The sequence below is a fragment of the Lynx rufus genome, unplaced genomic scaffold (genome assembly GCF_022079265.1).
Source record: "Lynx rufus isolate CCGP_SWC_20201006 ecotype Redwood Valley unplaced genomic scaffold, mLynRuf1.p SCAF_15, whole genome shotgun sequence".
NCBI classification, from domain to species: Eukaryota; Metazoa; Chordata; class Mammalia; order Carnivora; family Felidae; genus Lynx; species Lynx rufus.
The window spans coordinates 21,961,807-22,015,892 of NW_025814829.1; the positions used below are offsets into that span (position 1 = coordinate 21,961,807).

Consider the following 54,086-nt stretch of genomic DNA (forward strand, 5'->3'; position numbering starts at 1 on the left):
TCTTCCCCAGGATTTGGACCAGGCAGTCTGGCTTTAGATCCTGTGCCCTTCGCCACATGTCTTTGCTGCCTGTCTGCGTCACCAGCATCGCGGGAGGCCCGCCGCAGCGCGGTGAGAGATATTTGTTCAAGCGTGTGAGGCTACGATATCTGCATAAGATCATCCACTTCGACTCTAAGCTTGAATCCCAATTCCTACATCCGCACTGACTTCGGGTTGAACGACGGTGGTGGCCTCTGTGTCGAGGCTGGTGTGGGGCAAACCTTCAGGTTGCAGGGTCTATACCACGGTACGAACTCCCCTTCCCCGCACCTGAGAAAACGAAGAAGGCAGTAAAACTCCCAGCCTTAGCAAAGTGAGATGGTTGAATACGATCTAGAACGTGGCAGGATTTTAACGAAATGCTCAAGAGCTGAATCACTACGCATTGAGCACTTTTCAAAAAACCCCCTGATTCTCGAGGTTTAGGGACTACTCATAAAAGTTGCTGAAATGCCCGACACAAACGAACAAACAAACAAAACCCCAAACCAAGCATCTGCTCTGCTTTCCCCGCAGGCCTGCTGTGAGCAGGGATTAAGGTGGTAGCATTGTGGGGATTTTGTAAACTGCACATGACTGGCCCGTGTGCTCCAGGCTGATGCATGCTTCCACGGCCCCCCCCCCCCCCCCCGGGGCTCCTAATCGCAGCAGGATGGAGACCCAGCCTGAGTGTGCTTTCTTAGAGGGTGTGTCTGAATCGGGGCTCCCCAGGAAGACCTGTTTGGGGACTGCCTGTCTCCCTCAGGGGTTTGTGTACAGAATGTGGGGTAGGGATCACCGTCGAGAGGGGGCCATCAGAGGACAAGAAAAGACCTTTTTCTTTTCGTGCTCAACCAAACTACCCACAGCCTCTTTCCTACCCAGCTACCCCAAATCTCCAGACTCCTCAGGGGCCCTCAGATCTTCCGGGAAGGAGCACTCTCCAGGCAAGAAGCACTCCGGGGAGTGTCGGGGAGCAGACCACTCTGCGTTGCCCAGCTCCCACACCCGGAGTGCCCAGAGTGGACCCTTGGAAAAGCTCTGTGCACTCAAGCTGGAAAGGGGGACCAGCGGGATTTGAGGGAGGACCCGGGAGGGCAGAGGCACGCGAGGACCTGTTTCCAGCGTCTGTGGGAAGCCTCCCGCCTCGGCCTCTTTGTGAAGTTGGTCTTTGCCGCCCCTGGGCTATAACAGCCATCCATTTATGAGGTCTCGTCATCCTACACCCTCGCTGCGCCATAGTTACATGAATGAGGCCCCTGAATTTGACACTTCTAAAATCCACATCACTATGATAACAAAACAGTTACCATTTACGGAGTCCCGCCTGCACGCCGGGCAAGGCGTCAGTCACCTAAGACAGCTCAAGTCTAATCCTCCACACAGCCTCAACTGAGTTGGGGCCCCAACTGAGAGGTCGGGAAGCCGGGTCCCACAAGGAGAAGTCACGTGGCCGAGGTCACGCCCAGTAGCATCATCCAAGTCCCAGCCTCGGAAGCCTGCGTTCTTGGGTAATGACCTCTCCAGGGAGGGCATATGATTGGCCCCTCCACCTCCTGTGTGTTTGCTGCTGTAAGCCAGGCCCCCCAGAACTTAACCGACCCTGGTGCCTGAAAAATCAAACGAAAACGAGTTCTAGGCCTGTCAAGCTAAGTCAGGCCCTGTTGTTCCCACCCAGGTTCTGCCTCGGGCGGTTGGGGCGGTGGCAGGGGCAGAAGCTATCGAAAGAACCAGTCAAGGCTTGGGACGTGCAGTCAGAGCTCCTTGCTGTGTGTCCTGAGGTAAGTTAGTTAACTTATCTGAGCTCCACTTTCCGATCTACCTCACAGAATAAAGGTAGGTGTGCCTGGTCGCCAGCGCCACCAGATGTGCCTGCCTGACCCACTGGTCCTAAGTCCCTCCAGGACAGGAATCGCAGTTGGGCCTCGTTCCTGTCACCGGCCTCGACAATTTCTCTGCTTCCTTCAGGTGTCCTTGTAGCTGGCCCTCCCTGGTACCTTTCCCATCAAGGGGCTTCCTCAGGGCCTGTCACTCTGTGGTGATTGTCCAGCGCCAGCCCTGTTCTGCAAGCTCTTTGTGTCCCCAACTTGGGAAGGATGGTCACACAGTGGCTTTTCAGGAAGTGTTTAAAAGGGGGCACTCTGAGGAGTCGGGAAAGCAAGAAGAGAGCCGGCCGCTGACTGGGCGGTGGAAAGGCCCTGAACACTTCGTCTACTTGGCAGGCCGAGTTCGCCTTCTCTGCCCCCGTGGGGCCTCAGGCCTTTCTCGAAACAGTCTGACTCGTCTTTGGTAGAATTGCATCCTGCAATTCTCTCCTACATTTCCTGTGGAGCGGACAGCATTTCCCCCTCAGGCCAGAGCCCCCTCAGGCCAGGCTCAGGGGCCCAGGCCATGCTTCTGAACCTGTCCCCGTCAGAGGGGCCCACACAGGCCGGGTCCATTCCCAGGGCTCACCGCTGACAGAGCCCAGGCTGGCTGATTTGACTTGAGCAATTTCTGGCCTCGGGGCAAGACCGTGATCTCGCTGAGCTTTTCGTTTTGTGTTTTGTATTGTTTTGTTTTGTTTTGTTTTGTTTTGCCTTCTTGTCCAAGAACCTGAGAGCCCTTTTGCAACCTTTAGTCCCCTTCCTCCGGCAAGAGAAGGAAGGGAGACTTCTTCCATCCTGGGCCCATTTACACTGACTGGGGAGCGGGAGCGAAGGGGTGTGTGTGTGTGCCACAGGGGTCACCCGTCGGGCTGCCTCCAGGGGCTTTCTCTACAGGACACCTGAGCGGGTCCTTCCCATCGTAGGACCTACAGAGTGACTCCTTTCTGGACTGAACACAGAGGCAAGGTGTTCCAGACCCTTGCCCAGCACCGGGGACCCCCTCTCCAAGCCCAGGAAACAGGCTGCCTGGCCACTGCTTGGAACCCGGGACATGGGCTGACGGGAGAAGCCCCTTCCCTCCACTCAGGACAAACCCAGGGCCACACGGAGCCACTGCCCCCGCATTCAGCTTGTCGCACGCTCTGTGCACTCAAGTACTTCCATCTACGCACACACCCAGGGGAGTCAGCCGGTGAGATATGGTGACTGGCTTTAAATAAACACCGTCAGCTATTTTAGGCCCCTGGGACCGGGTGCGTTTTCCTGGCCTGACACGCCTTCCAGGAGCAACACCTGCGGAGACGTGCCCAGCTCCCAGCCGGGCGGCGTAGACCAACACGGAGGCCCGGCTCCCCCTGCTGGTGAGTCTGCAGTGTCTTCTCGTCTCCATTGGCCAAAGCCTCCCCCTTGCCATGTTCTCCCTGACTGCTCAGTGGCCAACGCCACACCGCTGACACCATGGGGCTCCACGTGACCTGCCTGAACAGCAGCTCCTCGTACTCAGTGGTGTGAACACGCCTGAGGTGGCTGTGTGACACGGAAAGCTTCTTTGAAGGAGGCTGAGGAGCCATTTCTACATCCTAGGCCCACTCGTGAGCATCTAGGCCAAAGGAATTACTGCTGTTCAACAGGTACGTGGTCAGACAGGGGCAGTGGGACAAGGCGGGCACCCATCGCTGTGGAATAAGTGCCTAGAAGGTAGAGGGTCCTGTGGTAGGAACCAGGGGTCCAGGAGAAGGAGCCTGCCATGGCCGTCCTAAGGGGGGAGCTCTCAATCATGGGAAAAGCAGGCCAGATGGACCTACCAAGAGATTGCATCCTCAGGCAGGGAGCCACATTGAATTTACACGCGAAGGTGAAATGGCCCCAAAGGTGAAGGTTGGGGGACTCCTGAGGCTGAGGCCAGGATGGTGTCTCTGGTGGAGAGCCAGGCCTGGATCGTTCCCTCCATGTCAGGAGTCTCCTGTATCATCCTCTCCTCGACACCCAGCCTCTCCGGGATTACAAGGGGCACTTCCTAGTCCTTCTAGCGAGGGGCCCCTCTTCTGTCTTCTAGAGAACCTACAGGTTGAGACAGCGTCCATGTTCTTTCTGCTTTTCTTGGGCCGGGACCACCTTGGTGTCCCTTCTCCTGGACACCCCCGGATTTCAGGCTGAAATAAATTCCTCATGACTGACTGCAGCTCCCAAAGAAGCTTTTCCTTTTCAGAGTTTCTGCCTAGGGATCCAGGGCGCTCTCACTTCTCCCTGGTCCTGGCTCTCTGCCCTTGAGGCCAGGGTGATATGAAGAGTGTATGGGTGAGCCCCAAGCTGATCCCATGTTATTAGTCATAGCACCTCTCCAGCCTCCGGACTTCTTGCTTGGTTGATTTGGTGGTAACCACTGGGGTCGATGACCCCACAGTCCCCCAAGCTCAATCTCCTCACCTGCGCCCGAGAGGACTTCCTTCACGGCACACCCTACTTACCCATTCTGCTGTGTGGCCGAGATCCCTTAGCAACAAGTTCCAGTGTGGGCCGTGGGTTACCCCTGTTTACTGTAGCATGATAATTACAGGACCAAGATTTGGAACCAGGTAGACTGGGATCTGAATCCCAGTTCAACCTGTTACTCTCTGTGTTACCTTGGGCAATCTGCGTAACCTCTCAGAATCTCAGTTTCCAAATCTGGCAGCGAGGATAACACAGTTGACTGGACAGCATGGGGGGGACGATTAGGCGCCAACCCTCCACACAGTCAAAAATTCGAGGGTAACGTTTGACTCCCCAAAACTTAATTACTAAGAGCCTACTGTTGGCCAAAAGTCTTACCGAGAACATAAACACTCGACTAGCCATTATTCTGCATCCTATATGTGTTACATACCGGATTCTTACAAGAAAGCTAGGAAAAAGAAAATATTATTATGCAGGTCATAAGGAGGAGAAGCTACATTTACAGCTCTAGAGTGTATTTGTCAAAAGAAATCTGTATAGAGGCGGACCGGTGCAATGCAAAACCCATGTTGTTCAAAGACCGAGACGCCATGGTTGTATGGCATGAGGCTGTGCAGGAAGGGAAGGGGACAATGCAGCGACTCCCAGAAATATGTACACTGGGCCAAGACCAGATGAATCTGAAGGAAAAACATGGTATATCTTGCTGGAGAGTTAATTTAACCGGAAAAAATTTAGGGAAATATATTCTGAAGGAAACCAGCAAAATGTACGCCTCGAATGCATTTCAAAGAAGCAAGAGGAGGCTGGAAGAAATGCTTTTACTTATGGCCACTTGCTTTGGGTTACGCTCTAAACTTGGGGGTCAGGGGAGCATCTGGTTAAGGGTCACGCTCTCAGCCTTTGGGAGTCTTTTGATAGAAGAGTCTGATGCGTGTGAGGAGCGGGTCCCTGCTTGTGCACAGCGAGACCTCGTCAGGGGAGCTGCCCCAGACTTTGTACGGGCTTTTGCACCTCTGAGATCTTTCCTTGAATAATCCTGACTCTCCCGGGTTTCAGCCACCAGCACCAGGACACGAATCTGAGGCTCCAGTGAAGGAGCTGCGACCAGTGTTCTCTTGCGCAAAATCGCTGGCTGATTAAGAACGGTGGGTGGGGAGACTCTCTTTTCACAGATTCCAGGGGGGTAGGCGTGAGGATGAGGCAAGTCACTATTGGCTTATTCTAGTACTCTGAGGCCCAACCTCAGAAGCCCTGGGAAATTTTTGGGCTGACCCTGGGAGTCGGGTTGGGGATAACACTCAGAAACTGGCTACAGGAGCCCTGGCCACATTTGAGAGGAATTCCAGAAACCACACATTCCAGAACCCTGGAATCAGAGAGGAGAAAAAAGGGAGGTTGTGCGCAGCATCCTCCGGGCTCTGGGCTGGATGGTTTGCACGTGAGGTTTCAGTTACTAACAACAGCTTGTATGAGGTAAGGTAGCATTATCTCCGTGCCCAGAGAGGTCGTGAGACTTGTCCAAGGTCACACACCTTCCGTGGTAGAAGCTATCAGCAGTTCCCCAACAATTGTCTACTACTTGTCTAGGCAGTTAGAGCTGCCTAGAAAGGAGACTACATTTCCCAGCCTCCTGTGCGGTTAGGCGTGGTCATGTGACTGAGTTCTGACCAGTGAGAAGTAAAAGTCTTGCGGCAGTTTCTGGGAACCTTCCTTAAAGCACAGTTTGTTTTGTGCCCTCGGCCCCTTCCTCTTGGTTCCTACTTCTATTTTGCTGTTTGGCAGCTAGGTGCCACCTTGAACCGTGAGGACAAGGGCCACCCACTAAGAACAGCAGAACAGTGATCTGGAAGAAGACTACCTCTAGGCTTTTACGCGGGAGAAACATAAACCACCTTGTTAAGGCCACGTTGGTGCAGGTTTTCTGTTACTTTCATGTGTACCTCACCCTGACTGAGATACCTAGTAAGTGATGGAGTGGGAGTTTGGACCTGAGTCAATGAGATCTTAAACCCACATTCTTCTACCACAATATGATGTTTCTGGGGCCCCCATGTGTGTTCCAGCTGTACTGCTATAAGGTCTTGGGTGTGGAGCATTCCTTGGAACCATGATGGCACGGGAGGAGGTGGAGGGGGAAGCTTATCTAATGCAACTCTTCACGCTCATTTATTCGAGGCGGCCCAGGGGTCTTTGACAGATCCAGAGGCACCTTGAGGCCAAAGTCCACGCCCCTGAGAGGGTCATGGAGGCAATATTCCCCCTAAGATCCAGGAAACTCCATCTTTCTGCCATGGGACTTGCTACACGGCCAACCTCTTGGGGTAGGTGAAGGCTGCATTCAGGTAGCCCCCCAACCCCACCCCAGTCTCCTCTGACAGACTGTGGCCACTTGGGACGCCTCTTAGGAAACTTTGCTAAGGAAGCCTGCTAAAACAGGTGAGCAATGCTCTTTCCATTGAGTGTTGTAGGAGTTTTGTGAGCCCAGAACAATCTCACGTAGGCAAGGCATGGCCCCGTTTGGGGAAGGAAGTATGTTTTCTCTTACCCAGTCTCAGAAGGGGTGGTTGGCAGCTTCGTTAGAACTTAGTCTGAGTTAAAAGGGCTTTACGATCCTACTGTTAGACCACTAGAACCTTGACATCACCGAGGAGAATCTGAAGTAGGAGCCACAACGGCTGGCTCTATATCTGAGAAGATGCTATTCACAAACAGAGAAGACAGTTGTCTGGCTGGGTGATCTGGAGGAACTCTCCTACCTTGTCACTTCCCTGGTTCCTATAAGGGGCATTATAATCACTACCTCTCAAGGTTACTGCAACATTGAACGAGATGAAATTGAATTGGTGAAAACACGCTAAATTCTGCAAAGCACTTACCGATGTGAAAGATTACGATTCCACATTTGCATAGTAGAAATAAGAACACTGTTGCTGACGTTTTGTGCCCAGCCAGATCCTCTTTCCTGGGCTAGTTGACCCGCAGTTGTGTGAAGACTGGTGCTAACAGTTCACAGGTCTTCCTTTCCAGAGAGTTCCCTTGGCTGAATGGAAGCTGCCTTGCCTGGGGGCCTGCAGCCAGTGACTGGCTGACTCAGGGGCAGGAAAGGCCAGCCCCCTTGCCTTAAGATGGGATTATCTCTGGTCCAATCCCTGCTCTGGAGCCCCCCTGCAGGGTCAGGCTGATGCTGGTCTACAGCTGAGACCACAGCCTCACTTAGCTCCATCCCCTGCCCTATCCTGCTTCTTTTCCTTTCTCCTGAAAGTTCTTCTTCAGTAGACCACATGTGCTGAAATCTGCTTTTAGGGAACCTGACCCAAGTGTTTACCTCATGAAACTGCTCTGAAGATACAATGATGCAATATAAAGAAGTTAGTCCCATACCTGATGTACAGCAAGTGTTCAAAAGGATGTGAGACATTGTTACCCAGGAGACCAGAGCATCAGAAACCTCCGAGTGTCATGGTAAGGGATAGAAATCCGGTGGGTTGGTCAGTGGATTGAATGTCACCTGCTAAGGCAATGGGATGAGCGGAGAGGGGTGGCTGAATTTTTCTTGGCTATCACTGGTTCTCTCTGCTTTGGGCAGTCAACGAAGATCATCCAGCAGCTGATGAAAAAAATTTCAGTCATTATATACATTTACCAAAAGAGGGCGCCATTTCCACACAAGTAAGTGCATTTCCTGGGCTGATCTGAACTAGGTGTCAAGGCAGCTCAGGTTGGTAGGGATGACCAGTTACATGGCAAAGCAGATTTAGGACAATGTCTTTAAGACCAGCACAGATCATCGGAGAGGAAAGAACAGGGAGAAACAATGGGTGAAGCTGGTGGGGAAGCTTCCCAGGAGGTGAAGCTTAAGCTGGGCACTCAGGAACAAATGGGGTGATGGGACATCACATCCCCAGAGGAAGCCACCAGCCTAGGCTAGGTGATCAGGGCCTGGGCAGGGCAATGGCAGGGAGGATGGCTAAGGGCAGGTGTGAAGGACCTCAAAGAGGGAAACAGGACTATGATTCCAACCAACAGATTATAAGAGAACAATAGGATCAGTGACCCAGGAGCAGACGTCAGGAAGGACTGTTTTTATGGAACACTGACAGCACTTTCTCCAACTGGTTTGACTGCCTTGTTATGGTGTGTACAGTGACCTCACCCTACATAGCACCTCTCCAGCAAGCCAGAATTCTGCAGGATTCCTGCTCTGTGAAGATTCTAGAAACCAGTGCAACATTCAGAGATGTTAATAGCATTAGGATTCCATTGGTTCTTTCTATTCAGAGTAGAGAAGGCAAAAAATGACCCACAGTTTTCCCTAGCCTCTGCTCTAGGAGAAAGGAATCATACAGTAATTTGAACAGGGAAGGTTTGATAGAAGAAATATCAACTATTTTCAGGGAATTAACTACACAGTGGGAATAGAAGGGAAGATTAAAGAATCTCCCAGGACTGACGGAGAACACACAAAGAAGAAACACACTTGGAAGGGGAGGGAGCACCCAAGGCTGGGGTTCAGCTCTTGCTGGAGAAAGCATGGTTACAGCTCCCTGGGTGGCAGAGAAATTGTCTGGGTTGTTTCTGGACAAAGCTGGTCCATACTCAGAGAGCCAAGATTGATGAGCAGAGAATGGCAGGTTGGGGCTGTTGGCTGGAAGCCTTCTGTTGGGTGCCCAAGTAATTTCCCCAGGAAGTTGCTTTTGGGGGATGCTGATGAACTCATGGCAAAGCCACCTAGGGCTCACTCAGAAACCTTTGGGAAGCTGCTCCTGGGAGAGCACTGAGTGCTGCACTTTACCGGAAACTGGCCCAGTCACCTCTCCTTTGGGAATCACCCTTGTGAAGGTGCAGCAGAATCTTGGAAAACAGGTGGGGCACCCACAGAACTGGCCGCAAAGATGCCAGCAAGGAGTGATGCCGAAACTTGCTGGGTATGAACGCCCCCAGGGTTCCCCCCTGGGGTCCTGGAACCCTGAACAGAAATTTCCTCTCCCCACTACCTTGTTCCTCTAGTGCCCTCTACCGACAAAGTTTAACATGTACCAACTGGCAAGGGAGAACTGTTCCAGGCTTATATGAAGGGTGGATTTAGAGCTGAAAGGCAATAAATTGTTAATTGCTACAGATGTTAGTGGGTTCCTTTGGGGGCAAGGGCGTAGTGGGAGGGCTCTTCCATAAAACCTTTTTGAAAAATACTACATTAGGAAATATCCCTGCCAGCTAAGAAGTGAATCAAAATGAAGAACTCAAAAAATGAAGTTCTAAAACAAAAGGCAAAGAACAATTAAATCAGTAGAACCAAATAAAACTACACAAACTAAATAATTGTGATTCACATGATGCAAAAGTCCAGGAAAAAATGAGATAAAGATAATTCTTACAATTATATACTATATAATAAAGATTTCATCATTATGAACTGGGGTTTTAGATAACAATTCACTTTGACAAAAACTGGGAAGTAGCAAAGTTAAATTTTTCATCTAGCAAAGGAGACATCAATAGGTATGGGAGCATGTGAACTTGAAGACAGGTCAAAAGAAGTCACCCAGCAGAGAACAGAGTTCTGAAATAGACCCACACACATATGGTCAAGTGATGTCCTACACAGAATTAAAAAAAAAAAAGCTAACCATAAAAGAAATACTTCTTTTATGAAGTCTTAGAATATGATTCACTCAAAATTAAAGACCGCTGTTCATCAAAAGACTCAACTGAGAAAAGAAATAGACAAAACCAAAGATTGGTAGAAGACAGTCACAATACATGTATCTGAACATGCACTTCTGTCCAGAATATATTTAAAAAACTCGCATAACACAGTAACAAAACCAAACAACTCAAGAAAAATATGGATGACAGACTCAAACAGACACTTTACATAAGAAGACATACAAATGGACAGTAAACACAGGAAAGAGTGCTCAACATCATTAGTCAGCAGGAAAAAATAAAAACCACAGTGAGCTGTCACTACACGCCCACCAGAATATTTAAAATTTCTGAAACCGGCAACAGCACATGTTGGCAAGTATTTGGCATAACTGGAACTCTCACACATTGCTTTTGGATGTGTCAAATGGCACAACTACTTTGCAGAGCTGCTTGGAGGTTCTTATAAAGTTAAACACACATCTACTCAATGATCCTGTAATTCCACACCTATATATTTATCCAGATGTTACGGACTGAATGTGTGTGTCTTCTCTCCCCCAATTCATGAAAACCTCCTGTAATTCCACACCTATATATTTATCCAGATGTTACGGACTGAATGTGTGTGTCTTCTCCCCCCCAATTCATGAAAACCTCACCTCCAATATGATGGAGACTTTGGGGAGTAATTAATGAAGACTTTGGGAAGGAGAGTGGAGCCCTCATGAATAGGATTAGTATCTTTATAAAAGGAGACAAGAGAGACATCAGTCTCTCTGCCATGTTAGGGTACCATGAGAAGATGGTCAGATGTAAGCCAGGAAAAGTGCTGTCACCAAAAACCCAACCATGCTGGCATCCTGAGCTTGGACTTCCAGCGTCCAGAATTGTGAGAAGTAAATGCTAATTGTCTTAGCCAGCCAGTCTATGGTATTTTGTTACAGCAGCCCGAACTGATGAACGCACCAAAGAAAATAAAAACATATGTCCACAAAGAGACTTATACATGAATATTCATAGAAGATTTACATTCATAACAACCCCAAAATAGAAACAGCCCAAAGTCAATTAACAGGAGGAATGTATACACAAACTGTAGTATAATTATACAATGAAATCCTTCTCAGCAATTGAAGGAAACAAATATTGATAAACACAATACTATGGATGAGTCTCAAAACGTTATGCTGACTGAAATATGCCAGATGCTAAAGGGTATATACTTTGTGATTCTATTTATATGACATTCTTACACAGACAAAACTAAATCTATGACCATAGAATAAAATCAGTGGTTTTGGTGTGAGGGGTTACAGATTGACTGGGAAAGGCACAAGAGAACTTTCTGGAGTGATAAAGTTGTTCTCCACCATAATAGAAATATAGGTTATACAGGTGTGCACATTATAATAATTCATTTAACTGTACATGTAAGATGTATACATTGTAGTGTACATACGTTATACTTCAACACAAAGGAAAAGTAAAGAAGATAAATAGGTATAAAATTTAACTGGGCAAAGGAGAAGGCAAAGATACATGAATGAAAACCAGTAGAAACAACTAAGAAATAGACACAGACCCAAAAGGGATGTTGGAGTTATCGGACACATACTTTAAAATAACTGTGCTTACTATGTTCAAGGAGATAAAAAATAGATGAATATTTGCAGAGAACTGGAAACTAAATAATGTGACATAACCGACTTGAAAAAGATCCAAATATAAATTATAAAACTGAAAAAAAATTTCAAACTGAACATAAGAACTCAAAAAAGGAATTTCACAGCAGACTAGATGCAGTTAAAGAGAGAATTAGTAAACTGTATGATAGATCCAAAGGAAATATCCAGAACAAAGCATCACACAAATCTTGGTGTTGTATTTTCACTTTCATCTGGCTTGAAGTATTTTTTCATTTCTCTTGAGACTTTTTTGACCCGTGTATTACTTAGAAGTGTGTTGTTTAACCTTCAAATATCTTATGATTTTCCAGCCATCTTCCTGCTACTGATTTCTAGTTTAAGTCCATTGTGACCTAAGAGCATACTTTGCATGACTATTATTCTTTTAAATAGGTTAAGATATGTTTTATGGCCCAGAATGTGTTCCATCTTGGTGACTGTTCCATGTAAGCTTGTGGGGAATGTGGATTATGCTGTTGTTGGGTGAAGTGTTCTATAAATGTCAATTAGATCCAGCTGATTAATAGTGTTGCTCAGTTCAATTATATTCTAACTGATCTTATACCCACTGGATCTGTTAGTTCCTGGATGGGTGTTGAAGTCTCCAAATATAATAGTAGGTTTGTCTGTTTCTCTTTGAAGTTCTCAGCTTTTTCCTCAATATTTTGATGTCCTATTGTATACACACATTAAGAATTACCATGTATTCTTGGAGAATTAACACTTTTATGTTTATGTAATGTCCCTCTTTATCTCTGATCATTTTTCTTGTTCTTGTTTTCTTGTCCTGAAGTCTGCTTTGTCTGAAGTTAACATCTGCTTCAGATTCATTTTGATTAGTATCAGCATAGGATATCTTTCTCCATCCTTTTACTTTTTCTTTTTTAAAGTTTATGTATTTATTTTGAGAGAGAGAGAGACTCTTCCCCCCCCCCCCCACAGCCTTAATGGGTTTAATAAGTTTACCCCTTCAGGGCCTCCTGGGTGGCTAAGTCTGTTAAGTATCCAACTTCAGCTCAGGTCATGATCTCATGGTTCCTGGGTTCAAGCCCTGTGTTGGCCTCTGTGCTGACAGCTCAGAGCCTGGAGCTTGCTTCAGATTCTGTGGCTCCCTCTCTCTCTGACCCTCCCCTGCTCGCTCGCTCTCTCTCTTCTCTCTCTCTCTCTCTCTCTCTCAAATAAACATTAAAAAAATAAGTTTACCCCTTCAGGTCCTATTTGCAGCAACCAATATTTCTTTGAAATGCCAGACAGACCCAGCAGTAGCCAACAGTACACTTCAGATCTCCAGAGTTAAAAGTTCAGGTTCTCTGAGCATTTGGTGTTGCAGTGGCACTTGCCCAAAACTGGTACCTCCCTACAGCCGGATAACTTTAAATGTACCAGTGAAAAAAGGCTTTTTTCCCCATCAAGGGGAAGAAGGAAAATCACTCAAAACCTGCAGACCTGGCTGTGAGGTCTTTCCTCCTGTCCCATCTCTTCGAATTTGCGTTTTGCAGTGGAGCAAGAGAGACTAAAATCTAACCTGACTTACAAGAAACAAGACAGTGATGGCTATAAAGGGAGTGACCAGGAGCAAATGAGATATTCCTTCACCTCCCACATCCAATATATGTGCCTCGCAGAAAAACAACAAAAAATAACAGGTCCACAAAATACAACAGCTAAAATTACAAAATCCATTCATCCAAGGATGGTGGAAGGCAGGAAGGGGAGTTGCAAGGATAAATAGCACAGGGAGAAAAAAGAAAAAAGTATTCAAATCGCTCCAGGCACGGGGGCCGACAAGTGCTAGAAAAGAGCTGCAGAAAAACCTGTGGTCCATTCAGAATCACCGGTGTTAAAAATCCACATCCTGGCGTCGGGAAGATTCTGCCTTATGTGCACCAGTGACAAAGATCCCAATTCCTCAGAGAGAAGGGAATATGCAGCGGGCCCTTGGCAGAGTGGGTCCTGCCTTCCCAGGTGGAGGAAGGGACAAGGAAAAGAGATCCTACAGCCTCCTTCCGATCCCACCCATCCCCTTTGGATGGCAGGTGACTCAGTGGCCGGCAGCAGCCTTCAGTTTGGCAGGAGAGCGATGGCGGTGAAGGGAATTTCTCTGCAGAGATCGAGCTACTCAGGGCAGACTATAGGTAGACCGTCTTGTGGAAAAGTCTGTTGCTTAAGAAAACCACCAAGAAAAGGCGCAACTGGAAAAGGCATGCTGTGCCAGGGGTCTTTGCTTCATTGCTGCCCATAATGAACAGAGGAACAAGGATGGGGAAGAGGCATCCACTGAGAATATACCAGGACGGCGTTGCTGTGAGGAAAGCCAAGGGCAACCCAAATCCAAAGTGGTGAGGCCAGCTCCTTTCTATGCTTGACAACTGTTGGTGCCTTTCAATTCCTCTATTGAACCAATGATATTCAAAGCAGTACAGTGAGTAGAGGAGGGACATACGCAGAAGACTAACGAGCTGACCAGCAAGGTGGTTGAGAAGGAGACTCACAAACATCCCCCGGATGAGAAAAAGAGCCTGCCGCAAAAGGTTGAAGAGCATGTCAGTAATTATTTGGCTGAGACTAGGGAATGGGTGACGCTTCCTCCCTGATACCTCAGATGCTAGATCAGCTATGTCTTGAAAACAAGTGGCGTTGACAACTTTGCTAAGCACAGACAGAGGAAGCATGCAAAGAGCACTGAAAATGGACGGAAGGAAGAAACATCTCCACGTAGCGATGGATCGCCGACAATTTGGGCTGTTACGGAGTGGAGTACAGAAATGAACACCTGATAAAACAAGAGGAGACTCAACCAGAATGCTCCGCCACCCCAAGTGCAGCCCTGGAAAATTCCACTAAGGCTATGCGGCTCAGTCTCCTGCTTCCTTTCTGTACGTTGGGCTGTCCTCGGCGTCAGCACACCTGCTTGCCCTTCTTTGACGCTGCTCCTCTCTCTTTTGCTGAATCTGAGCATGTAGCTTTGAGATGGCACAAATTCCCTACAGGGAGTCTTTGATTTCCCTGGCAAAGTCCTAGAAAAAGGTTTGACACCTGTCAGCCATCTCTTCACCACCCAAAACTTACCAACTACGCAGAGGAGACAGAAGCATCTCAAAATCTCTCATCATGAAGGACCTTCTCTTCAAGAAAGAGGATACTCCGAGTGGAAACTAACAAGATCAGAGAAAGGAACGAAGCATTCAGAATGGAAGCCTGAGAGAAAAACAATCTTAAGCAGTCTCCATGCTCGGTGTGGAGTTAACATGGGGCTCGATCACATGATCCTGGGATCATGGCCTGAGCCGAAATCAAGAGTTGGATGCTCAAACAACTGAGCCACCCGGGTGCCCCTCCGTCCTTTTACTTTTAATCTGTCTGTGTCTTTATATTTATTATTTTTTTTAAGTTTATTTATTTATTTTGAGAGAAAGAGAACGGGGGGAGGGCAGAGACAGAGGGAGAGAGAGAATCCCAGGCAGGACCTGCACTGTCAACGGGGCTCAAACTCACAAACCATGAGATCATGACCTGAGCCAAAGTCAGACGTTTAAAAAAAATTTTTTTAACGTTTATTTATTTTTGAGACAGGGAGAGACAGAGCATGAACTGGGGAGGCTCAGAGAGAGGGAGACACAGAATCTGAAACAGGCTCCAGGCTCTGAGCTGTCAGCACAGAGCCCGACGCGGGGCTCGAACTCACGGACCGCGAGATCGTGACCTGAGCTGAAGTCGGACGCTCAACCAACTGAGCCACCCAGGCGCCCCCGAAGTCAGACGTTTAATTGACTGAGCCACCCAGAGCCCAGAGCACCCCTGTGTCTTTATAGTTAAAGTCGACTTACTATAAACAACATAATTGGGCCTTGTTCTTTAATCCATTCTGATAGTCTATATCTTTTGATTTGTGTTAATTAGTCCATTCACATTTAAAAGCGATTATTGATATAATTGGATTACTATCTACCATGTTGGTAACTGTTTTCTATTAGTCATTCTTGTTTTTTGTTTTAATCTTCCCCCCTTTTTCCTCCTTCTCTAGTTTTATTTTATTTTATTTTTAAGGTTTACCTATTGTAGAGAGAGAGAGTGTGTGAGCAGGGAAGGGACAGCGAGGGGGACAAAGTATCCAAAGCAGGCTCTGTGCTGAGAGCAGCCTCAAACTCATAAACCCTGAGGTCATGACCTGAGTGGAACTCAGGCGCTCAACCTCCTGAGCCACTCAGGTGCTCCTGCCTTCTCTAGTTTTAATTCAACATTTCACAAGATTGCACTTTCTCTTTTCTTTCAGCATATCGGCATACCGTGTACTTCTTTTAAACCGTTCTTAGTGGTTGTCCTAGTATTTGCAATATACATTTACAACTAACATTACTCCAACTTCTATACCATTTCACGAGTGTGCAGCTACCTTACAACAGAATATTCCCGATTCCTCCCTCTGTCCCTCATAACATTGCTGTCGTTCATTTCACTTATCCATATGCTATAATCCCCTAACACGGTTGTTGCTGTTATTACTTTGAAGACTTATCTATCAGATCCATTAAGAATAAGAAACATGAAAGATTTTATTGTATCTTTATTTATTCCTTCTCTGGTGCTCTTTGTTATACAGATCTGAGTTTGTGACCTGTGTCATGTTCCTTCTCTCTGAAGAATTTCTTTAACACTTTTTTAAAGTTTATTTACTTATTTTGAGAGAGAGAGAGAGAGAGAGAGAGAGAGAGAGCACAGAAGCAGGGAGAGGGGCAGGGAGGGAGGGAGAGAGGGAGTCCCGAACAGGCTCCCCACTGTCGGTGCAGAGCCCGGTGCAGGGCTTGATCTCACAAACCGCGAGGTCATGCAAGTGGGGGTGGGGTGGAGAGAGAGGAAGAGAGAGAGAGAGAGAGAAAATCCCAAACTCGACTTGGGGGTCGATCCCACGAGCTGTGAGATCATGACCCGAGCCGAAGTCAAGACTCGGACACTATGGGGCGCCTGGGTGGCGCAGTCGGTTAAGCGTCCGACTTCAGCCAGGTCACGATCTCGCGGTCCGTGAGTTCGAGCCCCGCGTCAGGCTCTGGGCTGATGGCTCAGAGCCTGGAGCCTGTTTCCAATTCTGTGTCTCCCTCTCTCTCTGCCCCACCCCCGTTCATGCTCTGTCTCTCTCTGTCCCAAAAATAAATAAACGTTGAAAAAAAAAAAAAAGACTCGGACACTTAACCGACTGAACCACCCAGGCGCCCCTGAAGAGATCTTTCTCTAAACTGTAATGTGAGGAGGAAGTGGGGCTTCTGGAGGGAAGATCTGTAAAGCCTGACACCACTCCTCAGACTGGACCCCCAGCGGCTAATTCTCAAGCTAGCCCGCCCTCAGCCTCCAGACATTCATCACAATCACTATTTAAGGGTTCCTCCCAGCTTATTAAACTTGTAGAATCAATGAGTAAACATATGAGAGTGTTTTCCTTCAAAAGATGAGTGAAATACACAAAGCTTGGGCACGCTAGTTTTTTTTTAAAAAAAGGAAAAACTCAAAGGCCCAGAATTGAGAGTGAGAATCATAAACGAGTGTACGAGGGCACGATGTATGACGCGTCCCGCCGGGCCCTGCCCGGGCCCAGCCCAGGGCATGTGACAAAGCACCCCATGATGGCCTTGGGGGGCCCACAGGAGAGGAAGCACGTCCTCGGAGTCACTCAGCAGGCGGGGAGTGTGGATGGAAGTGCCTGAAATAGAAGCCTGTGCACAACCTCTGAGTGGGAGCTGAGGGAACCCTTCTAGGGCTGAGATGTTCCCACAAGGAGCGGGGTTTTGTGTGTGTGTGTGTGTGTGTGTGTGTGTGTGTGTGTGTGTGTGTTTTGGCCGATCCTGTCTGCCTGGCTCCCCAGAGGCTGAGTGCAACCCATCTCAGGGGGAGTCCCGGTCCAAGGTCCCGAGCTAAAGGCCACCACCGCTGCACGCGTTTAAAACCTTGAATGATAAGGAGTCTCAGCTTCAAGTTTGGGGGAAGATAAGAAAAGCTTCAAAGCCTGTGGTTGGGACCAAAAGTGCTCCCTCCAAGGGGCCGAAGCGTGAGTTACTCAGAAGGCTGCGCCTCCCCGAGGGATTTGCGTTGAGTAATGACCTCAGCCCAGAGCAGTGCTAACCCTGCAGGCTATTAGCTCCACAGAGACAGCGGCTGTGAGTGGATCTCGGGGTGCCCAACGCCTGGCACAGTAGTTGCGAGCTAGAAGATATACAGCCAACAGGCACATCAGCCATTTTTTTGTGTGTAAATAATGAAAGCGATGTTTGCTCATTGTGAATAGTCAGAACGTAATTGCCCGAGGTTGAAAATCCGAAGCCCTGCCTGACACCTGCTCTGGTTTCTTGAAGTTCCTTTTTTTTTCTGTTTGTTTTGGTCCATCCTTCACGTGGGCACTCTTTCATCAAGCGTCTGGTGATCCTGGCTTTTCTTCCGCATGCAATCGTGAATCATCACCATCGGAAGCTCTGGGGCTTGGGCGGTTTCTCATCTGAGGCCCCATCTTGGGGTGATGGGACCAGGACACGGGTATTCCTCTGGGGGCCCCCACACGGCATTTGAGTGTTGGTGGTCAGAGCTTCAGTCACTTTCCCTTGGCAGTTTTCCCTGAGAATAACTTTTCAATGCCTGGTTTGGGGCTCTAGTGGAGCGAAGGGCTGGGGTCTGAACACCCCACATGCAGACTGTCACGTAATTCTCCGGTCATCCGTCTCTGTCTTCAGTCTGGCGTCCACACCCCCCATCCTCACTCCCCTCTGTGCTGAGCGAGGTGCTCCCAAGTCTACAGTCGCTCTGGTCCTTCCCTGCATTTTCTGGCTGGCTCCCGAGACGCTGGGCAGAACCCATTTGGACAGGCAAGGCCACTGGAAAAAGTGCATCTGGGGGTGTAACAGTTCACCCAGACCTATAATTGTCAGCCTCGCCCCACTTCATGACATTCTGCCAACTCCTGCGGCTTTCCAGGGTACCTTGGCATGAGTCCCCTGCTTCCTGTGGGCTCGTCACCTGCCGTCTGAGGTCTCGGCTTCTCCAGGTCTGCTGAGTTAGGTCCACTTGTTCATTCTGTGTTCATCATCAAAGGTGAATGTTTGAACACATGGTCGAACATTTGTTGACCTCGCTCATCTATTTTCGTCCCCTCTCCCATTTGCTTCGTCTTATGTCATTTTATTCCTTTAACTGCTATTTTGAGGGAGCTTCAGAAGACTGGAGATAAATACCTTAGTTCAATCTGTGAGGTGCTATGGGTACACCTTGCTTTCCCCCTTTAACAATGTATTAAGGAAGGTCTTTCTTTCTTTCTTTCTTTCTTTCTTTCTTTCTTTCTTTTTTAAAGTTTATTTATTTTGAGAGAGATGGAGAACAGGGGAGGGGCAGAGAGAGGGTGAGAGAGAGAGGATCTCAAGCGGGCTCTGCAATGTCAGCCTGAAGTCTGATTCAGGGCTCAAATTCACGAACATGAGATCATGACCTGAGCCAAAATCAACAGTCAAATGCTTAACTGACTGAGCCACCCAGGCGACCCCCCCCCCCGCCCTTTATTTCTTTTGTGGAAGATTTTATTTTTAAGTAATCTCTACACCCAACATAGGGCTCAAGAGTCAAGAGTCACATATACCACCAACTGAGCAAGACAACCATTCCCTGTATTCTTTTTTTTTTTAATGTTTATTTATTTATTTTGAGAGAGAGAGAGAGGGCAAGAGAGCTCTGCACCATCAGCACAGAGCCCAACGTGGGGCCTGAACTCACAAACTGTGAGATCATGACCTGAACTGAAATCAGGAGTTGGATGCCCAACCGACTGAGCCACCCAGGATCCCCCCCCCCACTTTATTCCTTTTTAATGGGATATAGAATTCCAGGCTCAAGAGGGAACACCTAAGCCTGTTTTAGGTTTATGTTACATTCTTGAATGTTGCAAGGAGCGTAATGGACATTGTTGTACATCAATAATTATGTGTAGAAATATATAAGGGAGGGAAGGAGAGAGGGAGAGAGAGAAAGAAAGAGAAAAGGAAAGAGGAGGAAAGGAGTCTGTGTGGAATGTCAGGCTTCTGAACCAGACAGGTGGGGGGAGAGCCTCGGGGGGTGAGTACGCTGTGTTTCCCATCCTGACCCACTCTGCCCGGACCGCATCCTTCCCTCTCAGTTCTGGTACCCATGGCCTGCCCACCGCCTCAGGCTCAAACCTGTTACTGGTAAGAGAAGCAACTTCCCCTTGGGTTATGGTCCACCAGGATCTGGAAACAAGCTGACGCTTGGACAGGCAAGGCCACAATCTTCATGGCCAGAGTGGACTCTGTGTGCCCTTTGTCCCCAAAGGATGCCCTGGCTCCCAGACCTGAGTTTCAGCATGACTGAAGGAACATCAGCCAGCCATCATGAGCTCTACCCTCGCCTGAGACTCAGGCTCATCCGAAGGTGCCTGGATAGGAAAGGGAAGAGCCCAGGAGTCTCCAACTCGGCTCTGGCTCCTCTCGTATCCGGCTTTGGTCAAGTTTGCAAATTCTCTGGCTTCTCCTTCCCCACCTACTCTTGGGGGAGAATGGCTTCTGCTAATATATTAAGGAGATTTGACTTGTATATTTAGATCATACAAGTATGTTTGTATATTTAGGGGAGGTTTTCATGTCTCACATCAAGCAGCTACTTCCTGAGCACTTGACATTGATTGAGTATTGAAGGATACTGAGGAATAACGTCCAACAATCAGCTCACTCAACACATATTAACTGAGGCCTCCTGTTGTATGTACCAGCCCCTGGGGCTGTCGGTGCATAGTGGCAGGCAAACAGACACGGTCCCTTCTCTTATTCTGAGTTCAGAGGGGTCTTAGCAGGAGGATCTGATCTAAGTTTCTCAAAGATCGGCCGGGCTGCTGTGGGGAGAATGACGAGCAGGGGGCAAGAGAAGGATGAAGGAAGGACAGTTATGAGGCTCCCTCAGTGGATGGGGCGAGAGCTAATGGTGGTTGCTGGTGGCGGAGGAGGTGGAAGAGGAGGGAGGACTTCTTGTAGCATCTGGGCACGTGAGGGTGGGGGAAAGCGTCATGTGACTGCAGGAACAGGGTGGATGGTGATGCCTTTTACCGTGATGGGGAAGAACTGGCTGGAATGTGGGAAGGAGCAGTTAACGGACGCATCTGAAGGCTCGGCACAGGCTCAGCACTGGGAGGCGTGGAGAGGCGTGTGGGGAGAGACCCAGGCAGCTCCAGGGATGTGGTGCCTGTGTGCAGCAAGGGAAGAGGAGCGTCACGCCAGCCACTGTGATCGTGGTCTCCTCATAAGACCTGGTTGGTGCTCTGTCACTTTTAAGCCCTTTCACACACTATCTACTCGATCCACGTCGCAAGTAAGATAGGTAGTGTTATCTCCATTCTGCAGATGAGGAAACTGAGACTTGGAGAGGTTGTCACTAACCCCAGCTCGGACAACCGGGATGGATGTGACCCGGAGGAGGCTCTAAAACGTCTGTATAGGAGTCTGCTCTGGGGTGGGCTGGGCTGGGGCTTTATCTTGAAGTTTCATTGTATATCAGTCGCACCAGTCTTACTTGAATTTGTGTTTTTGGGTGGGGGGCACTGGGAGAGGGTGGGAGAAACCAGTGGGCATGGAACGAAGGGTATAAAGCCCCTCAGGTCATTGGTTGGGAGATCCACTGAGGCACACCCAGCTCTGTCTTGAGCACACCCAAGCAGGGAGTGCTTTCCTGTTCTGGATGGAAGGAATTGTTCCCAGATCACAGGAGATGGTGTGGACCAGCATGGCTGGGGAGGAGGCAAAGCCTGACTCAGATGGATCCCTGTAAGATTTGAGGGGCCGGGAAGGCTGCCCCAGGAGGGAGGGGGTCAAGGAGCAAAGGGCTGGTGTGCTATCAATTAGAAGATACCAGGACCTTTCAGCTCTAGACATGGGCCACCTGCACTGGGGGGCTGAGACTTTCGTACTTGAGTTAGAAATTGGGGCGCGGGTGTTCTGGGTCGGTGCCCGCGAAAGGTTCAACCCTAGCTTCACAGGACATGGGCCTGCCTTCTCCTCCTCAGGCCCCCACCTCCAGGCAGCAGCTTTGTATTCCTTGATATTTTGCAGTTTTGATCTGCCTATCAGGTCAGCCTCGAATGCGCCCTACCTGGCCTGAGACATAATTGTAGAAGTCCAAGTTGGTAAAGCAACGCACCCCTCTCCTCTCCTGCCGGCATGTCCAGTGCCCTCCCACCCAGACCCCCTTAGCAGACATCACCCCACCCTGCTGTCCTCAATCAGTGGTTCTCAACCGATGGGATGCATGCAGGGTTTTTAACCATCTCGCTGTCCCTGCAGTCTGATGGGAGGTTTTGTCTGAGACGATCCGTGAGTGAATATCTGGCCAGAACCATCCTGCCGTTCTCCCTCTGTCTCCTCAAGCACCACCTCCCCCATCTTCTCCCCCACTCGGGCTGGGTTCTGGCCACCCCCCCCCTTTACTCCCAGGGCACCCCTTCATCCTGCCCCTTGTCTTTGCTACTATATACGGTGCAAATGGTACAACCTTGATTTTTTTCCCATTTCGGTAGACAATTAAGTCATTGACATTGATGAAACATCCTTTTCCTACTCAGTTGAAACATTGCTTTTGTTGAACATGTTTTCCACATATGCTCAAATCTACCTCTGTCTGTCTGTCCTGGTGCCTGCTCGATGCTTTGATCTCAACGAGTTTATAGTAAGTTTTGAATAGTATGCCCGTGATCATTGCTATCTTTTTGTTTCAACTCGAGGAGAACTGACATGTTTTATGATATTGCTTCCGTATGCAGGAACATGTTCGGATCTTGTTTATGTCCTGCACTAGGTTTTGTAGATTTTACTATCTAATTTATTGTGATTAAATTTAGTCCTAAGTATTTTATAGCTTTTGACACTCCTGTGGATTCATTTGCCCCTGTTTCTATTTCTAATTAGTTTCTGCTAACGTAGAGAAAAGCTATTAATTTTTGTATATTCACCTTAAATCCAGAAAATTCTATTTTTTTCCTGGTCTATTTTTTTTTAGAGTCTAGAAAACTGAAGGCTTTTGTAGATATCCAAACATATCTACAACTATTGGCAGTTATATCATAATCATATATATATATATACACACACACACACACACACACACACACATATGTATTTTTCCCCTTTTCTTAGTATAATAGCCAAAATTTTTAAGACAATGCCGAGCAACATGGTGGTACCCTTCATGCTTTTTTTTTATTACTTATTTTAATGGCAACACCTTTAGCATTTCAAAGTTTATGGTGTTTATGGTTGGTTTTTAGGAAATAGGGCATATATGTGTGTTTGCCAGGGTACCCGGCTGAAATCTCTCCCCCACAGGGGTGCCCATGGGAGCTGATGTTGACGAGGTGTTGATTTTAGCATCGAAAGGACAAGTCAGAGCTCCTGACCATCACAAGATTTTTTAGCAGAGCAACTTAGAGGATCTTATTTCATATGTTAGGTTTCTACTTATTTTCCTTTGGAGAAATGGTCTGGGACAAAAATTAAAAGAAAACAATATAATAATAATCAAAAGGAGAAGGAGGAGAAGAAAAGAAAAAGAAAGAGAAGGAGGAGGAGGAGGGGGAGGAGGAGGAGGAAGGGGAGGGGGAAGGAGAGGAGAATCAGCTGCATTAATCAAGGTAGTGATGTTAATGTTGGGCTATTGGGTGCCCTAGAGATCCCAGATGAGTTGGGACAGGTCAGTATTTGGAGCAACTCAGAACCCTGGGCCCCTGCAGTGCAGGGTCCTCTTGGGGACAGGAAGCTGAGTCAGAAAAGCCCAAAGCTGACAAGTATACGTGTATGGGGGTGGCAGGCAAGTGAAGGAGGCAACCAGCCTCTCTGGTGAAGCAATCTTTACTCCCACATTCCCCCTCCCCTTCTCGTTCACATCCCCGGAGCTGAGGCACCTCTGTAGATCTCAGGTGACCCTGAGCAGACTCCTTTGCAGGACCCCCATATGAAGGGAACAGAAATGACCAAAACAAGGGGCCGGGGCTGCCACAGAGAAAGCAAGGACACAGGGCCCGGGGGCAATGGGCATGGGGGTCCCACCCTCAGATCTCTGACACACACAGAGACTGGGCAGAACCAGGAATAATAACTACCAACATGTAGCGCCTTTACAACAATTCTCTGGGCATTTCATTTTACAGATGAAGAAACTGGAACTCAGAGAAGTTAAGGAACTTGCTCGACGTTGCACAGATAGTAAATGGCAGAGCTGGGATTCAAATCCAGGCAAACTGACCCCAGAGCCTGTTGCCCCAGAATGTTCGCACTCAGCCATCCAGGCCACTCGTGCTAAGGTCAAGGACCAAAGATCAGATCATCTAAAAGCTGCCAAGTTTTGCCTGGGACCCTGGAGTTCTTGCACACACCGGACTTTGTCTGCAGACAGAATAAGTAACGTGAACATGGTTAGGTCCCAGAGTGGGTTGTATGGTACTCCTCCCCACCCTGCTCCCCAAAGATATCTCCACCAGAATCTCAGAATGTGACCTTATTTGGCATAAGGGTCTTTGCAGATGTAACTGAGGTAAGAATCTCAAGATGAGATCATCCTGGATTAAGGTGGGCCCTAAATCCAGTAACAAGTGTCTTACTAAGAGGCAACAGAAAACACACTGAGACACAGGGGAAAGACCATGAGACAGAGATTGACTTAATGTCACCACGAGCCAAAGAATACCAGGAGCCTTCAGAGGCTGGAAGGCACAAGGAAAGTTTCTTCCTTAGAAACTTCAGAGGACAGATGGCCTTGCCAACACCTTGATTTCAGACTTCTGGCCTCCAGAACTGAGAGAGAAGGAATTTCTGTCATTTTAAGCCCCCCAGTTTGTGGGAACATGTTGCAGCAGCCGTAGGAAACTAACACAGGTCCCTATGACTTGTAAGAAACAGGGCATTTAAGGGGCACCCGTCTGACTCAGTTGGTGGAGCATATGACTCTTGATCTCCAGGTCATGTGTTCAAGCCCCAGGTTGGGCGTGGAACTTAGTTAAAAAAAAAAAAAAAAAAAAAGCAAAAAACCAAAGGCATTTAAAACTACTACTAAGCTCATCCTTGCGATTTGCCATTATGTACTTTTCTCAATCAATGGATATAAAATACGTCCATTGTGTCCATATGCGTCATGTGGATAGTGATGAAATTTGACTTTTATGAAATATATATTACATTTGCAACCCCATCGTCTTACAGAGAGGGCACGTGGATTCCAGAGGGGGCGGTGAGGAAACAAGCGAGCAGGCTGGTCTGGAGCCCAGCTCCCCTGACTTGTGAGTCATCCCTCTTCCTCCAGAGCCCAGTAAGTTATAGATCACTCATAGGTCTTCACCAACTGACTCCAAGGAAATCAGAACCCTCCTTGTCCAGCAGGAGGCTTAGAAACACTTCCTGCTTCCCTCTCTTTGCCTCCCGGTTTGGTCATGTTAAGGGCCCGGTTTACCCACCGCGATTGTTCCAGAAAACCAAGAATTGCTAAAGGCCATTGTGTCAGGTTTGCCCAACCCACGCTGTGTGACCTAGCCCTGCCCGCCCCGCCTCAACCCCTCTCGCCCGCCTCTGCCACCCCCTGATTTCACCACTCCGGGCTAGGATGGAACGGGGCAGCCTGATAAAAGGAGGGCAGGGTCTAGAGAGTCGGTTGCACAGGCTGGAGTCTGGTGCCGAGCCAGCGCCATGGCATGGTCCGTGGCCCAGGCAGGTGAGTAGGCCGTCAGGGACAGCGGGCGGGGCCCTGGGGGCTGTAAGGCAGGGAGGTGGCTTCTGCCTCGTGGTGCTGTTTGTGAGGGTACCGAAGCATTCAGGAGAGCCTCAGAGAGCCATCCTGTTCCTTCCTCTGCCTCTATTCCTGTGGGCCCCCTTTGGCTCTTTCAATTCAAGAGCCTTTGTGTTGCAAGGAAAGGCTTTTCTCAACAGGCTGAAATGGACTTTTCCTGTGCCCCCTCGCCCCCTCCGGGTCCTGGAAGCCCAGAGTCGGTGAACACCACTGCGGTGGGTGGTTTTGTCTTTCCCACGTTCTTAGGCTTCTGCTTTTGGTCCTTATGCAAGAGATGCCCCCTGCCAGCAGCTTCCCCAGCCCCGTGCTGGTTGTCTTGCAAGAAAGCGGGCAGCCTGGGGGCCACGACCTTGGGTGCCCTTGCAAGTTCTCTTGCCCTCGCAAGCCCTTGCAAGGCTTTATTAGGTGAATGGGAAAATTCAAGGTCATCAGAAAGGTGAAATAAATCTTTTTAAAGGAGTCCTGCCGAGCCTAGGTCTCCAAGCATGTTGGGAACTCAGCTAACCTCCTGCGAGGCGTGGCGGGAAAGCCACAGAATGTGGTAAATACTGGCTGTGAGCAGAGGCACAGAGGCCTCCCTGAGAGATGGGATCTCTGGCCTAACCCTTCCAAATTGGCTCTTTCCAGCCCTAGGACAGCCCCAGGTTTCCTGCCTGTTCGAAAAGGGAAACTTTCTCTCTGAAAACCTCACAAGTTAGTGGTTTTCCTAGATCTTTCTCAATACACACCGTCCTCCACTGGCGCTCTAGGGAGGGACAACCTCAACTCACGGAAACTTCCATCAGCTCTAGGACTAGTCTAGGCCAGGGAGGGGCCCCTGCCTTCTGGCCTGGGGGAGAAGGGATGGACACAGTGCCCTCCTGGGTCCCTTGTGGACAGAGGAAGGTTGATTTGCGGGAAGCCATCCTGGGTCTACCCCCCTCTGACCACCTCTACCCACTGTGTTTCAATAGGCATACAGGGCCCGGAAAAATGCAAATAAGCTCGTAACCTCTGCCTTCTCTCCTGTGCTGTTACAGGTTTGATAGTTCTACTGATGATCCAATGGGGTAAGTGGTGCCTTTCCTTTGTCGTTTAAATGTTGATTTTATTTTTGAAAGAGAGAGAGAGAAAAGCAGAGAGAGAGGAAGATGGAGAATCCCACGCGGGCTCCTTGCTGTCGGCGCAGAGCCTGACGCAGGACTCGAACCCACGAACCGTGAGATCGTGACCGGAGCCGAAATCAAAAGCTGGACTCCTAACCGACTAAGCCACCCAGGCGCCCCCATAAGGGGTGCCTTTCTTGAGGCTAGCCGTGGGTTCCCTCAGCCCCTTCCCTGGGCTCTGCCACCCTCCCCACCCACTCCCCCAGCCCCACCCCCAACCCCATGCCAAGAGTTCTTGCCATGTTTCCGGTGAGGCCTCTCCTCCAAAGCTCAGCCCCCTGCAAGTGTCCTCATGCCCCACACCTTCTTCCAGGAAGGTTCTTGCCTCCTCATCCACTAGCTGGACCACATGTCCACGGGGCCAGCTTCAATGTCAGCCTCCCTCAGGTCTTTCCTGAGGTCACTCGCTCCAACCTCTGTGCTCTCATATCTCTGAACACATTTTCCAGTATGTATGTCAGTGCTGCTAATTATTGGCATAGATGTCTCCCCGACCAGGCTGTGAGCTGATGGAGGTGAGGAACCTAGGTCTTACCCAGCTCCGTGTCCCAGCCCCGTAACTCATACTCCCGTTTCTGTTGAACTGATGGCATGTAGGGCCTGGAGGAGCCAAGAGAGCTCTTCCTGTATCAGACGGGAGAGAGATCTCTGGGGGACGTTCAGCAACTTGGACGCTGGAGTTCCCTTCCCACCCCACCCCGCTCCCTGTGTGTCAGTGGCCCCAAGAATGTTGGCTCCTCGGACCCTCACCCTGAGGCTGGGCTGTGACATTAGACAACTATTTCCCCTCCTGACCTCACAGGAGGCAACAGCCAGAGGCCACAGAAATAACAAACATGGGGAAGAAAGGTGGAAGGTTCCCAAAAAGTTTAAGTCCAAGCTGCTTCTGGGCATATGGTGTGGTATGATATATATATTAACGGAGTTTCATGTGAATGAAGGGTTAATATATGCAAAGCGCTTAGAATAGAGTTTACTATCTGTTAGCACTGTTCAGAGTATTTAACATACTAATTCGCTGTCCATACAACAGTCCTTTGAGGTAGGAACGATGGTCATTGTCATGGTATGGAGGAGGAAGCTGAATTGCCTGGCTAGAGAGCGGCAGAGTTGGGATTTCAAGCCAGGCATGAAAATTCCAGAGATCCTGTTCTTAACCACCGTACTTCATTGCCCCTATAGTACAAAAATCCATGCATAACGTTTTTTAACGTTTTATTTTTTTAATTTATTTGAGAGAGAGAGCGCGCGCACAAGCAGGGGAGGGGCAGAGAAAGAGGGAGAGAGAGAATCCCAAGTTGGCTCTCTGTTGTCAGCACAGAGCCAAACGTGAGGTTCGACCTCACGAACCATGAGATCCTGACCTGAGCCAAAATCAAGTCAGTGGCTCAATCGAATGAGGCACCCGGGCACCGCAGGATATTTGATATGATACGACAGGATATGATGTAAGAAGAGACTCCGGGCTTCTTTCTAGATGGTCCTATGATGTGTTCCCTGGGTTAACCCTTTGCTTTGGGGAGTTCACCAACCCTCCTTCTGTATCACTACAGGCTGTACTCTCAGCCCCCACTGGCAAGTTCTGGCAAGTTCTACTCCTAAGTGGCCTCTGGCTAGAGCCAGTGATGACCCAAGAACTCCACCTTCCCCTTCGGGAGCCACCGATCTGCCCAGGGGGGGTCCCAGATAGTCCTTCATGTGCTGGGTTTCCACACAGCCTCCTGTAGCCATTTTGCACCTTCTTCCCCCTCCCCTGATCTCTCAGTGGCCAAATGGAGGCTGGAGGGGACTGTGGAGAGACCCTGTTGGGACAAAAAGAAGTCCTAGAGTCTAGACACTGGCCATAGATGTGCTCCAGTACAAACTCCCCATTCTGCCAAGTCCTTGGCATAAAATGTTGGCTTGTGCAAACCATACCCTCACAGACGACAAGTTCTAGAAGAGCCCTCAGAGACCACACAATCATTTTCAGATGGGGACCCTGGGCCAGGGCTGAAGGGGCAATTGGCCCAAAGTACATTTCTGGCAGATACAGGAGTAAAAACCAACATTCTTGCTTTCTGGTTATCTGGTCAACCTAACATAGCACCGACCTCGGCGGGGGCCCTTGCCGCTAGATCAACCCCCTGGGAACAGACCCCCCACCCACCCACCCACCCAACGAAAGTCCCCAAACGTTCTGAGGACTCCAGAAACAAGCTGCCTTTGAGTCGGACAAGTCAGACGCTTAACTGACTGAGCCAGCCAGGTTCCCCTGTATTTGCATTTTAATGAACATTCTGAAGTGTTCCAAGCAACATGTTGAAAGTCCTGCCTCTCCGCTGTCAGCCAATCAGGTGTCATGTTTAACACCCTCTGGCATTAGGTAGAGGGGGTCAGTCCTCAGCAGACCCTTCTGACCACCATTTCTTTTCTTGGCCCCAAATGACCAGGCTCTGCTGCAAAGCTGGTCTGCTACTTCACCAACTGGGCCCAGTACAGACAGGGAGCTGCTCGCTTCTTGCCCAAGGATGTGAACCCCAATCTGTGCACCCACCTCATCTATGCCTTTGCGGGCATGACCAATCACCAGCTCAGCTCCATAGAGTGGGATGATGAGGTTTTCTACCAGGAGTTCAACGGCCTGAAGAAGATGTGAGTTGCACTGGACGGGGATGGGGGTTGGTGGAGGCAGGAACCTCTTTCCAGAGCCAAAAACCTTCCCCAGCACTGCAATCCTGCTACAGACCTGCTGTGTGGCTTTGGGCAAGTCACATCACCTCTCTGGGCTTTCCTGTGCTTATACGGGAGGAGTAGGGGTAGATAGGGACTCCTGAAGGGCCCTTCCATTTAGGTCTAGGTGGGATCTGGCTTGGGAAACTGTTTTCTCTGCTGGGAATGTGTGCCCTTCTTCCTCCTACAATCTATGCGTTTTTTCAGCTCCCGTGTTATCACCCTCTTGACAAAGCTGCTCTGCGGATACGCCCTGATCTCTCTTCCTGAGTTCTTCATGTGTATGTCTCCCCAGCCAGATAGGAGGCCCTTGAAGACAAGAGCATGCTGTTTCTTTCCCAGTCTAGAGCTCCCCTCACCCAGGATCTATGCATAGGGACTTACACCTTCCCCGCCCCGCACCCCATCAGTGCCCATCAGGGCACCCACAACCCCTTGCTTTCCCAGTCAGTGAGGTGAGCCTGGGGAACTGGCTGGGCATTAAAACCTGCAAATTCTGGCATTTGTCTTATGTTTCCCAGGAATCCCAAGCTGAAGACACTGCTTTCCATCGGGGGCTGGAACTTTGGCACTCAGAAGTGAGTTGACCACGGCACCTGTATGGCAGAGCCACTGGGTGGTGACCTGACTCACTGGCAAGAGAGAACCCGGCCAGTGGGTTCTGGGAATCAGGCCAGGTGGAATATAGTCAGGGTGGGGGATCAGGAGGGCGGCCTGGACTCTGGGGGCTGACCTTCCTCCTGGGCTCGTGGTGCCTCATCGGGAGGGCTGTGGAGGGGGCTGAGCTCTGACTGTTACACATCCGGTCTTGCCGGGAGCACAGGAGACATCCTGGCCTCTTTCCAGGCCTCAGTGTCTTCCTCCATGAAATGGGTACAGGGAGAGTCCCAACTAACCTCAGACAACATACAGTGACGATATTTCCTGAGCTCTGAGACAGGATATCTTGTTTGAGAATTTTTGTTCCACTTCTGGGTGTCAAAGGCAGTCTGTGAGAATGAGCTCGGATGCCAAACTGTGGGCATTTTTGAGGAATAGGACGTTTTTGAGGAATTCTGGAGATGATGGAATGGGACATATGAAACTAGACTTTTCCTAGAAAGTCCACAATATATGGTTCCCAAAGTTCTAAACTACTCTTTCTAAAACTTTTTGGATCATGAGCCCTTTTGAAAACCTGATACAGGGGCGCCTGGGTGGTTAAGCGTCCGACTTCAGCCAGGTCACGATCTCGCGGTCCGTGAGTTCGAGCCCCGCATCAGGCTCTGGGCTGATGGCTCAGAGCCTGGAGCCTGTTTCCGATTCTGTGTCTCCCTCTCTCTCTGCCCCTCCCCCGTTCATGCTCTGTCTCTCTCTGTCCCAAAAATAAATAAACGTTGAAAAAAAAAAAAAAGAAAACCTGATACAACTTATGACCCACCTTCCCCAATCTTTTATTGGAATGAGGGGATTCTTAGCCTAGGGTTCCCAGGCACATGGACCCCACTTAAGTGCTGCTATTAATTAAATCAGTAAATGAATAGAAAACCAATTAAAGTAGGATCCGTCTATAAATACCTCGAGACACTTATAGGGATCTTGGGAATCAGGAGGATGTGGGGAGGGGGTTCCTGGGGCAGCTTCGGATTTTAAGGGGCTCCAGACAAGTCACAGTAATGGCACAAAGCATTTTACAAGTGTGAGTTTGAAGAAAATGACCACATTGACCCACCAGAGAACAAAAGCAGCAGGTTTCCAGGTTACTCAGCTCTTTCTACTTCCCTTTGTGCTCGTATTAGAAACTGTTCCCTCTTTTCTAAACGTCTACCCTGGGGTGACAGCCGGCTCTGATTCAGGGGACCACAATTCCCTGAGCAGGGACAAGGCAGTAGGCGTGTGGAGGGAGTTTGGGAAGGCAGAGCTCCTGGCAAGTCACTGTGCCCTGGGGGCCGGACACCCTTCTAGACGGTCCCTTTCCTTAGGCCTGGCTGGTAAGTCAACAGCAAATATCCCAGCAGCATCTGAAGCAGCCCTCCCAGCATCCTCCTGGCCTGAACAGCCAGCCACAAATATCCTGCGTAGTTTCTCGTCTGCCTGTGAGGGAGAGAGTGGCCTCCTGTCAGCAAGACAGGCCCATACTGCCCTTCATCACCTCGCAGATTCACAGATATGGTGGCTACGGCCAACAACCGTCAGACCTTCGTCAACTCAGCCGTTAAGTTTCTGCGCAAATATGATTTTGATGGCCTTGACCTTGACTGGGAGTACCCAGGGAGCCGGGGGAGCCCTCCTTCGGACAAGCAGCGCTTCACAGCCCTGGTGCAGGTATGGTTGGGGGTCACCCAGTTGGCCTGGGGCGGGGGGACCCAGATTGGTGGCCTCGCCGGAGAGGCCGGTGCTGTTCTGTCCCCAAGGTCTGTTGCTTCGGGTATGTGCAGAGCCCAGACAAGCCCTGCGGTCAGTTTTCAGACTCCTGAGGGTGAACATCTGCCTGGGGCCCACAGGGGCCAGCCTGGCCCCTGCCTTTGTATTCACTGTGAGCCACCTCTGCAGGACCTGGCCGCTGCCTTCCAGTGGGAAGCCCAGACGTCAGGGAAGGAACGCCTCCTTCTGAGCGCAGCCGTCCCGGCCGGGAGAAAGAACATAGAGGCTGGATACGAGGTGGACAAAATTGCTCGGTGAGTCTCAGGCCGATGGCGTGGAGCGTGTGTTCTCTGAGGTGGGAGAGACCGAGGTCGGGCTGAGTTGCCTCAGGAGCAGAGCAGATGGTCACCTGCAAGGTACCGTCTGGGGAAAGCCCTACCCCTCCACCAGCAGAGCCAGGAAGGATTTGCTCACGCTGTCTGCTTACTCCAGTGTCCTGGAGTCTCTCTTTTGGAATCCTTGCCCTTTTCCTTGGGAACTCGGTCTTAACATCAAGCACCCTGGGAGCGCAAGAGTGAAACCGAGAGGACAAGTCGTCTGGCTCTCTACACCCCAAGGTGTTGAGCTAAGTTAGAAATGCGGAATCTCCGGCCCTACCCCAGGCCTCCTAAAATTAGAGCCCGCGCTTTAATGGCGTTCCCGGGTGATTCACGTGCACACGAAAGTTTTAACAACACTGAGCTAGATTTCCCTCCCAAAAGGTAGGAGTACGAGGCGTCCTGAGGGTGCTGTGGGGAGGATGCCAAAGACAGGAGCTGCCAACCCCCCAGTCTGAATGACGATGACTTCAATCATGGCGGGTTGGGGGGAACTAGGGAGTGCCGTCTAATCCCCTCTCCCGGGACCAGGCGGGAGCGCTGCCTCTTACCGCGAGGGCCCTTCCTGGGCCACACACTGAGGGCAGGCGCGAGCAGGGAGGGACTGCTCACTAGCCCGTCACCCCTCTCTCCATGCCTCCTGCAGGAGCCTGGATTTCATCAGCCTTATGGCCTACGACTTCCATGGCTCTTATGAGAAGACCACAGGACATAACAGCCCCCTCTACAAGAGGCAGGGAGAGAACGGGGCAGCGGCCGAACTCAACGTGGTGAGTGGCTGCAGAGGTGAGGCGGATCCCCCCATCCGCAGGCCCTGTCAGGTGGCCTCTTTTGAGCCTCGAGGCCCTAGTGGAAAAGAAAGGCAGGATAACCAAGCAGGGCACAGAGGAGCCCGGACTTTTCCTTTCTTTGCTTGTTTATTTCCTGTCCTGTGCCAGTGCTGAGGGGAAGCCTTACTTCTCTGTAGCCTCCTGGCTGATGTCGGGACTGCCTCCGGCCAGAGGGGGACTTTTCTGAACTTACACAAGGTGCCATAGAGCGGAGCAGGGGGCCTTGACCTCTGCCTTTGAATAAGCTCCCATCTGATCAGAGATAAATCACGTAGACCAGCAAAAAGAAATAAATACGAATACACGTAGTGAAAAATGTTCCTGACTTAAGTGCCAAGAGGGTGCAGAGTAACAGGAGGACTTGTACTTGAAGAGAGGGGCTTCCTGGGGGAAGTGAGCCTGTAATCCTGGCTTAAGGGAAGAATCTTCATTATTCATTTATTTCACATACGTATGTTGGGTACCTCCCCATGTCACAGGCTGGGGGTGTTATGTGAAGTAATACACGATGGGGTCCGTCCCGTTCAGAGGCAAATGAGGCAGCCGTGTACTCATTTGTTCTTTCTATTTGAGCATGTAAGTGTCAGGCATTGTTCGAGGCACGAGGGATACAGAGATAAATAAAACGGACCCCATTCCCTGCTCTTGTACTCTGGGTGAGACCTAGAACAACAATAATGCGTATGATGAGCATGATCGCAGCTTTCCTTCATGCTGGGCCTTCCACGTGCATTACATCTTTTCGTTCTTGCCATTTCTATCGCTTCCATTTTACACACAGGAAGCCCTAGGCTCAGCAAGGTTAAGTTGTTGAGTGAGGAAGGGATCTCGGCCGCTTTGCTCACTGAGGTATCCCAAGCATAGAGCCTGGCCACAATGGGCCATCAATAAATATTTGCCCCGTGAATGGTTGTCTGACTCCAATGGTTGTCTGGGGTCGAGGGTCTAAGACAAGACCTAAAGAAGACAGGACGGTGTTGGAACACTAAAGCCCATCGGAAGCCCGCAGCCTTAGATGACCAGAACCAGGCCGAAGGCAAAGTAAATTAACCCTGCCCCTCCTTCTCCATCACCAGGACTTTGCCGTGCAGCTCTGGGTGCAGAAGGGGACCCCTGCCAACAAACTGATCCTTGGCATGCCTGCCTATGGCCGATCCTTCACCCTGGCCTCCCCATCAAACACTGGAGTGGGGGCCCCAGCCACGGGGCCTGGAACCCCTGGCCCCTTCACCAAAGAGGGAGGGCTGCTGGCTTACTATGAGGTGGGAAAACCCCACGGGGCCCCGAGTATGGGCTGGGGTGGGGGGTGTTCCTACTCCCATAGTTTCTGAGTGAGGATGCCAAGAGCAGCAAATTCTGGCCAAGGGAAGCCCAACCCCTTTATGCCATCTTGGATTATCCTTAAACCCCAGTGCCTCATTGAATCCAGGGTTCTAGGTCACTCAATCTAGAACCTCCTACGTTCTCCAGACTTCCTCAGATAGGAATTTTCCAATCTCTAGTCTCCTCTGGGCAAAGAGGCACAGATGTCTGTGGTGCCCCCTGCCTCTGCCCCAGCTCTGCCCTCTGCTCCTAACAGGTCTGCTCCTGGAAGGGGGCCACTAAGCCCAGAATCATGGACCAGAAGGTGCCCTATGCCTTCAAGGGCAACCAGTGGGTGGGTTTTGATGATGTGGAGAGCTTCAAAACCAAGGTGAGGCCCAGCCCTGCTGGGAGGGGGGTGGTCCTGGATGGGTCCAGGTCAATAACATTGAATGATGGCATCCAGAACCTCTCCAAAGAGGAATCTCCTCTGAAACATTTCACAAGTCTTCGTGTGATAGCATTTTGTATTTTTACCAACTATTGATTAAGAAAAGGCACGATCACAAAAAATTGCCCTACGGTAAGTACCACTCTTGAAAGAATTTGTATTTTATTACATATATGTTTGCATTTAATAAAATACAAATTCTACAGACATAGGAAGAGGAGAAATACATACAGTGAGATATATCATTTTATTCAGCTCAATGACAACATTTGTGCATGCTCAGATTACAGACCTTTTGATTTACTTATATGACTCCCCACTCCTGCCAAGTATCAGCGGCTCAAAACAAGTGTATTTGTGTGTTTCCATGCCTCTCTCCCCCGTGAGATCACGAACTCCTGCAGAGGCACCTGCTCTGGTTTGTCTATCCGGACATCTCACGTCAGCTGTGACGCAGGGCAGACAGTGGCCGGTCCCTCTAGAGGTGTAGACAAAGCGCTCTGGGAGAATTGCGAAGGGAGTGTGATCCTGGCGGCGGGGAGATGGGAGAAGGGATCACGGTGGAAGGGTCTTCGAGAAGGTCTGAAAACAGAAGGGCGAGGAAACTGAGAAGCAAAGATATGTGGGGAGGAGAGGCCAGGCTGGACTCTGAAAACAAGCTGTCGGTCCTCACCGCTGGAGGGAAAGTAGCCAGAATGGGAGATGGGGCCAGCAAGGGCTCCAGACCAGCCCTACTCTCCAACTCCCCGCATGGCGTGTTAGGCTTAGGGGACGGGGAAACCCACTTGCGGGAACACACAGCCATTCACTGGGGAAACCTCAGGGATCTGGTGGAGGAAAGAAGGCCCTCAGGGAGGACAAAGACTTAAAGACAGGAAATCGTTCAGATCTCTGGGGAAGCTTTGTCATCCCTATGGGAACTGGACTCGTCACAACCCGCAGGCCGTGCCCCCAAACACAGCGGCTCAGCACAGAAAAGACGGAGTTGTCAAAGCTTGCAACCTAGGGAAGTTCACACGCGCATCCACTCCTCAAACCCCCACCCTCACCCTCACCCAGGCCGTGCTCCTGTTGAGAGGGGAGGATTCCAGAGGGATCAGGACTCGGTCGCCTAGGCTTCCCGCCCAGGGCTGTGTCCAGAAGCCTTGACCACTCATGACCTGGGGGTGCTGGAAAAAGAGCCCTATCCAGATGAGGAAGCGGGTTCTGGGCCGGGCCGGGCCGGGTTCCCCCGGGTTCCTCCACCTGCGCCTTGCTCCTTGTGCATAGGCCAGCTACCTGAAGCAGAAGGGACTGGGTGGCGCCATGGTGTGGGCGCTGGACACGGACGACTTCGCTGGCTTCTTCTGTAACCAGGGCCCATATCCCCTCATCAAGACACTGCAGCTGGAGCTGAGTGAGTGAGGGGCCAGGGACCAGAGGCGGAATTCGCGGGTAGAGTAGGAACACCCCCTCCCTGAACTACAGGTCCTGGCTCCTTCTGGGGAAATACGCTTATTCCAATCCTGTGATTTCCCAAATTTCATGCACCCCCAGGGGCCAAGGAAACTTTGGAAGCCATTCTCTTTTCAGGCTCTTCTTCCCCTTTCTGACGGCAGCAACGCCTGTCCAGGGCTTGCCTCTGGGGGCCCTCAGCCAGGGAGCTGCAGCTTTGCTCCTCTCTTTTCAAAGAGAAAGCCTGCGCTCACCTGGAGCGCAAGACCCCCGGAGGCCCTCGCCAGCGTGTGGCTGGTCTTTGCAGATGATAGATGGCCACTGGCACCCCCGTGCTTTCTGTTGAGCTGCGCTGCAGCTCTAAGTGGGGCTGTGGGGCACCTGGCTGTGCTCTGCCTTTGGGTGGGGGGAGTGGTGAGGTATTGAGCCACGGCCTGCCTGTGGTGGTTGCCCGTGTGCTTGGCCTGTGGGTTTGGGATCTCTTGGGGGAGGCTTGGCTGAATGTTCGCTGTCTCCCCAGGTCTTCCTTTAGGCCCGCCAGGACCTGAAGTCCCCGCACCAGACCAGCCTTCTGAACCTGAGCGTGGCCCCAGCCTCGAACAAGACACCTTCTGCCGGGACAAAGCTGACGGGCTCTACCCCAACCCTGGGGACCAGTCCAGCTACTATAGCTGTGCAGGGGGGCGGCTATTCCAGCAAAGCTGCCCAGTGAGCTTGGTGTTCAGCTCCTCCTGCAAATGCTGCACTTGGAGTTGAGTGCCCAGGGCCCCTGCAGCCCCAGCCACCGGGCCAGGCGCTAGGGTCACTCCACAGTCTGCCTCTGCAGCTCTCCCTGGGGGCTACAATCCTAGAGACCTCCCTGTGGCTTTTCTGTATCCAAGATTTCTGCTCTCAGCCTTGAGTTCCTTTTCCTATGGTCCTTCTGGACCTGTTACTTGCAAAATAAATCTATGGTTTGCTCCCCACGGTCCCCGGGTGTGGTGACTTATAGAACCTCTCTAAGCACACTGTCAGTTCAAAACTGGGAAGGTGGGGAAGCCAAGAGGCAAGGGTGGCCTAAGGCATGCATAGGTCTTAGCCAGGCGGGAAGGCAGGCCCTTCGGGGTGCCCACATTCCAGTGGGCAGCTCTCAAGGCACTGGTGACCTCACTGGAGACCTTTTCCTGCTGGCCTCCACTCGGGTGTTATTCCCAAGATTCACACTAGATGGCAGCAGAAAAGAGCTTTTCCTTGCCTTAGGGCTCTGCAATGGCCACCCAGCATTAAAATAAGAATCCAAACCCCAGGTAGGTATTCAGGGCTCGCTTTGAGATAAATCCTGTTTTAGGCCTTCTATCACCTACTGCTCCTATATGCCAGACAAAGGAGGGACAATTATTATCCTCATCTTACAGGTATTTAAACAGAAGGCTAACTAACCCAGAACTGAGTCCTAAATGGGCCACGTTGCACACACAGTATCCCGGATAACCGACCAATGCAAATGGTCCCTGCAGCTTTGGGTTGAAGCCTGGTCGTTCCATTGGAAGAAAATCTGCACGTAACCTAATGGTCCATCTTGCCATGCACTCACCCAAGCTGGGTTTTGGGGTGGGACTCAGGCAGGCAGCAGGAGATGGGGACACGTAGGAGAGAGGAGGTGACCTGGCCCTTCACCCTAGTACAGCCAGTACCAGATCCCCATAAAAATGACCTCCCCGCTTCTACGCCCCGCCTGTCCTTGGGCCTTTACAAATCTGTTCTTCTTCGACCCTGAGCACAGGTCTGCTCACCACACATGCCCTTCCTTTGAGGTCTCAACTCGAAGGGGACGCGCCACATCCAGGCCTGACAAGAGCCTCCTAACTGCTCAGAATGGCGTCCAGGGTGGCGGTTTCCTTTTGGGGGATGCAGAGCTGGCTTCTGGCTCTGTCATCTGCTAGCGGTGTGACTTGAGGCCGAGAAACAGAACCTCATCACCTCATCTGTTGGGTGGAGTTAAGCCTCGTCGTCATGATCAGCACTCACTCTTCCCTCCCTCTTCCCATCTCTGTCCTTTCTTTACCTTCTGCGGGCTGGGTAAGTCAAGAATCTAGCAGAGAGTCTCCTTGTAGCAGAATTTAGGGGTCCCCAAACAGCCCAAGTCCCCCTACATCGTCACTGTGACATTGGTGCTACCTTCATGTTGAGGACGGTTTTAAGCAGGGCTTCTCTCTGATCTTCTCCAAACCCGTGGTCCCTGTGTCACCTCAGGCCAGTGCCACTTGTCACCCTGCCTCCTGCCCCTCCTTTGTCCAGGCCAACCTCCATCCAGCCCCCAGCTCAACGTTTCTAAATTTTGGATCAAATCCTAACACTTCCCTTACTTAAGAGATGCCAACAGCTTCCGGTGGACAGAGTCAAGTCTCCATCATCAGCATAGAGTCAAAACCCTCCATTAGGCCCCAGCCTCATCCCTTGGTCTCATTTCCTTTCATCCCACCCCAGTTTGGTGGCCGGGTCCCCAGACCACCTTGCTCAGCCATGCTGGCTTCTCATGAGAAACCTCCCATAGTCTGTCATCACCCCTGTGAGGTTTGAGCCCCAGCCCCAAAGCAAATACTACTTTTAAACTAAACTTTCTCCCTTGACCTATCAGACTGCCCCACCAGCCCCACACAATCCACTTATAGACTAGGGGACGCACCCCTGCACAGAGCCGGCCTTTCGAGTCAGGTGCAAATGCTGCTTGAGTTGTTGGGGGGATCAGCTTTGAGTAATAGCATTTGAAAAGGATTTTTGTGTCACTCATGTCTTGGTGGCTTAACCCACGAATGTCTGGCCGCTCTCCCTAACAGCGATGACCACTCTCAGCCCCATGAAGGACAGGTCCCTCTGACCTTCTCTCTGAGGACGTTCATAGCGTTCACCACCATGTCTAATACACCTGCCGGAACCCAGGCAAACAGTTAAGCCCCATCCCTTCTCCCAACTGGGACCAAGCTCTCCTGGGGGGCCGGCAGGCCCCCACCACCACAGGTACCCACTTCCAAATGTACCACACCCTACGTGAGCAGTGAAACTCTGTTGTTTTTATTGTGGTTTAATTTTGAAATCTACCATATAGACCAAAGAGTGTTTCAAATATGTATGCTCAGTATCTCCCATGAGTCCGTCACCCAGGTAAGGAAACAGAACATTGCCAGTACCTTCAAAACTACTGATGCGCTTCTCCCTAATCCTACATCCTTCTATCTCGATTTCGATTATTCATTCCCTCGTCTTCTTATCCTTTTATCAACTGTGCGTATATTCCTAGACTAGAAGTTGTTTATTCTAGACTATTTTGAACCTTATATAAATAGAAACGTACTGTGTGGTGCTTTCTCTGGCTCACTTCTTATCTTCACTTAGCCAGAGCTCACCCTGTTCACTGCTGCATAATTTTCTACCACATGCCACGCCACAATCTCTACTTTCTGCTATCAGGACACATGGGTGTTGTTTCCAGTTTGGGGCTAACGTGGACCACATTGCTACAAACACTTTTGAGCCTGTCTATTGGTACCCATGTGTACGATTTGGGACACATGCGAGTTCAACTTTCCCAGGTGCGGGCAGAGGTTTTCCCAAAGTGGACATACAACTACTCCCTACCATTGCAGCATTCCTAGTGAACCCCATCCTCACCATTCCTACGCCCTACTTTATGCTGATCTGTGAGGTGTAAAAATGGCATCTCACTCGAGTTTAAACTCGCATTGCCTTAATTACTTACATTTCAGCATCTTCTTACGTCTACAAGCTATTTGTGTTTGTTCTTTTGTGAATAATCTGTTGTGTCGCTTGCCCATGTTTCCATTGTGTTCTCTTTCTTATTGAAATATAGCAGTTCTTTACATATTCTGAACACAGATCTTTGATGTAGGTTTGACCATATCTGTTCCCAGTTTGAGGTGTGGCTTTTCATTTTTTGAGTATTGTTTAAGGTAGTTACCTTTGCCAATCCTATCCCTTATGGTTTGTGCTTCCTGCATTTTGTTTAAGAAGTCTTCTTCTAGGGGCGTCTGGCTGGCTCAGACAGAAAAGCATGTGACTCTTGATCATAGGGTTGTGAGTTCAAGCCCCACGCTGGTTGCAGAGATTACTTAAATTAAAAAAAAAAACAAACAACAAAACAGGGCACCTGGGTGGCTTAGTCGTTGGTTAAGTGTCTGAATCTGAATCTTGATTTCAGCTCAGGTCATGATCCTCTGATTCGTGGGATCAAATCCCACATCAGGGTCTACACTGACAGCACAGAGCCTGCTTGGGATTCTCTCTCTGCCCCTCCCCCACTTGTAGTGTCTCTGTCTCTCTCAAAATAAATAAACTTCAAAAAATAAATTAAATTAGATTTTCTGGCTAATTGTTGCTAACCTGTAATAACATCACTGACATTTGGAAACTGATGCTATGTCCAGGAAACTTTTCAAACCCTCTTACTAACTTTAATGATCATTCTGCAGAGTGTTCTACATAGACAATCGTATTATCTACACGAATAAGTTTTGTTTCTTCCATTCCAAGCCTTATGCCTTTGTTTATTTTTCTAGTTGACTGTGCTAGCTGAGGCCTCCAATACGGTGGTGAATAAAAGCAGTGATAATGGGCATCTTCCCTTGTTCCTGGCCTGAAAGGGGATGTTTGCAACATCTCACCGTTAAGTATGCGATTTATCGTAGGTTTTTCACAAACGTCTTCTATGAGACTAAGGAAGTTTGCTTCTACTCTTGGTTTCCCGAGAGTTTCCATAAGAAGGGCTGTGAATTTTTTCAGGAAGCTTTTATTTTCAATAGATTTTTGCTTTTATTCCGTTCATAAAGCAAATTACATTCATCGGTTTTCCCCCTGTTACATTCATCTTGCATTCCTAGGAGTAATCCAACACGGCCCTGATGGGTTATCTTTCCCGTGCATCGCCGGATCTGGCCAATACCGTGTTTCACATTTTTGTGTTTATATATTAATAACAAGATGGGCCTGCGTGTTTTCTTTCTCACACGCTAGGATGCCCTTGCCATCACTGCTACCGGCCAGGTTAATAATAAACCGACCTAGGGTATCAATGTTTTGCTGGCCTCATTAAGCGAGTTGGGGAGCTTCCCTCTTTCCACTCTCCGGATGAGTTGTGTCCCAGGACTTCTCTGTTCCTTGAAGGGCAGCTGTCACCAGGAAAGCCATCTCAGCTCCATGCTTTCTTGAGGCTCATTTGTAAGTGCTGATTCGATGTCCTGTAGTGGTCGCAGAACCGTCGCATTTCTGATTTTGTCTTGAGCAGGCCGAGAGCTGAACTCACTAAGGGTCGAGAGGCCCGCGGTCCCCTGGTTAAAAAACCCTAATCTGAAATAAAGTCAGGGAGGTTGCTGGTTGTCTCTCCCTTCCATCTGTCCCTCCCAAGTGGCCCTTGACAGGGAGCAGCTAGAGGCTGCCCGGGCACCCCCTTGCCAGGTCACACACCTGCTCCGAGGCCAGGCCCCGGTCCAGTGCGGAATTACCACCGTGGAGCACTCCTTATGCTCATCCCACTGTCTGCTGTCGTGTTCAGAGCTTGGTGCAAAGAGAAAACAGCCAGATTCTTCTTCATTAATTCAGCGATTTGGGCAAAAAATAAATAAATAAATAAATAAAATGTGTTTAAAAACTTGTCGCAGGGAGAGAAAGATGGCTTCCAAAGGCCCCCTGTTGAATTCCTTTTGGGCGTTGCCATTCTATTTAGCATGGGAGTGGGGAGAAGGGAACAGACATTCCTGCCAGGCCCCTGCCCCTCGGCCCCTACCATATGGCCTGTGAGATCTGGCCCCGGCACCACCCGCTCCCTCCTCAGTGTGCCCTTGCCATTCCAGCTGTTGCCCAGGCCAGTGATAAACTGATGAGACCAGGCAGCCAGGAGGCCAGGCTTAGCTAAGGACACCCTCCCAGTCCTCCCACCCCCTTGGGCCCTTCATTCCAAGAAGGGACACTGAAGGGGCCACCTGAGAATGGGAGGCATCAAAGGAAAATGGCAGGAGGACCCAGTGCCTATAACTTCTGCCATCACTACAACTTGCCCTTGATCTTCTGAAGCAGAGCCTCTAAGGCACCAAGGAGCCAGACCCCTCCAAATCAGACCAGCCCCACGGGCTGGGGGTCTTGTTTTCCCTAAGTGCCTTCCTGGCATCTAATTTGAGATCCTTGATCGCTTCTCGGCCTTTCGGGCAAGATCAAGTGTAATTTGAGATCCTTGAGCTGTAGTAATAGTTCATGTGACCTTATTTCGGCCTCTGTGGGGATGAAAATCTCTACCTTATTCATTTTTAAGGTTAGCTCTCTGTCCCACGTGGCTTCTCTGTGTCCATGGATAAGTCTTGGACCGCCTTCCAGTGCACAACCCAGGGCTCCCCTCAGCCCTGCCCCACTGAAAGGCAGACCTTGAGCATAAGGGGCTCAGACTCTGGAACATGAGCCAGGGCAGGACTTGAAGCTAGATATCTGGGGTCCCTAAAGTCAGAGTACAGAGAGACTGTCCCTCTACCGTGTTCCTACCGCCGTCACCCAGACTCAAAGATGACTTGGTATGGAGGAAAGTACACTAGGCCTTTATCTCTGCCTCTCTGTGTGAGAGAGGACTTGGGCAAGTCACTTAGCTTGGGTCCTCGGTGTCCCACCAGTGGGCAGTTGGACTAGATGACCTACCAGCCACCACCAGCTACTGGATTGTCCCTTCCCAGAAAGTAGAAAAGCAAGGGAGAGCTAGAGCCTCCATTTGGCTTACGTATTGGCCCCTCACCTTATTCTCCCAACCACAAGGCCCCTTTCAGTACAAGCCTTGAACAGCATGTGGGGGTCTCTCTCTGTGGCTCCCTCTTCCACCTGACGCGCACACACACACACACACACACACACTCACGCCCACGAAACCTGTCCTTTCCTGACCTTTGTTTACAGGCAGCCACAAGAATGGGAAAAGGACATCTCACATTACCCTTTATGCCAGAGCCTGTCTTTACACATCTCCCCTGCAGACTCCAGCCAGGCTGCCCTTGCCCTCCCATCTGCCCTGTTCCACATCTGCAGGGAAGCCACAGATCTGAAGCCAGCCAGCGGCTGAACATGATGTCCAGGCTATGTTCCAGAGCATCCCTGGAGTGACTCAGGGGTTACTGGCCTGTGGAGGGCATCCAGATCTCCACTCTTCAGCCAGTGGAGAGACCTTCTCCTGGTGCACCAGTCCCCGAATGCCTTGAGACAATCTCTTTCTAATCCTTTAATCCAGTGGTAGGAGCCATTTTCTATTAAGAGACAGTGATCTCAGTGGAAAAAAATAATCATCTGAGGGCCATACAATCATAGAAAATTACTTAATTTAGGTGCGGAGGCTGCTGCTAGTTTTCCATTAACAGGGACTTAACAGCATTCAACACACCTGACTTTTTTTTTTTTTAATTTACATCCAAGTTAGTTAGCATATAGTGTAACAATGATTTCAGGAGTAGATTCCTTAATGCCCCTGACCCATTGGGCCCATCCCCCCTCCCACACCCTCTCCAGTAACCCTCTGTTTGTTCTCCATATTTAAGAGTCTCTTGTGCTTTGTCCCCCTCCCTGGTTTTATATCATTTTTGCTTCCCTTCCCTTATGTTCATCTGTTTGGTATCTTAAAGTTCTCTTATGAGTGAAGTCATATGATATTTGTCTTTCTCTGACTGACTAATCTCGCTTGGCATAATACCCTCTAGTTCCAGCCATGTAGCTGCAAATGGCAAGATTTCATTCTTTTTGATTGCCGCGTAATACTCCATTGTATATATATACCACATCTTCTTTATCCGTTCATCCATTGATGGACATTTGGGCTCTTTCCATACTTTGGCTATTGTGGATAGTGTTGCTATAAACATCGGGGTGCATGTGTCCCTTCAAAACAGCACACCTGTATCCCGTGGATAAATACCTAGCAGTGCAATTTCTGGGCCATAAGGTAGTTCTATTTTTAATTTTTTGAGGAATTTCCATACCAACACACCTGATTTCTAAAGGAAGACAAAACCATACTCAACAATCGGTATTTAAAAATACGTCTTGATTCTAAATTTGGGGCAGTCGAGCTGATGGGATTTGAAATAATGTGAAGGAAAGTTGAGAGTAAGAAACTGTGGTGAGAATAAAAAGAAATGTAATCAGGTAAGAAAAAGATGGAAGGAGAAAGGTCGGGTGGTGGAGAGGAAGAAAAGGAGGATAGAGCCAGGAAGCCTCCGCGGGACAAGGGCTAACTTGTCCCTGCTTAGCTCTGGGCTCCCGGTCGTCCCTCATCCTGTAATGCCTGGTGTTTAGGTTACTACCTGGATTTCAGGTTACCATTTGTTGTCAACAGCGTGGATGCTTATTTCCATTATACCATCTGCTTCACAAAAATTCCACAAATGAGATATTTTACAAAGGAAGAAGCTAAGACTCAGAAAAGTTGCCCAAGTTCACACATCAGTAATAATTAGAGTGAGGACCAAATCCATACCTTGGCCAGAAGCCCATGCTGTATGTATGCACTCTGCCAGCACATATGACTGTGTCACCACCATCTCCCTACTGAACTGTGGGTCACTTGTGTCCATCACCTCCTGTTCCCCAGGATCCGGCCATTCTTGCTTTCCTTCTGTTCCTGGTACCCATTAAACTCATCCCATCTCGGTCCCCACCTTCCCCGACCTCAAAGCTTTGTCCCATCTGTTCCCCTCTCTGGGACAGCTCATGCCCACACCTCCCCCTGCCACCTCAACCCCACTTCAGGTCTCTCCTTAGCGTCGCTTCTTCAGAGACCCCCTCCCCAACCACTTGACAATCACATGAGCACATCACTCTGACTTATTTTTATCAGTGACACTTACCACTACGTGATGTTTTCTTTATTATCTATGTTCCTGGGCTAGGACAGAATCTCTGCGTGAGCAAGAACTGATGCAGACTTAGGACTAGATCTCCAGTATCTAACATTACTTCTGTCATAAATGCTTAATAAGTATTTGTTGAATGGATGGATGGGTGGATGGATGGGCGGATGGGTGGACAAACTACTCTCTATCCCTTCATAGATTCTCTTAGCAGAGGTGTGTTTTCCCAGGGAGCCAATTACATCAAGCCCCAGACTGTATTTCCCACATCAGCACACATCCCCTCTGCAACTTTAACCAAACCTCATCCACTCCACAAGCATGCCCAAGCTCTTTGCCGAAGCTGTGGATGGAGATAAATGAGACTTGACCCCAGACACGAGGCTTGATCTTCTGTAGTTTACAGAGTCCATGAGGGGAGATAAAGCATGCCCACAAAGCATTATAATTAAAGATTAAATGAGCCATAAGCGATGAAATAGGAACACACTAAACATGTTCAAAGGAAGAAGAAATCCTCTCTGAACGACGGAGCAGTGAGAGCTTTAACAAATAGAGGCACCAACACAGAGACTGAGCCTGAAGGCAGGTTCAGAGCCTCCTCAGTCTCCAAGGCAGAGTATTAACCAGGCAAGTGTTGAGAGCCAGGATCCCCAGGGCTTGTCCAGACTGGACCGGGTACGGGGCACAGGAAGGAGGCAGCGCGAGGTGAGGATGGAGGGAGAGGTTGGAGCCAGGCTATGCGGGTTTGTGGACTCAACATAACCACAGGAGAGTGAGCCACGCGGGCACCGTGAGCCAGGCAGCCCAGTGCCCAAGAGGCGCCCAGTCCGTGGCATTCAGCAGCTGCCAGGAGTGGGGGTTTGTTGGTGGAGGGCTCTGGCCTGCAGTGACGGGGGGCGGGGGGTGGTTACTGACCTCGTTTCTCTCTGAAAAGCTCAGTGAGACAGATTTCTCTTTTCCTCAAGCAGTGTGAAATACAAGCTGGTCAACACGCATGATTTCTCAACAGCAGGATTTATTTCCTGCTGCTTCATTGCAGCAGTTTTGGGGACGATATCCCGCTATAATGGGGGGCAAGGCTCCAGGCTACAGCCGTTCTGCTGTCCAGCTAATGCTGTTTCAGAACACAGTTCTCTTCCTAAGGGAGCGAGCCGGTCAGGACAGAGGAGGGGACCTAGAGGGCTGGAGGTGGGGTGGAAATGAGGAAGGAGCAGGGCTCCCCAGCGTCGCTCATGGCCTGTGGGGGCTCTGGAAGGAAGAGGCCGGTGGGTCCAGGGGATTTAGGGAGTCTCAAGGAAGGACGCCAGACCCCAAAGAGTTCTCAGCCCCTGCATCCTTTCTCTCCACCTTCCTGAGGTCCACGGTCCCTTCCATAGACTCAGCCATGCCTGTTTCTGGCACCTGAGACTACAGAGGGATCTTCCAGTGCCTTCTTCTGGGCCCATCTCTATAAATACTATACCACACTGTAATGTAAATATTGGCTCTTACAGCTGCTCCTGCGAGCCCCTTGAGGGCAAGGGCCTTGTCCTGATGCCTTGGCGTCCCCAGCCTCTGCTGCACATGCCCCAGGCCACCCCCTGTGGGTTTGCTAACTGGGTGAATGGGGTGGTTGCCCCCTACATCTTCTGGGTCTATTCCACCTCTGCGGGATCTCTACCCATCTGCATGCCTCAGGGCTTGCCCAGGGCTTTCTGCCCTTCTCTCCTTAGATCATCTCTTCCATTTCCAGGGCTTTAAATAGCATGGTTATGCTAATGGTTCCCACACTTGCGTATCTCCAGCCCAGACCTCCCCTCTGAGCTCCAGATGCGTACATCCACCGGCCTACTTGCTCTCTCCACTCCGATGAGGTGTAAACAGCTCATCTTTGCCCGAAATAGAGTCCCTTATTATAAAATCTGTCTGCACCTCAAGGGTGCCTCACTTTAGAAAATTACCCAGCGCCTCTCCACGTGGCTGAGGTGGAACCCCAAGGTGATTCCTGCTTCTTCCTTTTCCCTCAGCTCTTACATTCACCTCCTCAGTAAGGTTGATTTTCCCCTCCAATAAATGTCTAGAGTCGGCCCTCTTCTCCCCATGTCCCCCCCCCCCCCCCAGCCTGGTCCAGGTTGACACACGTCTTGCCTGGACCTCTCTGATGGCTGTTCATGCTCTCACTTCTTCCATTCCAGTCCCCCTCCAAAGCTGGTCTCGGCAGACAGCAAGAGTGACTTTTCAAAACACAAGTCCTGTGGCGTACCCCCTGCTTAAACGTTCAATGGCATCTGACAACACTGAGGGCCAAACCCCTTCATGGTTTACAAGGGCCCCTGACCAGACCCTTCTCTCTCATCACCATTTTCTCTCTCTCTTTTTTTTTTTCCTCACCCCTGGGACCTTGCATATGGTGTTCTCTATCTAGATCATTCTCCCTGCTTCTGGACATGGCCAACTCCCCTCTCATCCCTCAGATTCCAGTTTAAGGCCACCTCCCCCGAGACGACTCTCCGACCATCCAAACTAAACCCCACTCCACACCCCACCCAGCTTAGCCCTGGACCTGGCACCTCATGGGGGCTCAGTAACTATTCCAGAAAGAAAAGGTAGGTAGTCTCCATCCCAGGCCATCTCCTGCAAGCTCCCGTCTTCCTCCTTCTCGGCTACCCAGGATTCAGCGCCCGCTCCCTTTATTTTTACATTTCTCGAAACTACCCACACAAACACCATATTGTAGGGTTTCTTTCTCCTCCAAAATTAGCTGCAGAACTGGACAAAGACTCCTTGGCTGCTAGCTTCCTGGCTGTCTCTTTCGGTTTCAGGGTTTAAAAGCTAGTCCTGCAGGGGAACAGTGGGAGAATGGAAAATCACCAACAGGGAGAAGTGACGGAGTCCGGAGACCAGCCGAGTTCTGACAGTCATGGCCATGCTCTATAGTTAGCTCCTGACTTCCTTTCTTGGCAAGATCTTACCGGTTATCTAGGGCAGTCCCCGTTTCAACTGTTCCGTTCCATTGTCTGACTATGTATCATGAGTTTTCTTACAATATGGTCCCTCTACCCCCTCTCCACCTGCTCTCCCTACGACCAGGGTGGCCTTTCTTAAACGACCCGCACACTCAAGAGGTGAAAGGCCATAGGTTCCACGTTCAAGCCCTTGATCCACCACATTAAAGTCTGTGTGACTTTGGGGAAAGTATCCTCTCCGAGACTCAGTTTGCTCAGCTGTAAAGTAGGAATAGACTAGTACCTTCCTCCCAGGATTTGGCAGGGGATGACTGGCATACAATGTGTTGAGCATTTGGCACTCATAGAAAGCCCCCCTTCCCTCTCAGGATGGATAAATGGCATGAAATTTTCAACCAAAAGACTCTTGGGGCCCGGTGAGCAATTTAGTACTTTAATAACCAAAGTGTAGGTGGATAAATTAACATGCTGTGGAGTGACGGGTGCTTTCTCTCAGTTCTCCTGCGGCCTGACTGGGGAGCCAGGTCATGTCCATAGGTGGGGAGCGCAGGCTTCCTGATGAGGAAAAGTGATCAGTTGCAGCCACCAGGGAAAGGACAAGTATTTATTGGAAACCAGAGCTCAGAAGACTGGCCTTGGGCAGACCAGAAAGGGTTCGTCTCTCGGGCCTGGTTCTCCTGGGCCCCAGCTTGCAAGCCACGGTGCATCCCCAGATAGGGGGTGAAAGATGGCCTCTCCACGTGGAACAAGGAGAGAAGATGGCACCGGTCACTCAGTGTGCACGTCCCCTTGGTACCCTGGAGCCTCCCCTGAAGGCTGTCTGAACACCTGGTTCGGATTCAGTTCTGCAGACGGACAGTGTGCCACCTCCTAGGCCAGAGTGTGAAGGGATGACCAGTGTCTCCAAGGCCCCCTTGTGACAACCTTTCAAGGGGAAGGTGCATGCAGGTGATTCCTGTGGACAGAGGAGGGATCGTGCAGCCCCGTTGCCCCTGCCCAAGTGGCAATTCTCTTTCCGGGGCTAACCCACGTGGTCCTGCCTGGAGTTTGTTCTTATTAAGGAAACTGGTACTTCCTTTCAACGTGTCAGGGGCACCAGGTGCACACCATGTTCACATCATCTCCCGGAGGGGCCCCCTTAGCAGGAAAAAGGGCACTTTGTGCTTCGGGCCACGTCTGTTGAAACAAAACCGCAGGCCGGGCCCTGGGGCGGGCAGCTGGGAGACCTGGAAACAAAGTCACCTACTCTTGGCTTCCTTGTTTGACAGAGAAAACCACCTCTGTACTCTTTTCCTGGGGCTGCTGAAGCAAATCCCACAAACCTTCGTGGCCGAACACAACGCGTATCTGTTATCTGACAGTCAGAAATCCAAAATAAGCTTACGAGGCTAAAGTCAAGGAGTCAGCCGGGCTCGTTCCTTCTGGCCCCAGGGCAGAATCCATTTTCTTTCCTTTTTTTCACCTTCTAGAAGCCTCCTGCATTCCTTGCCTTCCATCACCACATGCCTCTTCTGTGTCTGAAGGACTCTTGCGATTACCTTGGGCTCCCTGGGTAATCCAAAATAATCTCCCCTCTCCCAGCTCTGCTTAACTTAGACACATCCTCCAAGCCCCCTTTGCCATGTAAGGTGATACGTTCCCAGGTGCTGGGGGAGTGGGACAGGGGTGTCTTTGGGGAGCCATTATTCTGTTGACCACAATCTTCTTACCATGTAAAGCTGTTCTCTTCCAAACCTCACACATTTCCCAGGCTCCAGAAGGGACCTTATGTCATCTCAAGCCAAAGGGTCCGGGCTTAAAATTCCTCAGACAGAGGGTCTGCAGAAACCTCTAGCTGCAGAAACCTACTAGCACTTGCTGTACCTCTGCTAGTGTGCCAAAGCCTTACATACGACGTCTCCTTTAACACTTACGACAATCCTGGGGAGATACTGAGGCTCGCAGGGGTGGAATAATGTTCCCAAGGTCAGCAGGTGGCAGAGCTGAATGGGAATGAGAGGTTTCTTTCTGCGCCTGCCACAGCGTAGCACAGGGTTCAGCTCACTGGGGCCCTGGCTTGGTACATTACCAGTGTTGCTTTTCTCCTGGCGTTAGAAACAACCCCAGAGAGGGGACCATCGCTTATGGTGACAAGGGCTGTTTACACAGGTCAGAGCCACACACTAGTAGCTGAGGTTTAGAGCTTCTGGAAGTGAGAGGGGGTGTGTGTGTGTGTGTGTGCATTCCATTAACTCGTACTTTTTTTTTTTAATGTTTTTTTTATTTTTGAGGGAGAGAGAGAGTGCAAGCGGGGCAGGGGCAGAGAGAGAGGGAGACACAGCATTCAAAGGAGGCTCCACGATGTCAGCGCAAAGTCTGATGTGGGGTCCGAACTCATGAACCGTGAGCTCATGACCTGAGCCAAAGTCGGATGCTCAGCCGACTGAGCCACCCAAGTGCCCCACATTAACTCGTACTTTGAATGGAGAGGAGAAGGGGAAGACTGTCCTAGGGGATGGGAGTGTATGATTGTTAGCCGGACAGGAAGGGAGGCCCAGTAAAGGGTCACTAAAAACACTGTCTGTATTCAAAACATTCCTCGACACGGTGGCTTGAAATCACCATCATCATCATCCAAAGACATTTACCAGAGACCTTTGTCCTTGGGCTGACGAGATCTGTGGAGAGGCGGACCCCTGCACAAATATGGCGGTGGAGAAGTTCAATGGAAAGAGACACAGACTCTGCTCCCAGGAGGCACCAGATCCGAAGAGGAAAGGAGGAAAGAGATCCTATCTTCAGGGAGACCCATGTGCGGCAGATGGAAAAGAGAGTGCTCAGTTTAGAAGGAAAGCTGGAACACACAGGAACCAAGCACATCTCCACACAGGCAGGTGTTCCCAAATCCCCACAATCCAATGGTTGTAAAGCCAGAGCCAGAGGAAAGAACCCTTAGAAGTGAGCTTGGTGAAAGAAGAAGGTTCCGGGAGGAGGTGAGTCTGGAAGCAGGAGGGAAAAGTGAAGTGGAGAGTTGAGAGCAGAGCGCTGGGGAGGGAGAGGAAGTCACTCATCTGAGGGGTCCGTGGAGGGAAGAGAGGTGGGCACGAGTAAGCCTGACCGCCGGCAGGGAGCTGCCCGGATGAGCCAGAGTGGTCATCCCTTCTTTAACAAGACGGGCAAGGGCAGGGGTTTTATAAAAAAAATAAACACACACATCTCTGATCTAGGGGCTCCGGGATGGGCGAGGAATCCCGGCCCCGAGTTCTTGAGTGGTGCCTCACCCAGCTTTCTCCTCCTAGTCCGCTGCCCAGAGAACGCAGACCCGCAGGGGTCCCTGGCTTCCTTACAGAGGAGGCCCCCCACATGGCTGTCCCACCCATCCAGGCAGAAATGGTGTGCGGATCATTCCCCACCCTGTCTACTTACCAAGAAACTGATGACAGGTCAGCTGAAGGGACCGATACGATCACGTGTCCATTATCTTCACGTGGCTTCTCTAGAGAGACCAGTTTTCATGATCCTCTGACTTTAGTTAATGTACCAAACGTATGTGAACACTGCAGGAACAAAAGGTGAAGCTGTGCCTTGTCTGTTTGTTTGTTTATTTATTTTTAAGATCTTATTTTTTTAAGTAATGTCTACTCCCAACACGGGGCTCAAACCCACTACCTCAAGAGTGGCACCACCGACTGAGCCAGCCAAGTCCCCACCCCCCCCACCTTCCCTGTTTCCAGTGACTAAGCACTTCATATGCCACAGTCAAGGGAAGAAAAAAAAAAAAAAGGAAAAAAACCAACAGGGCTGTCGCAACTGGCTCTGTTTCCCCAAACAATAAGCCTTGAATACCTCCCAGAAATGTGGACTCTCTAACAAAAACAACACTTGATCCCTGAGTTTTGCTGTGCCGAAATCTGAGGGCATGTTCTGAATATGACAGCCATGTGAGAAAGCTGCTATTTTCCACCATGAATAGACCACTATAAACACGGTCATCTTGGTCATTTTTGACTTTTCCCTTTAAATACTCGTGCTTTGTATTTGACCTGCTGGCCGTCAGAAAAGCAGCCCCCTCACACTTTTCACGAGTGATTGTTTTCTTCCCTTTCCTAAAAGCACTGATCTCTGGTTCTCCCCTGACAGCTTACTCCTGGGATTCCCACCGATGGCGTCAAGGTCACGCACACCTCGTCCAGACCCAGGGCCGTGGAGCCCTCACCCTCCCCTGGTTCCTCCGGGGACTCTCCTGTGAGCTGACGGAGCTGCATCGGGTTCTCGGCCAAGTTCGTTTCTCGTTCTGGGGGAGCTACAGCCGGGTGTGCCCACACTGGTGGCAGGAGCAGTGCCGACCACCGTGCGATTAGCCTGGCCACGGAGCGGTTTCTGTCACGGGGCAACCCATGGGTGTTCTGGAATTGGATTCCCCTGGTACGCTTCTGCTTTGGTGAGGGGAATGTGTTTGAGGATTCTGGGAGGAATGTGGTTGAGGATTCTGATGGTTTCCGGCATTTGAGAATACAGAGGTTGAAAAGGGGTTGTGTGTGCATTTCTGTAACTCTTGATTGGGTTCTGTGTTCGCATATTTCGTGTTGGTATCGGTAGAAGTTCTGTTCTCATTTCAGAAGCTCTTCCTTATCCCGGAGTTCCGGATTTTTTTTTTTTAATGTTTATTTTTGAGAGCGAGACCGTGAGGAGGGGAGAGGCAGAGAGAGAGAGGGGGACAGCGGATCCGAAGCAGGCTCTGCACTACAGCAGAGAGCCTGATGCAGGGCCCGACCGAGCTCACGAAGCGTGAGATCACGATCTGAGCTGAAGTCAGATGCTCAACCAACGGAGCCACCCAGATGCCTCCCAAAGTTCTGGTTTGTATCGTGTACTCATTATGGTCCCAATAGCTGTTGATAGTGACAAAGGTGAGCACCCTATACCAAAGATGAAAGGAAACGAAAAGCTCTCTTGAATGTCCCTAAGTAATGACTGATTCAAAATTAACCTCTCTTCGGAAACTTATATATGAGGTTAAAAGGAGGTTATTATTGTGAGGGATGTAGGCATTATAAGAGAGAGAACGTACGCTGCTAAATTCAAAAGGAGATCCCCAAATTACTCGGACTTTCAAAAACGCGTCCTCCCAATGACCTGATGGTGCTTAATTATAGGACTTAATTGATCAACTTTCTTAAAAGACGCTGGTAGTGCCTGTTTCTATCTTAGATTCTCTTAGCTCCTCCAACTTGTACAGGAGTTGGTAAAATGATCTATTTTACATAAAGGAAAACATTTTGAGTAAACAAATTGATACAGTTTATTCACTCCTGGAGGAAGTTAATAGGTCAGATTATGGTTAAGATCTTTTCAAATCTAATGGACTAAGCTCCTATTGCAAACTTCTTTTTCCTAAAAGAAATATTACCATATCAAGCACTCACATAAATGTGAAGAATCCAAAGATTTCTAAAATATTTTTCTACTTTCATGCTTTAAATCTGTTGACTTTTTGAGAATTTTTTTCTTGCTAAAACTATTTAAGTTTTCTTGCTAAAACTAAAATTTATAATTTGTTGCTAAACTATATAATTATAAAAAGGGGGGGAAACATGGCTTAATTAGTGATCTTGGTTACTAGGGTATAAAATAAGCAAAAGCATGACTGTTAAAACATCTTAAAAGTTTTAATATCTCATCTATAATTGTGTAAGCAGAATAATTTGTATAATATTCTAATCAAGACGATTCTTTGGAAAAATGAAACTGGTTTAATAATTTGGGTTTGTAAACAGCTCTATGCCTTCTCCCTGATTCTACCACCATCATAAAACCAATGTGAATGCAATATTCTAGTCTGTACAATGTGGGTTTATTTGCCCGTAGAAAGTGCAATTATTTTGAATTGCCTAACTTTTCTCTACCATTTTTCCTGGTCATAAACTAACATCAATTTATCTAAGATTACAAAATTGCAAAATACAGAGTTCAGGTAAGTTAATAATAAAGGGTAGTATCTTTATAGAAAAAGATTATTCTTTAGAATGCTAAAAGGACACACAGTGTTAATGTGTCAGATTATAACTTCCAGAGCCTTAGTTAACCATAAGACCTTAAACTAATATTAATTTGAGTTAATAATAAGCAATTTTTGGATACTCGAACAGCATCATTTTATTTTTTTTATTTTTTTTTTAATTTTTTTTTCAACGTTTATTTATTTTTGGGACAGAGAGAGACAGAGCATGAACGGGGGA

General features: G+C 49.6%; 1 protein-coding gene, 2 long non-coding RNA genes and 1 pseudogene across 5 annotated transcripts; 2 read left to right on the forward strand and 2 right to left on the reverse strand.

The window, feature by feature from the left end:
• The first annotated feature begins 3,427 nt into the window (after positions 1–3,427).
• LOC124510493 (uncharacterized) lies at positions 3,428–7,993 on the forward strand. 2 transcript variants are annotated; one of them, XR_006961712.1, is made up of 3 exons: positions 3,428–3,520; positions 7,632–7,790; positions 7,915–7,993. It is a non-coding gene; the product is annotated as an uncharacterized LOC124510493 (long non-coding RNA). The 2 variants fall into 2 exon arrangements; XR_006961711.1 differs by lacking the exon at positions 3,428–3,520 and adding an exon at positions 6,114–6,290.
• Positions 7,994–13,826: 5,833 nt separating this feature from the next.
• Positions 13,827–14,709, reverse strand: LOC124509850 (etoposide-induced protein 2.4 homolog; annotated as a pseudogene).
• A 10,559-nt stretch (positions 14,710–25,268) lies between these two features.
• On the forward strand, positions 25,269–37,021 carry CHIT1 (chitinase 1). The gene is made up of 11 exons (XM_047076658.1): positions 25,269–25,387; positions 26,482–26,511; positions 29,040–29,241; positions 29,841–29,897; positions 31,458–31,623; positions 31,852–31,976; positions 32,686–32,809; positions 33,946–34,131; positions 34,449–34,562; positions 35,892–36,018; positions 36,577–37,021. Exons 1-11 carry the CDS (start codon positions 25,363–25,365, stop codon positions 36,810–36,812), a joined length of 1,392 nt encoding a protein of 463 aa, XP_046932614.1. The 5' UTR covers positions 25,269–25,362; the 3' UTR covers positions 36,813–37,021.
• A 3,328-nt stretch (positions 37,022–40,349) lies between these two features.
• LOC124510007 (uncharacterized) lies at positions 40,350–51,502 on the reverse strand. Of its 2 annotated transcripts, XR_006961570.1 has the most exons (3): positions 51,274–51,502; positions 41,514–41,634; positions 40,350–41,396 (listed from the first exon to the last, which is right to left on the reverse strand). It is a non-coding gene; the product is annotated as an uncharacterized LOC124510007 (long non-coding RNA). The 2 variants fall into 2 exon arrangements; XR_006961571.1 differs by lacking the exons at positions 40,350–41,396; positions 41,514–41,634 and adding an exon at positions 48,282–48,823.
• Positions 51,503–54,086: the final 2,584 nt, after the last annotated feature.

Coding starts and splice junctions, on each gene's coding strand:
- CHIT1 (XM_047076658.1), top strand. CDS start 25,363: ATGGCATGGTCCGTGGCCCAGGCAG. Junction 26,512..29,039: donor TCTACTGATGATCCAATGGG/GTAAGTGGTGCC, acceptor CCAAATGACCAG/GCTCTGCTGCAAAGCTGGTC. Junction 31,977..32,685: donor GAGGTGGACAAAATTGCTCG/GTGAGTCTCAGG, acceptor TGCCTCCTGCAG/GAGCCTGGATTTCATCAGCC.